Source organism: Amborella trichopoda, chromosome 6, assembly GCF_054954075.1.
Source record: "Amborella trichopoda isolate Santa Cruz 75 chromosome 6, AtrichopodaSantaCruz75HAP2 v2.0, whole genome shotgun sequence".
Lineage (NCBI taxonomy): Eukaryota > Viridiplantae > Streptophyta > Magnoliopsida > Amborellales > Amborellaceae > Amborella > Amborella trichopoda.
Genome location: NC_142341.1, coordinates 25,974,125 through 26,046,213, shown reverse-complemented (window position 1 = coordinate 26,046,213; position 72,089 = coordinate 25,974,125). Strand labels below are relative to the sequence as shown.

At 39.6% G+C, this 72,089-nt stretch overlaps 1 protein-coding gene across 3 annotated transcripts; it reads left to right on the top strand.

The window, feature by feature from the left end:
- The first annotated feature begins 26,862 nt into the window (after positions 1–26,862).
- LOC18440101 (RUN/FYVE domain protein) lies at positions 26,863–49,284 on the top strand. 3 transcript variants are annotated; one of them, XM_088870343.1, is made up of 7 exons: positions 26,863–27,276; positions 27,393–27,847; positions 28,084–28,192; positions 28,277–28,397; positions 28,596–29,375; positions 30,108–31,959; positions 48,583–49,284. In XM_088870343.1, the coding sequence occupies exons 2-7, from the start codon at positions 27,634–27,636 to the stop codon at positions 49,014–49,016; spliced, it is 3,510 nt and encodes a 1,169-aa protein (XP_088726469.1). In that variant the 5' UTR covers positions 26,863–27,276; positions 27,393–27,633; the 3' UTR covers positions 49,017–49,284. The 3 variants fall into 3 exon arrangements, with proteins under 3 accessions (XP_088726469.1, XP_020526548.1, XP_011625569.1); XM_020670889.2 differs by having other exon boundaries at positions 26,864–27,276; positions 30,108–31,989; XM_011627267.3 differs by having other exon boundaries at positions 26,864–27,847.
- Positions 49,285–72,089: the final 22,805 nt, after the last annotated feature.

The following is a 72,089-nucleotide window of genomic DNA, read 5'->3' as shown; positions in this document are numbered from 1 at the left end:
CTTAAAAGGCACTCACCAGTAGGCCAAAAATCTTGAAGGCACTAGGTGAAAATCTGACTGGCCCTTCTCAAAAGCCGACAGATTGAGAAAGAAGCCCTTAAGCAAGGCCCCCAATTGACAGACATAAATCTTGATAAGATTGGGACCAAGTCCATAACGGGTCCCCCGGTTATTGGAATAAAAAATGCCTATTGGATTGGGAGAAATCCCTTAAGCAAGGCACCCACCAACTGGTCAAAAGCAAGAGTAGTGTTGGATTGGGAGAAAGCCCTTAAACAAGGCATCCATTACTATACTCTTACAAAGATCTTAGCAACGTTGGGATCAATTCAATGAAGGGCCCCTCAGTCGTTGCAATAGAATATGTCTTCCGATGTGGGAGTAAGCCCTTAAAAGGCACTCACCAGTAGACTAAAGACTTGAAGGCACTAGGTGAAAATTACACTAGCCTTTCTCATAAAATGTTTTTAACAACATTGGGATCAAGTCTATGAAGGGCCCTCAGTTGTTGTGGTAGCAATGGTTTAAAAAACAGATCGGTGACCCGGATCGGGCACCCAAAAAACCGATTCGGATCGGCGAATCGGCGATCCGGATCGGGAATCGGGTAAATCGGTCAGAATAAAGCTTAAATAAAATCCGAAAAAATTATTAAAATTCATTATAAATATTATTTTTTAGGAATTCAATAAGAAATGAGGGTACTCCATTAAGAATTTTCATGTTTTTGAATGAATATGAGAGTATTGATATGTTCTTTCCCTGCATGAACCGCCATTCGGCATTTAATTTACATCACACAAAAGGATAAACATAGAATTATCATGGAATAAGTATATCAACATACATGGACTACAATAAAGCATAAAATTAGTAACATATGATCTAAAAATAAAATGATAGACGACGTTATTGTTCTTCTTGGTCACGCTGGTGCCATTGACTGAATTCGTTTAACAATTCATTGATTCGATCTAAAAACGAATCATCGATATTAGCAGGCGTCTGACTATTCCCAAATCCCTGAGTGTTAGTGTTTTGTTGTATTCCCAATCCAAAATCCTCGAAGCTTGTCCATCCTTCATGCTCACCTGCACTGTCGTGCTCATCCCTACAATGTTGCTGTTGGGACTCGATATGTGAATAATATGGCTGGGATAGGGTGGCCTCAGAATCATCATCTCTCTCATTTTCTCTTTGAATAATATGGATTAAAAAAAAAATTAACAAATTTTCAAAAAAATCCATTATGGATTAAAAAAAAAAAATCACAAATTTTTAAAAAATTCTATCATGGATTACAAAAAAAAATTCGATCATAGATTAAAAAAAAAAAATCACAAACTTTCAAAAAATTCTATCATGGATTACAAAAAAAAATTCGATCATGGATTAAAAAAAAAAATCACAAATTTTCAAAAAATTCAATCATGGATTACAAAAAATTCGATCATGGATTACAAAAAATTCGATCATGGATTACAAAAAATTCGATCATGGATTACAAAAAATTCGATCATGGATTACATAAAATTCGATCATGGATTACAAAAAAAAAAAAATATAAAAAAAAAAAAAATTCCATCGTGGATTACAAAAAATGAAAAAAACAATTCGATCATGGATTACAAAAAATTCAATCATGGATTAAAAAAATTCTATCATGGGTTACAAAAAAAAACAAAAAAACAAAAAATTCTATCATGGATTACAAGAAAAACAAACAAACATTTCGATCATGGATTACAAAAAATTCGATCATGGATTACAAAAAATTCTATCATGGATTACAAAAAATTCGATCATGGATTACATAAAATTCGATCATGGATTACATAAAATTCGATCATGGATTACAAAAAAAAATAAACAAAAAAAAAAAAAAAATTTGATCGTGCATTACAAAAAAAGAAAAAAAACAATTCGATCATGGATTACAAAAAATTCAATCATGGATTACAAAAAACTCTATCATGGGTTACAAAAAAACAAAAAATTCGATCATGGATTACAAAAAAAAAACAAACATTTCGATCATGGATTACAAAAAAAAAACAAACATTTCGATCATGGATTACAAAACATTCGATCATGGATTACAAAAAATTCTATCATGGGTTACAAAAAAAAAAAAACAACAAAAAATTCGATCATGGATTACAAGAAAAAAAAAACAAACATTTCGATCATGGATTACAAAAAATTCGATCATGGATTACACAAAAAAAAAAAAAAAATTGTGTTCTTCCGTACGAGACTCGTCGATTCACTGTACGGGACTCACCGATTCCGTACAGTGAATCGGTGAGTCACTGTGCAGAATCGTCTGGTTCTAGAGAACCGGACGATTCCTGTTTTTTTCACCGATTCGATCCGTCCATGGCGATTCTCGAGTCGAACCGGGCGAGTCCGGTTCGACTCGGCGTTTTTTTAAACACTGTGTGGTAGTATAAGATGTCTTTTAACATGGGAGCAATCCCTTAAAAGGCATTCACCAGTAGATCAAAAAAAAAATGGAAGGTACTAGGTGAAAATCAGACTAGCCCTTCTTATAAAATGTTATAACTAAACTGGGATAAAGTCCATCAAGGGCCCTTAGTAGTTATAAAGCAACCTCAGTCAGCCCTCCGAGAAGTAGCCTGGCATGATTATGTTCCCAAATATTGTGTTGTTGTCGGTGATCAGGAAGACAAGCAGATTCCCTTTGTAAGGATTCGAAAGATGAACTCAAACAAATTTTGTTCCGAATGTTACCCTTCTCGCTCCTCTCGAAGAGAAACATTTGGCGAGGCTAGTTATTATAGGGTATTTTTGACAAAATTGGACCCCAATACGAATAAAGAAGGAGCCAGTTGCGACTTGGGTCCGGGAGTACCAAAACATTATGGACTGTGGAAGCACTGAAATAACAAGCCCAAATTTTGAAGGTTTCATAATGGCTTCAAACTGCATAAGAGGGTGGTAATTCACTCCCAAGTAAGCCTCGCTAAATTTCAGCCAATCAGACAAGTTTAAGACATGTCTGATAGAAATCCGAATCGCAAATCGAATTCTTATCATGCTAAAAGAAGACCCCATAACTAGAGCCCTAATTTTTACACCTCAGATGAGCACCATACCACATCCATTAGATTTAGAAGGCCCCAAAACCCATGGATACTAAGTTTTAGCTCATTTAGACATTTCTAGACCCCCCTATGCCCAATTTACCCAAAATAGGTAGCTTTCGCACTATTCCCTTACAACCTCGGTGAACCAGTTTCTTTTTTTTGAAACTGCAACTTTTGAACTTGCGATAGAAAGTTGCAAAGGCCATATATCCCTCATCTTAGACCCGATTGAGCCCAAATTTTAGGGCGTGGTGCATCTCATCAACACAGATGTTTTAACATAAGTCTCGACACGAGATGATGAGAGGATTGAGAGAAATTGAAGAGAGAAGGTGGGCTCGAAAACTCATGTATTGCAAAGAAGAAGAAATTTTTTATCAAATTGTTGTATCTTGAGATCCATGCATGGAATTGGCTTAAAAACAAAACTATTGCGACCGTGATGTGAAGGTGGATGTGTAGACACCCCGATCTCAACTGGAGCAGTTATGAATAGGTTGAAATGTTCTAAGCAGACCACTCAGATATTTTAAATCATTTACTCATCCAAAATCCTTTATGTAGATCTAGCCTCCACCAAACCAACATTACCCTAGTGGGATCAAAGGCATCAGGAGGCAAGATAAGGCAAGGTAGACTTAGAACAACCTGACTTCAAAGCACCTCAAAAGGGAAGGCTCTGATGTTGCCCCAACGGCCAACAAAGTCCTTCCAAAAGTCCAAAGGAAACGCACCAAAGGCACCTGAATCAACCTATGAGGGGCAAAAGCTTGGCGCTATTCCAGTGGTGCCGGCGTCAGTCCAACCAACGCCCAGCCCCAAGTCCCCATGAGCTCTAAGACTACCAGGAGTATGGCGGTACTGCCAATGCAACCAACTCCATTCCAAACATCGCCAGGCCCAAATACCTCCACCAAGTGGGAAACAGCATGACCGACACGACTGAGATGATGTGCTAACATGTCAGTCTGTACCCGTCGACATGGCAGACCCGTACTGACGTCAGAAGTCAGTATGGACCATGGTTGTCGAATTTTGATTGGCCAATGGATTGACGAAAGGACACCAAGACAGTGTGTCTGTCACGACCCTGCTCCCTGACCCCTGCTGGAGGGCGACAGAGTATGGGATCACGACCAGAGGTCGCGAATGTCACTTAAGTGAGAGTGTCTCAATGCATAAAAATATGGAATCGAGAGCAAACCATGAAAGAAAACTAGAATAAATACATTCATCAACAAATATCAATCCAAAATGTACAACCATTTCTTTCATTAATTATCAAAAGTCTTTACAATTTCTTCAAGGCACTACTAGCCCAAAATACACAATAGGAAGCATACATCATGCTGCTAAAACCACTAATATATACTGTGAAAATCTTTGGAAGACGGCTTCTCAACTTCTTAATTCGGGCTTCAAACCCCCAAACTACAACCCATCTTTAGCTCAAGTGCTACGACCCTTCACTCTACAGTTGTGAAATTAAGATGGCATGAGCGAAAAGCCTAGTAAGCAGATCTACACCATTGCATTCCAGCTAGCATAATAGTGACAATAGTATGCAATGCACATATATACATATATATACACAAGGTATTAAATGAAGTCCCTCAACATGCTTCTTAACACTCTAACAGTAATGTGATAAAGGCAGTCCTTACTTAAAGCAGAGTAGTACGGACAATAGATCACAGGTACAATTAAAAGTTCATGCAGAAATCCTAAATAAGACAAGCAAACAGATCTATCTATTCCTGAAGTAGAAGCCACATCGGTCAGGCTAAGCCAATCCTGAACTTGGGACTTCTACCCTCACTCAGGAGGAAGGACAATGATAGGTGGATGACCCACTTCATAATGCCCTCACACATGCACACATCCCCAGCATGCTTTGGGGTTTCGATAAGCAATGGCCTTGCAAGACATGACCCTCTTCTTATGCCCTTCTGTCGAGAGAGCATTACACTACCATAAAGTGACCCAATTCATAGTACCTACATAGATCTGGGGGGCACGACCCTCCCAACTACTCACATCTTGAGTCCCGTCCTATCATGGGGAGTCAGGGGAAGATCGCAGTTGCCGACACCATCATTCACACAATAGGTACCCTTCTCAACAGGCAGCTGCCAGTACCATCATTCACACAGTAGGTGTCCAATCACATATCACATAAGCATCACAGCTGCCGACATCATCATTCACACTGTAGATACCCTTCCCAACAAGCAGCTGCCAACACCATCATTCACACAGTAGGTATCCATTCACATATCACATTACAACGTTATCAACATTTCATCATGAAAGCAGCAATATCGCATTAGATAGTGGCATATTACATTTAAGCAATACCATACTGACAGTACCATAGTAATGATGACATTATTCTAGTTAAGCCTTACAGCTCGATTTCCTGTCATCAAGGGCAATGACATGCGCTCACTATTAGGGTCGTAGGCTTTGGACCATTTCGAGTTTGAAGATTGTTCCAAAACCACTTTTGTACCCCCCCCCCCCCCCCCACCTATCTCCCAAATGGGAATGTTTTTGTAGATAATTGGACCCTGTTTGACCTCTTAAAGGTTCAAGTAGGTGAGGGTTAACACGCTGCACCCTGCTGTGCACAGTGGATTGCGACATACCCTGCTTTATATTACTATAATTTTCAAACCGTGAGGCAACTTGTGACTGTTTTTTAATCAAAGTTTAAGCCAAGACGTATATCTTTCTAACAAGCCAACATTTGAAAGCATTTGGATTTCGTTTGGTGGTTCAAAGATTCATTCCAAATAAGATAATAGTTCCAGATTTTATCAAAACTTCACACAATGACATACCTTCATAAAACTAAGTATAAAAGAAGAATTTCAAAACAATTTCCACATGAAAGTTTTAGCCCATTCAAAACTTTTTCCAATGGCTGTGGTTTGGACAAAAATGAACTTCATTTAATTAGTTAAAATTAGTGACCACAGTGGTATTAATGAAAAATCTCGAAAAACAAACAACGGTAATATACCCTCTCATTTTGAAACCTAACTTCATTTTTTATAAAGAATTTCAACCGTTGGAAAAACAAACATTTTACTAGACTCATACATCTTTCCCATGGCGGTAATTTGAGTTTAATCGGACATCACCCTTTCAAGAACACACATATTTCTGAAATTTCACAGTGTTATATAACATATCTCAAGAACACATTCCATGGCCTTCATTTCATGGTGAGGAACATGGCCTTCATTTCATGGTGAGAAACATGATAACAATCATTCACTCACAGTGTACACACAACATGCATTTCTCACATAATCTAAGAATCATACATTCAGTCTTAGTATCCACTTTCATTATAGAACAAAACCCCCACATTTCAGTGAAAAAGGCATAAGGATTTTCTACATCACATACACTTTCCTTACTTATTTCACATGCATAAATTCCCATGCATCCATACGACTACCATGCAATGGTGATGGATCCACTTACTTAAACAACAACGGTGCCTTCTCCACTCCTCTTCTCACAGCTCTCACCCGCCCAACAATGGCTGCCCTCCAACAGTCACTTCTTCTAGTCTTGTGTCTTAGAGAGAGAGAAAAATGAGGTAAGAATGAGTGGTGTGGGTGAGAGAAGAGTCTTAAGTACTCTTATGTTTGGGGTGGTGGTCCAAGTGTCATCACAAGACTTAAAATCAGCATAGGTGGCACTCACATTAGCATGCATTAAAGGAGTGGCATACTCAACTCATGCATGTCAAAGACACAGCCGACACTGCTTATCTACATAGCCGGCGCTGGCACTCTACTCGGCTGGCGCTGAACACAACCCAGTCGGTGCTGCACACAATCCAGTCAGCGTTGGCACTTTCTCCTCTTCACAACTGGCGCTGCACACAACCCAGCCAACACTGTACACAACCCAACTGGCACTGCACACAACCCAACCGATGTGGACACTTACTCCTCTTCACAGCCGGTGCTACACACAACTCAGCCGGCACTGCACACAAACCAACCGGAGCTGCTCACAACCCAACCGTCACTACTCACAACCCAATGAGTGCTGGCACTTTCTCCTCTTCACAGCCCGTAGTGCACACAACTCAGCTAGCGCTGCACACAACCCAACCGGTGCTGGGCTTTCTATAGAGCCGGGAAAATTTTGGGTCATCACAGTGCCAACTAGTATATGGCGACACTACAAATGTCGTTAGTGCCACTCAAAATAATTTGAAGTTGTGATTGATCCATCAGATCCAGACTAGAGTCACCAGATTGCAACACGTGTTTGAAATGAGATTTGAAGGCAATCAGAATGTCAACACCGCCATTACCAATGGCGCCAGACACTGATAAGGACATATCAACCACTTTAATGAGTCATTAATATTTGTTGACCATCATTATTGCCGCATTAATGACATGGCACCACTCCCAACAGCGTCAGCACCACTCCAAGCATCGCCAGAACTCTAATGGTCTAAAACTCACACAAAATCATACTACAAGTTGTCCTAGGTTCATCTTGCTATAAATAGTCCCCCTTGCCTTAGTCTTTAGGTCCGGATCTTCATGGTTTTTAAGCTAAAACTTGCCCAGATTCTTATGACCCTTGAGCCTAAAACACTTTGATCTCAAGTTCAAGCTTGAGGTTGAGAAAAAGCCCCAAGGTGAGCTCATTTGAACAAATCCCATGCTGTCTAAACCCCTCAATCCAAAACTAAGCTACCAACCCTTTCAAGCTACCCTATCAAACTGAAGGCAGTCCTCATAATCTAGCTTTCTGGACCCTCTTCCTCCTACTTTTATTTGCCCCATTAAAAATTGAAAATTCAAGATTAACTGTGCAACCATTCAATCTCAATCGGCACCGACTCTGGGTACCAGGCCTAAGGGTCGGGCCTAAATGTTCTTTCCTTTCTTCTTTCTTTTGTTTTCTAGCATTTATTTTCATTTATTAGTTTCAATCATGATTTTCTTCTTTTTGTAATCTAACCTTCTCCCTTATCTTCTCATCTATTCTAATATTGATTTCCCTTATTTAATAGTAGTTACTTCTCTCTTTTCCTCCTTGCTTATAGCCTAGTTTCCTTGTTTCTTGCATTTATTTCTCTTCATTAAGTTGTGTTTATGTTTTTCCCTCTTTCTTTCTCTTCATTAATGACCTAGTTTGTCCTCCTTTTCTCTTTGTTTTTCTTTTCTTGACTAGTTGTATTTATTTCTCTTTTCTCCTTTTTTTCATCTCATGGCATTGATCCCTCTCTCCTCTTCTTTATTAATATAGTTATTTTCCTTTCCTTTTATAATATGTATTCCTTCTAGTTTGATGTACTTATTTCTCTTTCCCTTTTGTCCTTTCATAATGTAGATATTTCTCTCTCTCTCTTATCTATTTCTTTATGTATATATTTTCTTTTCTTTATTATGCTTATTTTTCTTAGTGAATATTGTTCACTCTTCCCTTCTTTCTCCTTTATCTCGTAGATTAGAACTCATTTCTTATTATTCCGCTCTTTTTCCTTATTAATCTTATACTCATGTTACCCTTGTATTTTGTTCAATAGTTTAGTCTCTCCTTCTTTCTCTTCTCTTTAAATGAGCACTTATTTCTTTCTCTTCATTGTGGTTGTTTTTCTTAGCTACGGACATTCGCCTTTCTATCCTTCTTCCTTGCTTTATAGTCTAGATTTTATCTATTTTCATTTCCTTCTATTTTCCTTTTTTCTCCTATAGCTATTTAGTTTATTCCATATATTTTGTTCAATAACTTAGTCTCTTGTATCTTTTTCTTATCTCTTCCATGTTATATTATTACTTTTACTCCCATCTTATACTTATATCTCTTTGTCTCGCTAATAAGGACATTTTCTCCTTTCTCTATTATATTCATTCCCTTATTTCTATAATCCTCTCTCTATCTATCTATCTATCTCTCTCTCTTCTCTCTCTCTCTCTCTCATTCTACATGATGCATGTTTAGTGTAGATAGTAGTTTAGAGTTTGTGGTTATCCTCTCTTGTTCCTTTTTTGAACCTTTTCTTCTAAAAATCCTCTTCTTATCTTCAAACCTTTTTCGAAAGCTTTGTTGTTGAGTTCCAAAGTTGAAATAGCAAGGAAGCCGACTTTGCCAGCGGCCCGAGAGGAATAAGGTCTTAGGACCCGATTTTCCCTCAGAGCATAATTTGACGGGACCCATACTCTTCCAACTCTTCAATTTATTTACACCCGAAACCAAGATGGGGGAAAAATTCCTTGCCTGCATTTTCGAGTATAAACAGAATATTTTGAAGTAATATTTTCATGAAATTGAAGCTTAAAGATAGATAATTTTAAAGAAGAAAGGAGCATGTTTTCCAGTCGCCGGAATTCCATTTTCCGCCAACCTTCCCAATTGGATAAGCGCTCAAACGGTAAGCAAATTGAATGTTTTTTGCTGAAAAATGTTCACAACAACATCCTCTACAATTTGTGACAAAGAAATTGACCTAAGGCTTGACTACATGAAGATTTGAAATTTTCAAGTTCTCAAAGTTGGCCAGAATTTGGATCGTGGTCAAATTAGTAGTATTCAAACTTCATAATGCATATCAAAATGATAGCGATGATTTGAATAGAATTTCTACGGCAATGGATAGTTTAAAAGATCGCTGAAAAGCCTCCAAATTGACCCCAAAGGATGGCAATGGCATGAGCCTTCCTAGAGAGAGACTAATTTGCCATTTCCCACTTTCTATGCTGGGTTACTTTGGTCATTTTACCCAACAAGGGGGATTTTATCTTTAATTCAAATTAATTGTAATTTTAGTCAATTTGAGCAACTTTTGGGCATCCACTCATGTTTAGTGGAAGTTTATATAAGCATTTTAGTTCATTTTTGTACAGATCTTGTGATCTTTTTTAGTGATTCTTGAAAATTTTGAAATTGAGTGAAGCTTGAGAGCCTTGAGTTCTATTTTTTTCTCTATTTTCTTGTTTCAAGGGTGAGGAGAGAGAATAATTTGGCTAGAAAGAGAATACACCTAGGACTCTAGGCTTCCAACTCCAAAACTTCCAACCCCTAAACTTCCAATTCCTAAAGTTTTAGACTCTCAACTTCCGAACCAAGCTGAGAACTCGGACCTAGGTTCACAACTCTAGGTACACAATTCTCTTTCTCCCTCTTCTTTTCTCCCTCTTATTTTCTCCCTCTTCCTCCCTCTCTCCTCTCCCCCTCTCCCTCCTCTATCTCGAGCCTGTGGCCTAGGCAACGGGCCCACTCTCATTTTTCTCTCTCTCCTCTTCTCTCTACCATTTTTTTCTCTCTTACCTCTTTCCTTCTCTTATAGGCACACGGCCCAATGTTAGATGCTCATCTCTCTCCCTTCTCTCTCTCCTATCTCTCTCCCCTCTTTATCTCCCTATCTCCTTTCTCTCTCTTCCTCTCACTCTCTGTCATGAATTTCTTTATCTTTCTCTTCCTTTTTTCTCTCTCTTGCTTCCTCTCTCTCTTTCTCTCCCTCTATTTCCCTCTCTTTCTCTCCCTCTATTTCCCTCTCTTCCTCTCTCCCCCATCTTTCTCTCTCTTCCCTCTTACCCCCTTTCTTGAGCATGCGGCCTCTTATCTCTCTCCCTTTTCTCTCTCTCATCTTTCTCTTCTTTTCTCCATCTCTCTCTCACTCTCCCTCTATCTCCCTCCCTTCCTCTCTCTCCCCCATCTTTCTCTCTCTCCCCTCTCTCCACCTCTCTCTCATCTCTCCTCTCTCTATCTTCCTTTCTCTTTTCTCTCTCTTTTTCTCTCTTTCTCCATCTCTCTCTTCTCATCTCTCTCTTATTCTCTCTCATTTGTCCTCTCAGTCTCTCTTCTCTCCCTCTCCCTCTCGAGCCTATGGCCCTTCTCCCTCTCTCGCCCATTCTCTCTCTCATTCTCTCCCTTCTCTCTCTCATTCTCTCCCTTCTCTCTCTGATTGTCTCTCTCTTCTCCCTCTCAAGCTTGCAGCCCCAGGCCACAAGCTACCATATAAATCTCTCTCTTATCTCTCCTCTCGATCTCTCCCTCTTCCTCTCCTCTACCTCTTAAGGTTGCATTTTCACTCTCTCTCTTATTCTCTCATCTCTCCTCTCAGTCGCTCTTCTCTCTCCCTCTTCTCTACCTCTTGGGGCCGCCCACTCTCTCTCATCCACTATCTCCTTTGTTTCTCTCTTTATCTCTCGATATCCCTCTCTCTCAAGCTTGCGATCCCAGGTCACAGGCTACCATCTCTCCCTCTTCTCTCTATCATAATCTCTCTCTCATCTCTCCTCTCGATCTCTCTTCTCTCTCCCTCTATCTTCTCACTCCCTCACTCCTCTATCTCTCAGTCTCTCTATCTCTCACTCTCTCTTCCTCTCCTTTCTCTCTTCACTTTCTCTTGGACTCTTTCTCTTTCGTCTCCCTTTTTCTCTCTACCTCTCAATCTTTCTCTCTCTCCCTCTCTCATTCTCTCTCCTACTCTCTCTCATTCTCCGTCTCTTCTCTCTACCTCTCTCTACCATTCTCTCTTCTCTCCCTCTCTCTCTTCACTCCCTCTCGAGCCTACTACGTCAGGCCACATACCCACTCTGTTACTCTCTTTCTCTCTCGCTTTCTCTATTTTCCCCTCTTTTTCTCTCCCCCTCGTTCTCCCTCTTTGTCACGAACCCGCTCCCTGACCCCTGCCGAAGGGCGATAAAGTGCGGGATCGCCACCAGAGATTGTGAACGTCACTTAGGTGGGAGTGGCTCAATGCATAAAAACACGAAATCGAGAGCAAACCACGAAAGAAAACTAAAATAAATCCATTCATCAAACAAATATCAATCCAAAAGGTACAGCCATTTCATTCATTCAATATCAAAAGTCTTTACAATTTCTTTAAGGCACTACTGACCCAAAATACACAAAATGAAGTATACATCATGTTATTAAAATCATCAAAATATATTGTGAAAATCTGTTGAAGACGGCTTCCCAAATTTCTTAATTTCAGGCTTCAAGCCTTCCAACAGCCACCTACTTTTAGCATAGCTGCCACCACCCTTCACTTAACAATTAAGAGATTAAAATGGAATGAGCTAAAAGCCCAGTAAGCAGATCACTAACCTTGTATTTCTGACTATCAGTATATATGTACATGATAACATACTCATAGTTCATCAGAAATTGCATCTTGTCTCACAGAGTATGGTCACATATCAAAGTACACATGCATGCTATAAAAAAGAGGGTAAGAATCAGTTAACGGAGCATTACTTGTTCTTAAGAAGACATCTACCTTTATGCATATCACAGTTACAGTCAGATATTCTTACAGATTATAGAATTCAGACAAGCAGAACATATTAGTTTACTCCCGAAGTATAAGCCACAATGATCAGGCTAAACCAATCCTATAACTTGGAACTTCTACCGTCATTCATGAGGGAGAACAATGACAAGTGCATGCCCCACTTCGTAATATCCTCACTCACGCACACATCCCCAGTACGTTTTAGGGTTTTCGATAGGCTGGGGCCTTGCAAGACACGACCTTCACTTGTGCCTTAGGCGATAAGGCGTTACACTATCATTGGAGGACCCAATGCATAGTGCCCATGACAATTCGGGGGGTGCGACCCTCCCAGTTATTTACAGTTATATCTCGATTCCATTCCTATCATAGGAGTCAAGGTACAGAACACCCGACTACCAATGGCAGATCCATTACGAGCGGTCATAGAATCATAATATCCACTATCAATGGAGGACCCATTGCATAGTGGCTGGAAATCACATATAACAGAATTCATGTAACGGAATCAGAATATCCACTACTAATGGAGGACCCATTGCGTTGTGGCTAGAAATCACAGAATTTCAGTATCAGGATAACCACTACCAATGGAGGACCCATTACGTAGTTGCCAGAAGTCATAGAATATTAGTTTTCATATAACAAAGTCAAAATATTCACTACCAATGGAGGACCCATTGCGTAGCGATCATGGCATGTATAACAGTATCAATATGACAGAAATCACAGTATCCACTACCAATGGAGGACCTATTGCGTAGTGGCCAGAAATCACATAATAACATAATTTATATAACAAAATCAGACAATATCAGTATCACATAATAGCCATGTTAACACTAACGATTAACAATATCAATATCCCATAATTAACAGTACCAGATTCATATTATAACAATATCAACATGATATGATCACATTATCAGAGTCATAGAATCTTAGTGTCGATGTCACATTTCCTGCAATATCAAGCAGTGGCATCTGATCAAAACAGGGTCATAATTCCCACTTCCTTTGAAAGTTAAAGACGGTTCCAAAATTAATTTTACATTAGACACCCCTAGCCTTCAAATGGGAGTGGTTTAAAGAAAATTGCTCCCCGTTGGCCCCCTTAAAAGGTTCCAAGAGGTGAGGGTTAACTAGCTACATCATGTTGTGCACAGTGGACAACGGTGTACCCTGTTTCATATCACTATAACTATCAAATTGTAAGGCAAATTGTGACGCTTTCAAAATCAAAGTTTATGCCAAGACATATATCTTTCTAACAAGGTAAATTTAAAAGTATTTGGATTCAATTTGGTGGTTCAAAGATTCACGCCAAACAAGGTGATAGTTCTGAATTTTATCACTACTGCCCACAGTGACATACCTTCATGGGCTGAATTATAACTTTCAATCTAAAAAGAATTTCAAAATAATTTCTACATGTAAATTTTAGCCCATTCGAATATATTTCAAATGGCTATAGTTTGGCTGAAAATGAACATCGTTTGGTTGGCTAAAATCAGGGACAACAGTGGTACTAGTGAAAAATCCAGGAAAACAGTAAAAATATGATATACCTTCTCATTTTAAAACATAACTTCATTTTCATAAGGAATTTCAATGGCGAAATTTGAGGTCAATCAGACCCCATTGGACTATTCAAAAGCCTTTATCAAGAATAAAGGCTTCTTCCTCTTCACAACCGGCGCTGCACATAACTCAACCGGCGATGGTACTTCTTCCTCTTCACAGCCGGCGCTGCATATAACTTAGCCGATGCTGGCCACAACACAGCCGGCGCTAGCACTTCTTCCTTCCTCCCTATCCCGCCATGCATTCTAACTGGCCGAGAAAAGTTTGGGTCGTTACACTCTCTTCTCTCTATCTCTCTCTCATTCTCTCTCTTCTCTCCCTTCTCTCCCTCTCTCTCCACTCTTTTACTCTCTTTCTCTCTCTTTCTCCCCCACCTCTCTTCCTCTCTATCTCCCCCAACTTTCTTGTCTCTCCTTCTCATCTCTCATTCTCCCTCTCTTTATCTCGTCTCTCTCTTCTTGTTTCTCACTTCTCTCTTGCTTCCCCTTTTTCGTTCTTCGCACCTCTACCTATTTCTTTATTCATTCTTGCTCCTTTTTATTTAAGAAATCCACTTATCCTCTATCTCTTTTAAAGGCTCTCTATCATAAAACCGTCACTATATTTCTTGAAAATACAAAACTCTCTCTCTTTTCTAAACTCTCAACCTTTCTTTACTACTTAAAAAATCTTCTACTCTTTTTCCAAAACTCTTGCATCATCTCTTTACCCCCTAACCCTTATATTTACCACTCATATGTGCCCATTTTATTTGATTTTAACATTCCTAAAGATTACCCATTTCATTCACTAACACTCATCATTCATGTATGTATAAGCTTCTTTTATTATCTTCATGCATCAGGAGGCTCTTTGGAAACGATTCATGATGGGTTTAACCCGCAAGACTCTGTTTCCTGAATCCTCCGGGGTACTTCGATCACAAGTCAAGTACCTTTTCTCTGTCAACTGGTAACACCTCTTGGCAGAGGTGATTCCTGCCCATTTTTCACCAACCTCTTTTATCTTTCTTTTCATTTCTTTATCTGTTTCTTTGAGTTTTATAAGACCTTCAATCCCAAACATGACTTGTTTTATAAGTCTCTCTTTGAGGAGAGACTTGAAAGCTAACTGTATAGGAGTTTAAAGCAGGAAGAGCATGCTCAGGGAGTTGAAGACCGAGCTGCAGAAGCTCTGGAGGCTTTCGTGGGTGGTCAAAGAGGGCAATCAGCCCGGACGTGTCCCATGAACCCAACAGCAAGGTAGGGCCTTGACACCCTGTTTGTCGTACTAAAATTATCTCGTTGTGGGTACCTATCCACACCTAGCGTGCGATCGTTTGAGAAAGGGTTTCTATCAGGTTCGGGTCCTTGACCCTAAACCTTGGGACCGTAGAAATCCAGGCCCCACCATTGATTTTTAATAAATAAAGAGCCAAAAAAAATATACAATCGACAACAAGGAAGAAAAAAAATAAAATAAAATAAATAACACAAAAGAACATCAATATTTTATGCGGTTCACCCCAAAGGATTACATCTACAAGTGTAATATATTGAAATTCACTATACCAATGATAGTACATCACATAATTTGGGATACAAAATGTATCTTACTAATTATTAACAACACCCAATTGAGTAATCTTGAAATTACTCTCCTGACTGACATAAAACACTTGAAAAAGTTGCTGCAAATTGAAGAAGAACATTTGAAAATGTTGTTGTAAATTGAAGAAGAGAGAAGAAAGAGCCATAAGAGAGAAAACCAAGAGAAACAATGAGTTTGGAATGAATAAAACCCATCTAAGAAAGATCTGATATATAGAAATACATGAGAAATTCTAATCTAAATCGAATTAGAACTCAAGAGAGCAGAAAATTGTGAACATGTTGCTTGGACATGTGCACGACACACGGCGTGTCGTGCAAGGAAAATGCCCCAAAATCCAAAAAAATGGTGAGAAATTGAGAAAAATGAAAAAGGTAAAATTGCAATGCCCGGAAAGGAGTGAAAATAGTTCTGAATGATATCCGGAACGGTCAGAGGTAACCCTCCACTGTGTCTGACACACTCCAGAAAAATAAAAAACTGAGAACCTTCATCAGTCACTCCAGAGTCACAAACTCTATGTTAACTCGAGGTGAAATAACTCACCAGTGGTCTCGAATCCAATTGAAGATGTCTACTCGTGTGACATAAAACAATCGGGAATCAAGAATCAAAATTTAGTCCAAGACCTCCAACTTGTACGATGTGAAACAGTCGGGAAATTTATCTCAATCAAAACATCAAACTTGTGCGCACAAAAGAGCCAAGGCAGGAAGACATCTAACCTATATGATGATAAAAAGATCTGGTACTCAATCATAGTTCAACATTAAATCCGTGAGACAAAAAAAATTCAAGGCATGTACAAGACACATCCATCCTTGCATGATGTAAAATAGCTCAAAGCACTCAATGGTTCCACGAGCTTAAAAGGCTAACTGAAATCTATTTTCAAAATTTCTCCCATATCTTCAAAAACTTCCCCTAATGGAGTGTTTGATAACGAAGGGGGAAGAAGAAGAAACTTCTCCATTACAGTATAAGTTTTGTGATTGATATACGAAACTTATACAGTAGAGAAGTTTACCCCAGAACTTCCTAACTCCCTTGTGCTTAAGAAAAAAAGTTCCATCTAAAATGATGGAACTTAAAATAGAAACTTGGCCCTTGAATAGGACTTGTTACTCAAACCCTATTATCCCTCCATCCTCATATTTATATTTATATTTATATTTATATATATATATATATATATATATATATATATATATATATATATATATATATATATATATATATATATATATATATATATATTTATATTTATATTTATATTTATATTTATATTTATATTTATATATATATATATATATATATATATATATATTTATATTTATATTTTTATATATATATATATTTTATATTTATATTTATATTTATATTTATATTTATATTTATATTTATATTTCTATTTATATTTCTATTTATATTTCTATTTATATTTATATTTATATTTATATTTATATTTATATTTATATTTATATTTATATTTATATTTATATTTATATTTATATTTATATTTATATTTATATTTATATTTATATTTATATTTATATTTATATTTATATTTATATTTATATTTATATTTATATTTATATTTATATTTATATTTATATTTATATTTATATTTATATTTATATTTATATTTATTTTTAGTTTTATTTTTATTTTTATTTTTATTTTTATTTTTATTTTTATATCTATATTTATATTTATATTTATATTTATATTTATATTTATATTTATATTTATATTTATATTTATATTTATATTTATATTTATATTTATATTTATTTTTATTTTTATTTTTATATTTATTTTATTTTTATTTTATTTTATTCATATAATATTTATATGTTTTCATATTATATTCTATATTTATTATATTATTGCATAGTTATATTTAAATCATTTATATAATATTTTTATTTATATAATATATATTTATAATATTATAAATATATATTATATAAATAAAAAATCTTATATAATAAAATATTTATATTATATATTATATTATTTATAGAATATTTATATGAATTCATATTATATTATTTTGTATATTATGTATGTTATATATATTATATATTCATTATATTGTTATATAGTTTATATTTAAATTATTAATATATATTTATATTATATATTTATTATATTATTATATAGTTTATATTTAAATTATTAATATATATTTGTATTATATGTAATGTGATAAATATATATCACATATAATGCGAATAATATAGTCTATGAAGAGCTGATCTAATTGTATTAATGTCTATAATTAATTTCTTCTGTGTAATACTAGTTGATAGGCCCTCATTGGTAAGTGCTACAAGATCTTGTGCATTGGAACCCATTGTTATGGACCCGAATCCGTTAGTATGGAACATCTTCTTTTCCAAGTGGAATCCACTATTATATGAAAGACTGAAAAAGTGCTTTTATTGTTGTTGAATAAGAAGCATTTGTATCTTAATGCATTTATTTTATTTATTCGGAGCTATTAGAGCACGATCCACTTTTTAGAGAATATTAGTTGAAGCAATAACAAAAATATTTCTAGTAGAACATCTTTCACAATCTCTGGAGAGATGGTTCACTAATAGACTCAGGGATAAGTAATTCACCTATGTATGTATAATATATATTATCATATAAATATTATATATAATATAATTATATAACATATATTATAATATAAATATTATATATAATATATATTTATGTGATATAATATATTTATATAATATATATTTTTATATTATATATATTATATAATATATATAATCTATTTGATAAAATAATTTATGTAATAGATATTTATAATATTATATATAATAAAAATATATATTAATAAAATAAATATAAAATACACTATATTATATATATATATATATATATATATATATATAAGGAAAATATTGAGATTAGCCCACTAGCTCATATGAACAAATGAGCTCAACTGCCTAGATTGAATCTGGGTTGATCTAACGGTCACGACCTCATTTTGTAATTGAATTTTAATTCTTTTACTACGAATCCAATTAACTTGAAATTTTAGGCTTGTGTTTTTCAAAAATAGGAGAATCTAATAAAAATATCAAAATAATAATTTGTAAAAAGTAAATTAGCCAAAATACTTCTGAAAAGTTTCAAGGATATTTTGGCCAATTTAGTTTTTGTGAATTATTTTTTAAATATTTTTATTAAGTGCACTTTGATATGAAGAATGGATACCTAAAACTTCAAGTCATTTGGATTTGTAGAAAAAAAATTAAAATTCAAACACAATATGAAGTTGTAACCGTCAGATTGGCCCAGATTGATCTGAGCCATTGGGTTCATATGTTCATATGAGCTAGTGGGCTAATCTCAACATTTTCCTTCATGTAATATTCTAACGGTATGTCAAACACAAGTATCTAAAACTCCTTTAACATTGCGGCAGCTAATCAAATACAAATACCCAAAACTTTCTCTAAGATTTTTTTCCTTCCCAGTAAAGAAGAACTTCCAATTTCCAGATAATATTTACCTTCTAGTTATCAAACATGCCCATATATGTTCCTATGAAGTTTTTTAAATAATCTTAATTTCATTAGTTAAAAAGTAGCCTTGAGCTCTGTATCTACTTTAAAATTCTTCCTGTTTTCAAAATCTTCAAAAACGTTTTAAAAAACAAAAGTTTCAAAAGGAGTTTGGACTTGTTGTTTTCATCGCCACCAAATCATGGATGACAAGCTGCGCACTTCTTAGAAGAATAGCTCAAAGGATCCCAAAAACCTCAAACCTGAACCTGTGGATCCTAATAATTTAGTAAAAAAACAAACAAGAAGTTCAACTAGCCAAAAATTCATCATAATCACTTTTGCTTATCGATTCAAGATTCCCATTCAATTAAAAACCAAATCTCAAGAAAAAAGTCTAAAGTAGAGTACACTGGCATCCCATGTATCATTGGGGTGATATCAAACAAGGAGAAGTAATCGGCCCAAAGATAACACGGTTCTTGCAAACTGTCAATTAGGATTTCAATTTTCAGAGACCTCTCTATGCCATTGCATCAAAGATAGTGCATTTTCATATCGATGTCTTACGGATAAAAAATAGGGAAAATATATTCATATCCCTTATTTCTAGGTTTTATTTCTTAATAACACAAAGTTTCAAACGATATCTTCTAACCCCTTGGACACTTTAAACATATTTTTTAACCTAAACAAATGTGAGAAAGACATGCTCTTTCTAAACCCAATCATTTCTCTCTCTTCACTTATATACCCAAAACTTCTCTCTTTTTCTCTCTTCCTGCATCTCTTACCTCTCTCTCTCTCTCCTCCCCATAACTTCTCACCTCCATGAAGCCTTTCTCTCTCTATAAGTTTGGGAGGATGGTTTTTAGAAAATGCATGTATTTTTAGATTTGTTTGGCCTAAAAAAATAGGTTTAAATTAGCTCAGGGGGTTAGAAGAAATAAAATGTACAATTTATATGCCCCAAGATATATTTTAAAACCTTGGGTCTATTGTGAAATGAAACCTAAAAATAGGGGGTATGGAGATATTTTCCCTAAAAAATATCAATTGGCGTACCATCTCCCTAGAGGATACTAGTCATTAAAAAGAATATCACCCCAAAATTATTTCCATTGTGTCTAGGGTGTCTACTTCTTTGTCATTCACCTGGTACCTCCAGTGAATGCCGAAGAGGGGGTACTGTAGACACCCTCCTCGAAATTTTGGCTAAGAGAATTCTGAAATATCTTGATTTTGAGTTTGAATGACCACCCTAACCCTAGTAGACCTAAACCCAGTTAAATTGTCCCAAAATTTAAAACCTATCCCAAATCACAGTAGATCCTGAGAGCTTTCCAATGGTCTAAAACTCACTCAAATCGGACGTACAGAGCCAGAGTTGGAAGCTTAGAAGACAAGGGGTACAAAAAGACTAAAATACCCCAGCTCTAGCCACACGCACCATATGGTGCGTTGGGCCATTGCACATGACGTGTGCATTGCAGTGTGTGTCGGGCCACTCGAGGCCCCATGCCTCGCATAGCCCAGTGTGCATGGGTGAATTGGGGAATTTCCAAAGAGAACTTGAATTAGGCAAAAGTCGATGAAAACTGAGAATATTTAATAAATTTCAAAAATTTGAGACATTTTTTTACTGAATCTAGATCCTTGGATCAAATTAATCAAATTTCAAATATAACCCTACTTAAACCTATAAATACCCCCTCCAAAAATACCAAAAATCATCTTAAAAACACTAAATACATTGAAAATCATTTGAAAATAGAGAAAAATAGAACTAATAAAATCCTAGATAATTCCCAATAAATATCAGAATTAGCATAAACCCTTGGAAAAATCCTATAAAATTAGGAAAGATCGGGAAAAATATCTAAAAACCATATAAAATCCCAAAATTTAGATTAAAAATTAGGAGATCCCAAATCTCTTAGAAAATTAGTGAAAACCATCTCCCAACCTCAGAAATACTTAGGTAAACCTTACCTAAAAATCCCTAACCCTTCTTCAAGCTTTAGGGACCATAGATCTTGGTGAAAGAACCTTAGATCTACCAAATTTTAGCTAACAAAGGAATCTAAAGAAGAGATGGTAGGCCCAGAAGAGCGGTTTGATCTAAGCCTGAAACTCTGGGTTTCAGGCCCGCGAGGAAAGTATTTCTTCCTTCTCTTTAAATTAGTTTATTTTTCCTTTAATTTAGTTTATTTTCTCTGCAAGTTTTGTTATCTCAAGTTAGTAAAGTTCTAGGAGTATTTTAAAAGTCATATACATAGATTTTGAAGCTGGCGTTGCCAATGGACTCAGAAAAGAATTGGATCTGCGTTGTTTCTAAGCCGATAGTTTAAGTGATTCCACTCTCTCTACTATTTCACAAATTTAACTTGTTCTACATGGTATTTGAGTTGATCTCTCTGTGAAATCGACGCAAATCCAAGTATGAACATGTAAACATTCCAAAATTACATCAAGGTATTATCATCCTTATGATCTTTATGTTTCAAGGGAAAATTATAGATACCCCTTAAAATCAACTTTCTAGACATCCTACCCCCAATACTCTTTATACTATACCTTAGACCCCAACACTATTTTTTCTTGTATTTAACCCTCCATTCAAAAAGTCAACAAAATCGAGACTAAAATGCCCTTTTCTCAACTCTCTCTACCACCCCTCTCACTTTCCATCTCTCTCTACACAGCTGGCTTTGACAAGCCGCACCTTTTCATCCTCTCTTTCTCTCTTTACCCGCCCTTTCTCTATCTCTCTTTCTCTCTCTACCTGCATTTTTCTTTCTCTCTGTACCCACCCTTTCTTTCTTTCTCCCTTTCTCTACCATCTATCTCTCTCTCCACTTGTCATCTCTCTCTTTCTATATCTACCCGTATGTTCTCTTTCTCTCTATACCTACGCTTTCTTTCTTTCTCCGTCTCTCCACCCTCCATCTCTCTCTCCACTTGTCATCTCTCTCTTTCTCTCTCTGCATGCCATCTCTTTCTCTCTCTACCCACCCTCATTCTTTTTTTCTCTCTCTACCCATCATTTCTCTCTTTCTCTATCTTACTTTCTTTCTTTCTCTACCCACCCTCTCTCTACATATCCTCTCTCTTTCTCTCTCTACCTACAAACCTGCCCTCTTTCTCTTTCTAAGCATGCGAGAGCCATGAAACTGCCCACATCGCTTCTCTCTCTTTTATTTTGTCCCATTGTTCCACCCTCTCTCTATATTCAACCATAATAAGCATTAAAGAGATAGTTTCAATAAGCATTAAAGAACAAATTGCATCTTTTTCAATTAAAATCCATTATTCAAATCTTTGTTTTCTTCCACCGTTTTTCTTTAGTTTTAGCAATGCCCAAGTACATTGCACTGATTCTTTTCTTTTCCATTTCCTTTATCACAGGAGAAGTTCTTGGGGCAGAGAGAGAAGAAGAAAGTAAAGCTTCGGGCTAGAGAGAGAAAAAGTACACAATAGGATTTTGCGGTTTTTAGGCCAGCTTGAAGTAAGTTTTAAGCAATTTTCAGGCAGTGTTATGGTGAATGAGAAGGCGTGAAGAGAGAAAAAGAGATGGTAGGTAGAAAGAGATATGGTGGGAAGAGAGAGAAAGAAAGAAGGTGGGTAGAGAAAAAGAGAGGGCGGATAGAGAGAAAGAGAGGGCGGATAGAGAGAGAGGGCTAGTAGAGTGGGCATGTAGAGAGAAAAAAAGAGAGGGTGGGTAGAGAAAAAGAGAGAGAGGGTGGATGGAGAGAGATAGAGAGATAGAGGGCAGGTAGAGAGAGAAAGAGCCAGTTGTGTAGAAAGAGAGAATGTGAGAGGGGACGTAGAGAGAGAGATGAGAAAATGGCATTTTAATCAGAATTTTGTTGATTTTTTTATTGGGGGGATAAATACAAAAAAATTAATGTTGTGTGATACTAAGAGTATTAGGGAGTAGGATGTCCAGAAAGTTGATTTTGGGAGGTATTCATAATTTACCTGTGTTTTAATTTTGTAGGCTATGCCTTTTATAGTCCTTACTATACCACATAGCTTCTTCATTTGTATCTACAGTCCATGTCATCTATTTTTTTAGCATTAAGCCGCCATTATCTGAAATTTGTATTCTTAGATTATTACAGCAAGATAGACTTTGAGTTTCATCAGATCCATGGCCAATTGGAAAGTCCACACCATGTCATACCGTAGTCCCGTTATATGCCATATAGTTTACTCTCCATATCTACGTACTATGCCATGTAGTCTACCCCAACGACCTATTTGTGAGAATGAAGCCTCCATTACACTCATGGTGACTATTTTCTAATATATTCATTTAAAGAAAGACATTTAAAGTATAAAGTTCATGAGTTTTGTTGCCAATATTACTAGCTTCAATCATACCCATAGGAGTCGTTCCATATAGTGCACATACGGTTAGGGGTGAGAACGGGTAGGATTGGGGATGGATCCAATCAGATCTGGATCTTGATCTGAATAGTATACATTGGATCAGAGTCCAAACCAGATCTTGGAGATTCGAATCTAGATCCAGATCTGAATAAGTATATATTGGATCCGAATTATTCTATATATATCCCATTTAAAAAATTTGTATATATAAAATAAAAATTTTCTATTGAAAAAAAACTGGGTTGGATCTTGATTTGGATTCGAGTTGGATCCAGATAGGATCCACCTGCACCCAGATCTGATCTGCATTTTAATTTTGGACCTGATTTTTTGATCCAAATCCAGATTTTAGATCCAAATTTTAAGTCCATACCTATATCCGAATAGATCTGAAATCCAGATTTTAGATTCGGATCGGATCAATTCTCACCCCTAGATACTATATATATACCAATTACTCACAAGTGGGAATGCCCACGCTGGATCTTCCTTTCCGTTAGTATGCACACTGATGGATGCATTCTAGAGTGACCGATTATAGTGTAAGATAACTTTCTTGGTTGGGATCCCATAATTGAGGAGTGAGAAGTCCCCGATCCCCCGAACTATAGAAGGTGGGGATCATACTTGGGGGGTGACCTCAAGCAAAGGAGTTCTTATGGTTAACTCTTTCGTAATTGAGTTGTAATCAATTTGTATCAGCCTTGTAAAGTGAATAAAAGCAATTGTGTTGAATTTTGATGTATTTGAAAGTGTATGTAATGTAGTGGAAATTGTATGGTGCTGAACTTTGTAATGGATGAAGCTTCCATAGGGCCTAGGATTCATGAAAACAAAATAAAGCTTCACATCAAATCCTCATTCGAAAAGCACTTTCGACATAAAAAATCTTCATGATGGCTCTAAAATTAATTTCTAATACCAACAATAAAATTTGAAACTCAAAACATGGTACTGATCTTGCGAATCTATAAACAGTTATTTTTTAGGGTGAAATGGATGGTCTACATGATTTGTTGCAATATACGCTATTTTTAGAATTTAAAATCCTAATGTTTTTGCGCAATCATAATGTTCAAGTTGAGATGATCGATTTAAATGTTTTTCAACACTTAGATTGCAAATTTTGATAAGTTATGAGGTGGGGCTTCACGTATAGGGCTGCAACCCTATGAAACCATTTTCCTTTTGTAATAAGCATATTGTCTCGCTTCCTTAGTGTAATTGAATGGAAAGTGCATTGGGGCTATGAGAACGTCTTTTTCTTTATTTTTTGTGTTGTAAAACTGAATTTCAAGGGGTTGTATCAGTCTCACTTTTTTGTACTTTTGTTATTTTATGTGCATGTTATGATCACATTAGCCCCTCTTAATAAAATTTTAAAAGGGTATACGCCGAAGGGGCTAGGTTGTACATCCAACATAAACCCAATTAGTAGTTGTTTCTCTAATGTTTCTATTTCCATTAGTTTTTTGTCTTTCATGCGTTTTAGTTGATTCCAATCCTAATTGATCCACTTAGTTTTACTGAAAACTAGAAGAATATTAAGTATCTGTAAGTTTTGGGTGAAATCTGGCCAGCGCCGCTGGCAATTAATAGAGGGATCATACCATGGACTCTTATGAATTGTAGTTTAATTCGACCTATTTTTTTCATTATTTTCAATACATTTTGCACATAAATTTGAGAGGGGAGAGCTAAACTTTTTCTTCCTATACTTGTGTGTATACAAGTACCCGTTTTTTGAAATATTTAGCGGTTTTCAAATGCGTAAGTGGGAATGGATGAAGCTGGCAGAATGATAAAAGGCCAATTTGGATATACCCAAATTTAATTTTTTAGATGAAAAGCGAACAAAGTTTGTCTAAGGAACTAGACGCAGTTGGATATTGCTAATTTTTTGCATACAACTAGAAAATCTATCAATTTCACCCCAAAATCTGAATTTAAAAATTCAACTCATAAGTTTTTGGCTTTACTAGCACACACTCTCTCTCCCTCAAACCGACCCAAGTGCAACTCTCTCTCATCCCTTTCTCTAGCCTCTCTCTCTCTATATATATATATATATAGGTGTGTGTGGCATCAATCCCCCATCTTTCTCTGCAGCTATAAGCCCCTTCTCTCATTATCTGCCTTCCATCCCTTTCCTCTCTGCAGCATTTCTTCATGAAATCCCTCCTCCATAACCATGAAACTCAATTAAATACACAGATAACCAATTAAAAAAAATTCTCAAGACCTCACTTATTGATTCTCAAGAAATTAGTTGAAAAAAACTCAAAAACCTGCTTTTAGGCTGGGTTTTGTGGGTGAATTAGTGGAAATAGCACTAACTCTTCTTCAAAAATGGCGATTTTGGGCTTGTTTTTCCATGGATTTTTACAATGGGAATGGGAAATCCACTTTTTCTTAGAAAAGAAAAGCGATGATCCACTTATAACAAAATTTTTTCCAAGTTTTTCTGATGAGAAGAATCTTCAATCATTGAGGCGCTAAAATAAACCAAATTATCAACAAATTGGCTAATTTAAAAAGATCATTTTTCTAATTTACAATGATCATTTCACTCTAAGCATGCGCTTGTGTTGAGGTTTTGGAATTTTGAACAACTAGGTGTAGTCTTTGTAAATTTGTCCCACTTAAGCGGCCCAAGCCAACTAACATAAATAACATAAATAACCTGGATTGTTGAAAGTTCCAATCCCTGGAGATGTTTGTCCCCTAAAATATTTTGTTAATGGTTTGGAAAAGGAACAAGTAACATATTTACATTATTTCATTAGGTAGCCCTAGCCAAATGACAAGATTATCCACACTTGTTATGGATTCCAAACTTGGGTCATCTATTTTTTTGTTAAAATATCTAATTTTACATTAGAACCTCAAAGAAACAAGCGTATTATGGTAGTTTTGCCTCGTCTCATTGCAAATTACAAAATATCGATTCTAGGACTTGAAAGAGGCATTTTCAACATTGAAAAATTGTTTCATGAATTAGCAGCTCTTGCGCCCACTGACTTACAAATATCCATATTAAAGATGGATATTATTCTAAAGTATATTGTCCATAAATAAGATATGAACAATATATAAAAATATACTTAAAAGTTATATTTTTAATTTTAAACTTTTAGTTTTCCTTTCATATTAATGATCATCTTGGCCTAGGCGATGAATCTACAAAAAAAACAATTGGATAAAAATTTCATCTTTAAAATGGATTTTAATGGAGGGCCACATATGTACATTAGAGTCGGCCAAGTCATAGAAACCCATCCTGCAATATTTTCTCAAAATACTAAAGTACTTGTGTGTGGAATGACCTTATTAAAGCACCCTTAAAACTGGTTTATTACACTATTCATAGTGACTTTTTGAGATGATCGGAGGATTTAAAAATAGCCGTTTTACCCCTTACTCAACAAAACAAAAAAAATCCAGTTTCCTTATTATTCAAAAGGATGGCCGGGAATAAATTGGAAAAACCCAAAAATTCCGCCAGGGGAAGGAGAGAGAGAGAAGTTCTCTCAAGTGGCGTGGGCAGTTGGAGGGTACTTGGATCGGAACATTTATTTCCTTTTTAACTATCTATAGCAGCAGAGAGAGGGGGTACAAAACCAATAAAGGAAATATTAAACAGAAAACAAAAAAAAAAAAAAAAAAAAAAAAGGAAAAAGGAAAAACACGAAAACAGGAGAAGATGAAGGAAAGGTTGCGCCGCTGCGGTCCAAGTCCAACAGGCTACCACCTGCCGAGCTCAGAGAGAGCAAAGGTCAGTAACAGTCCATTCACAGTCCCTCCCATTCTCTAACTCAAACGGAGCACCTGGATTAGGGTTTTGAGCTCGATCTGCTCCGATCTGGCCTTAACAACTCCACATTGTCACAGATCTGACTTGCTCTACAATCAAACAGTCAGCATTGAAGAAAGCTTCTGCATATTTCTCACTCCTTTTGTTTCTCCTTTGGCTTCTCTCTAGCGAGAGATAAAGTGAAGTTATGATTCAGTTTTGGGGACTGTAACATCTTGCAACAGAAGAGGTGGTGGAAATGAGTGAGACACTGGCAATTGGTTTTGTTGTGAATGAATGGAATGATGATTGGTTGAGGAGGATAATAGTGTGAGAGAGATGCCACCTTCTCCGGCAGCCTCGATGAGGTGCTCCCCTCCGGTTGGGAGGTCGAAGGCAGTGGAGCACCACAAGCGTGGACGCAGCCTTGAGGGAGGCCTTCACTTGATGAAAGGGGACAAAGACGATGACCTCGCCTTGTTCAATGATATGCACACAAGGGAAAGGGACAACTTCCTCCTCCCTTCTGCAGATGATTTTGAGGACTCTATATGTAATACCCTTATCTCTCTCTCTTTCTCTCTTGTTTGATTATTTGATTCTCATGGCTTATTCCTTGCTCTGTGCATTATTGGGTAATCAATTATGTTTTCATTCCTCCTATCTCATTCTCATGGCTTACAGCTTGCATTTGTTGTTGTTGGGTTGTGTGGTTTAAAAATCTTGAAAGTGGACCATAGGGTAACCTTGTTCTTGTGTGTTTCTTTGATATCAATTTGTACGCTGCAGCGATGAATTTGAGGTACTTCTCAGACTTCAAGCTTGGCATCTCCATACCAGCTAGGGGTGAGAGCAGTGATCTTCTCAACGCGGATGGCAATAAAAATGACTATGATTGGTGAGCTTGGTTTTCTCTCTTATCTGCTCTTTCCAATTAACCTCAAAATTTATTGAAATGGCTGTCATCGCTGCTATTTATCAGGCTTTTAACTCCTCCAGACACCCCACTTTTTCCATCCTTGGATGATGAGACACCGCCTGTGAATCTTCCCCTACGTGGAAGACGTAGAAGCGAACCTATTGCCATTTCAAGATCAGCTACAGTAAGGCTTCAGTTCACTTAGATTGTTGAATGCTTACTTCCTGTTTTTCTCTCGTATCTATTATTTACAGTTTCGGATAATGTGGGGATTCTTCTTCTAATTCTGTGCTGTTGGTGTTGACCACATAATAACATTCACCACATGGACATCTGTTCTTTTCCTTTTTTTTTGTCTGGTGCAACCTTTCGGTAACATCAGATGGAGAAGAGCTACAGGAGGAATAGTCGGAGTAGTGCAAGCCCAAACCGCTTGAGCCCATCACCTCGGTCAGGCACCAGCACCTTTCAATCGAGAGGGAGGCCCTCTTCAGCTCCTACTACGAGTGTGAGTCCAGTTCTAAGGTCTTCAACACCGTCAAGAAGACCTACTACTCCGCCCAACAAGCCAGCAACAACACTTCCAAGATCCTCGACTCCAACGTTCCGAAGGATGAGCACGGGGTCAAGCACTGGTAATCCATCCACTTCAGGGAGGAGGGGACCCTCACCTGGAAAGCCAAATCGTGGGAATTCTGCTTCTCCAAAACTAAGGGCATGGCAATCAACTCTCCCTGGCTTCTCCTCTGATCCACCTCCAAATCTTCGTACTTCTTTATCTGACAGACCATCGTCTCATGTGAGGGGCTTGTCACCTGCTTCAAGGAGTAGTAATGGGAGGGATGCTTCTGCAAGATTTGGGAGGCAATCGAAGTCACCAACTACTTCTAGGAGTGCTAGCTCTTCACACAGTCATGAGCGTGACCACTTCAGCTCTCAGAGTAAGGGCTCTGCAGTGTCATCATGTGAAGATGATGTGGATTCTTTGCAATCTGGTTTTTCAGGCAAGCATGCAATCTCTTCGGCCTCTTCGGATCATGTACCTAGAAGGAAATATGAAGCATTTTCTAATAATAAAGGCTTGACCTATCCAAAGAAGCCATCGGCAACACTATCAAACTCTGCCCCAAAGCGATACTTCAATTCCACCATGCGACAAATGGTATGCATAATTAATGTTTCTATACAACCGTGAATTGCTGACAGTATTCATGATTGATGTATTCATCTTTAAGTTTGCTTGTTATCAGTGCTTTCCATATCATATCGAGCCTCTCAGGAAGCTGCAGATTGAGAAAATTGTCATTTATTTCACATGAAAATCATTTTAAAACAGTTAATACCATGGCTTCCCTAGTATACTTGGAAATGAGGATCCTTGTTTCCCTAGTCTATTGAGATTCCAATGATTCTCGTTCAATAGTCTGATTATTAAGCTAATAACGACAGATGACCTTAATGATACGATTTGTTTACATCTGATTTCTCATAGCCACTTGGCCGTATGATATGTGCTGCAAAATTGGATCTCAAAATCCCAGAATATGTTATTGAAAAAGTGAAGTAGTAGAGCCTCGACATTCTCCAGTTGTTATTATAAAAAAATGCACTGTCTAGTTATTGATTCATTCTAAAGTTCTAGACTTACTGTCTAAGATACTTGTGAAATGGAAGGCACCACCTTAGGACTCCAGTTAGCCTGACTTCTCCAGACTGTGTATTGATGTATCCTTGGTTACTTTTATCATTGTTATAGGTGCTTTCCTTTGGCCAAGAATAACAAAGTAGCTTCTTTATCCCTTTAAGCCACAGTTTTCATGTTCTATAATTGTAATGATAGCCTCCATTAATGTTCATAACTCAGCATCCATTTAATGTTGGCATTGTTCTGCAGGATCATAGCAAGAGTCCACAAGGCATGTTCAGGCCACTCCTCTCAAGTGTCCCAACTTCTACTTTCTATGTTGGAAAAGCGACTAATTCGCAGCGGCCTTTGATCTCTATGAATTCTTCAGTGACGACAAGCAGTAATGCGAACTCAGATCAGGGTGCAAGTATTGCTCCTGATTTAGAAGCCAGCGATCATGATCAGGATGATCAAGAGAGAAATGAATGGGGCAAGGCGTTATTTCCTAATAATGCTCAAGAGGAAGTATTTGTTTTTGATAAAGTAGAAGGGCTTACTGAAGACCATAGTCATGACAACATGCTGCATGGAGTCAATTCAGAGGTTCATGAGATTATTTTACAGACAAATCCCACCACGAGCGACGTTGACACACATGATGATGTTGATGGTGATGGCTGCACTGTTCTTGAAGTTGATTCGAGAGACCCACAAAAGTTTGATGACATTGCTGAAGGTATACCCATCTTGGACATTGTAGGCGTTAAAAATGCTGCGCCTTGTGGTGAGGTGGTTAATTCTTGCTCCATTTCTGGAACAGCAAGAGATATGGATGAGACTGCGCCTGCTTGCCTAGAGTTGGAAGATAAGAATGCATTTCCTCAGAAGGCTACTTGTCCTAAGGATGCTAAATATCAGCAAGAGACTCCTGGGGAGCAGGTAACAGAAGTTCCCCTTGTCCAACCTGTTGGAGAGGCAGGTCATCAACTTCCTGTTGGTTATTTGGCTGGGAATATTGAAAGAGAAGCTTCACCAAATTTAGTGCATTGCAAAGTGGTTGGGCATAAAAGGGTGAATTCTGTCCACTCCAACCATGATATGGGGGATCTGCAACTGTGCTTTGAAGAGAATGATGGTCGGCAATGCACAAGAGTTGAAGGTCCAGCAGAGGGAACGGGAATATCTGTGCTTTTGCTGAAGGGATTGGGCAGTAGAAAATGGCCTGTTGTTCAAGGTAGGGTTTTCACTGCAACAAATATATCTTGTGATGATCCTACTTATGTACGGGATAGTGGTAGCTCTTCCAGGGGTGGCATTACTGTGCTTGGTGGTGTTTCACCTTCACCTTCAACTGATTTGGCCTCGACTAGTAGACAAATGGACACCCGGTTTCATCGGCAGTTCAGCGCTCGGAGAGATGCGGAGAACACCGGAAATGATCATAATGTGAGGCCTCAAAGCTCTAGCTTCAGTGTTTCTGGTGCTTCAAGTAATTCGTATGAACCTGAGGTTCACAGAAAGAACATGTGGCAAGAGAAATTTGATGATTATGTTCATGATAGAGAGTCTGAGCATTTGGATGGAACTGATTTAAGTGATGAAAAGGATCTCGGAGTTTTGAAAAAGATACATTCTACTATGCTCGACACCTTTGGTGTGGAACAAAATATAACCCAACACACAGAAAGGCACAAAGAGGTAATGGGGGCCTCTGGCCATGAATTATCTATCCGTGCACAGAGTCTTCGGTTAGAGGAGTCTTCAATGCCAATAACTCAAAATTTGATTGAGTATTGCATTTCTATTGGGAATGGAGAAGACCTAAACAGTGTGAGCAATATCTCAGCAACAGAGAAAGAGTTGGTGAACCCAGATTCCTCATTCCTGGAGGCAAATGTTGTACCCGATAGCAGTGAATTGACAGTTGATGTATCTGACCACATGCACAGTACCCCTGGTAGGATGGCAATTGTGGATGAAGATGAGCATGAGAGTGACACTGGCTCAAGAACTGCCTATGCCTTGACAAAGAGCATCCTCGAGGCATCCCAAGATTCATTTTCATCTGCAGCGGAGCAGAAGAAGGATATGGACGCATCATCTATTGTTCTAGAATTTGGTAATTCAGACTTTGCCCATCGTATTGAAGGTTTAATGCTATTTACTTATTCACTTTCAACTTGAACTTGTTTGCATCTGTCAAGTTTCAAGTTTGTGCTGTCCCATATCTGCAATGCTTTATTGTATTTAATTGTCTATTGTTTGACATTCACACTTTATAGTTCAAACTTTTACAAATAGAGTTGAAACTATTAAGGCTGTTTTAGATGATGTACGAAACATGTATTTCATTACTTATTTGCTAAATGCTAGATATGGGAGGGATTATAATATTAGACAATTATCAACATCATCATCTGTTTTGCTATTTCATTGTTGTTGTTGTTGTTGTTACATTCCATGATGGATTTATGTCCTTTTTATATTTCTTAAATTTTTATTTCTTCTATAATTTTCTCACAAATTGATGAGAGTGGAGTTAAATATTTATGCAAAATTTTCTCTGGTGGTTGTTTCAGATGTTTTCTCACTTTGATAGTCTTACTTTGGATTAGCTATATTTCCTGGAATGCTTTATGCTTTATTCATTACATTTGTTTTCTGAATTTTGGTAAATTAACAATTACTGTTTGGTTTCCATTTTTTATTGAGAAATTATTTCCTAAATGGTTATAATGCATTCCATTGGAAGTAATTGCAAGCTATATAAGCAATATATCCTTTATTTGCCAGTAAAGGGGGCTTCTAATAATTTGATATTGTTTAATTTGTGCATGAATTACTGAAGTGGAATCTTAAAAGTTTTTACGTTGCATTGAAATACACATCAGGATGGTTCTCGGTGGTATACCTTTTTAACTTTTTGAGTCATTTAATCAGTGGGTAACTATCTGAAAATCAGAAGTCTAAATCATTTAAGTGTTATCCTTGCTGTAAACTTTTGAGCCTTAAAATGGCAGTGAATACATTTAGACGACTAGCCTCCATTGAAATTGTTAATGTTTGTTGCCTAGTTGCTCTAATGCTTCTTTAGAACAAATATCGATCGAATGGGATTTGTCCAGTTTGGTTTCATAAATGATAAGACAATCCAATGAAATAGAACAAAATAATATGCATGATAGAATAACACATTAGCCTTACGTAACAGTGATACGTGGTTCCAGTAACCTGACAACCCTTCGTAACTACTCATGTCACACATTTCCAGTGCTATTGACTGGTATGTCTATCATGAGAGTCTCAGAATGCAAATAAATATTCGACACTCGAATAGATTTAGCTGTACCCCTTTTCTGCATGCATTTTGCTATCCTTTTATGTGGACCCTATACCAATAAAACTTGAGCATTGCTCCAAAGTTGAATTTGGTGTCCCATAGGAGCCTTGCTCCATACAATTACAAATTGCACATTTTGGTTGAAAGCCTTGAATGCTTAGCCATGATTTTACCTCACTCTGGTCTTAGTAGTAGATCAGCAGTGATGCCTATGAAAATATTGCTGTTCCTCTCTGTCCCTATGAATATTTTTATGTTGCTGTGGAACACGGCTCTTTGAGTTTGGCACCATCAATGAACAGATATATGGTTCCAACCTTTGCAGCTCCAACCTTCTTGTCCCTAACCTCCCAACATGGAAGAAAGTATGGATATGTTCCTGAGTTTTCCTAGCATCACAAACTTGTAGCATTGAGCCATCTTACAATTTGGTCCCTAGCTGCACAAATTCATGTAGCTGTTAGATTACACATACACTGCTGAATGTTGCAGTTGCGAAAATCATTTTATCTATGCCAACCAAATGGGGAGATGCACCTCAGAGGGGATCCTCCTTGCACCAAACTCTCCTATTGTGGCTGCAAATATTCTCTAATGCCCAGATCACCAAAGTGATCATCTAATCTCTCACCCCTCCTAACATAATTATGGTTGTGGAACACAATGAAGTTTACTTCATCATCCTTTGCAGCTAGATCCTCCATGAGAGTCAATGCCCATGCTTAACTTGCAATCTACTCAATTGTCCTCTTATTTGCAATCGTTTTCATTTCATGCCAAATTTTCTATTCATATTCTTATGTCAATGAGTGGGACTATGCTTGAGTTTCTTTTTCCAATATCCACTCCCCTTCCATTTCTAACAATTGTACACACGCCACCTAATATCTTCCTTTATCCTTTCTTGGGTGTTCACTAGCCCAGGTTTTAGAGATGTTACACGCAAATCTACAATTGTTGTAAGGACCAAGTCCTTGCATGTTACATAGAAAGATGTATGCTGCTAGAAGTCTTAGAATGGTGGGCTTATGTTATAAACTTTCTATCTCACCCTTCACAGTCACACTCCTAACCTAAATCTCACAACCTTGTAGTGGCATTTCACATCTCTTGTAGATGGTTCTCTCACTCATACACTTTTGAGATGATCTTTCCTTTCGGTATGAAATTTTTTACCTTCCATTGTGTATGAAGGATCATTTTTTGGATTTTGGAATCATGGGCAAAAATCCTTTCATGCCAAGTTGTCCAAAGCAGAATTATGAGAGAGGCCTTCCAAAGCTTAAGTATAGCTTTGTTGTTGTAATTTCTTTTGGACCGAAATGTCAGAAGCCTTTGGAGGTTAGTTTCAGTGACAGTTTGGGGGTTAAATGTCCTTAAAATTGCTTTCCAAATCTCTCCTGTGAAGGTGCATCTTATGAATATATGTTTGTGATTCTCCGTGTCCCCTTTACTTAGGGATGATCCATTGCAACATTCTACCACATCTTTGACATCTGTTGGTTTTGGAAAGTTCCATTTGGAAAGATGCCCTAGGAAACCATGATCCCCAGGGATCTGTTGGTTTCTCTTATGCTGCCTCAAGTACTTGATTTTGCAACCTAGGTCATAGTTTTTGGGATCGGGAGCCAGAGTAGGAGTGGTAGCAGGCGGTTTGTCCCTTGCATGAAGTTCCCTGCCTCAGGAGCTTGACCGTTGTATAGATATTATGTATTATATATAATATATCAAAAGTTCCTTACCTCAGAAGTGTATGGGATCACTCGTCTGGAGCACCAAGGGATCATATGTATTAGGTATTACATATATGGAAAAGGTCAAATTAAGGCCTAGGCTTTATGAAACAAAGTAAATCTGTATCTTAAATCTTACCAAAAAAATAGCAGCATCAAATCGATCATCTTGAACTTTACTATTATGAATGTGAGAAATAAAAGGATTTCAAACTTAAAAAATAATGTATCTTGAGACCCAAAGTATTTTTTAGATGAGGTTTTGAGGTGAGGCTTTACTTTTATCTATAAGGCCTAGGGCTTATAGGAATCGCATGATATATACCCGTTGTTTGTAAACTATAAGTCTTTCCAATGTTAAAAAAGACAGAGGCCCTGACTGCCTAGGCAGGCGACCAGATACATGGGCTTAAGGTTTTTTTTTTTTTTCTTTTCTTTTTCTACTTTTTATATGCTGACAGAGATAGAGTGAGTCCATGAGAGAGAAGGGGGACCCCCATCAAACACTTGGAGATCATCTTATTCTTTTTCGTCTTCCTATATGTAGAGCGAGAGAATATGGGTCCATGTGTGTGTCTGTGTATCTTGTGCCTCGCATTGAACACTTGGAGGTCATCTTCTTTTTCTTCTTCTTCTCATACTCAGAGAGAGCTCATGGGCCTGTGAGCAAGAGGGAGGGCCCTGCTTACAATGCGCCCCTCGACTGATGGCCTTTTCGGCCCTTGGCCAAGTTGCATCGAGGTGCCGCCTTGAGGTGGCTGCCTAGGGGTGCCTTGGGCGCCTTGGAGCAAGATTGCCTTGGTGCCTGCCTAGGGCATATGCCTGCCTAGGGCATATGCCTATGTGTTTTGGGAGGCGGCCTGGCAGTCAATGTTTTTAACACCGACTCCTTCCTAGTTCAATGAAGAAGGGCCACCTCTTGGATTTCAGCTTGATTCTTATATTAATAATTCTTTTTTTTGTTTTGTTTTTTGAAGGAGGATGACCACTTGGCTGGGGTGGTTGTACGTCGCATAAACTCATAAACTACAGTCAAAGAAATTCAAAGAAAAAAATTATTCTATAGTGATTGGACTTTTTTTAAAATTTTCTAAAATTTAAATTTCTCCAAACTACAATCAGATGAGTACAAAAGTATTAAAATATTATAGAACAATTAGATTTGTATAGTTCTTCATAAACTTTTATATCTTAAAAAAATTATTAATTGATTATGATCTTGTACAAACTAACCTTCTGAGTTAGGGAACCCTAGTTAAGTTCACATGAGGACCTTGATTATTACCACTTGGAGCTCGGACTAATAGGATATTTCATTACAAATTTGGTATCAAGTTCCATAACATTTGGAAGCGAGATCCTTAAATTTTAGGAATCTAAGGAATCTTCTAGCCTATTACAATCCCTCGCTTTAGATCGCGATCCTGATCCCGATCTCAATCCTAATAGCTATTATTATGCTAAGTGGGATGAGGTTCCATGCAAAATGGGATTGAGATCCCATATAAGCAAATGCAATCTCCCTAGAAGAATCAGCTTTGGGAACACAGACCCCTATTCCCAGAGTGGGGCACCTCCTAGGTAAGGCGCTCCGTATAGCTATGCTATGCTCCTTAATTGCTTCATGTATGCTTTTTGAGATGATTCCTCATAGTTATTTGGTACCCAAGGAGTGGTATTTTCTCTTCCCTACCTATAGGTGACGTGCCATGCTTCCATTAGCTTTTTATATCTTTGACAAGAAAGTTGCCTTGAATTCCCATGACTAGAAATTTTTAATAAATTTTCCATTCCTAAATCTCTATGATTTCTTCTCCAAAGATGTTCTATCATTAAGCTGTCAGACTAAAAATTAATTTGGGGTTTGTTACCAGTATCGTGTTGGTTATTTTGTTTAATATCTGGTTCTGCCTCTCAAACGCCCCAAATGTCCTTCAATTAATGTGTTATTCCTCCATACAGCATACTCACTTTCAATATGTGAAGACAGTTAAAGACGGTCTTAACTGAAAGATGCCTATCTTTTGAGAGTAGTTAAGAGTGTCATTGCGATATTTTGTGAGCCCCATTGAAGATGAGTTTCATAAGAATGAGCCTACGCTCTAAACAGAACGATAATATTTTGGAAAACGACTGCAATCACTGTTAGGGAAAATAGGCTTGGGGGATGGGGGACTTCTCTTTCTGGTTGAGCGATAGGTTCAAACATGCTAGGGAGATCTAAAAGTTTTAAATATAATCTCGACTGCAACATGTATGGTTTAGGTAGGATCTATCTCTGAAAGGACTTGAAAAAATCATTAGGGGCCTCTATCTTATGTATTGCTTATGCTGAATTGTTTCTTAGAAGGCACTTGGTTGTAGAGTAATCCTCTTCCCGTTTCAAATAGGGATGAACAAGGGAATGACCCTTTCGACATAGACCTGGTACTAGGAGTGCATGCCTTTGGAAGCCCATGCTTGTGGGAGCTTAATGCATTTTTCTGGACACAAAATCACTACAAACATTTTCTTTTGTGGCTTTTTTTCATAAAAATGGCACTCTAAACATTGTTATGAAAATCGATAGCATGGAGATGTGGTAAACGTTTGACCCCAGACTATTCTATTGTAGCTAAACTGAAGAAATGGTTAGCATTCAAATTCAAATCTGATGGTATCGTTAACATTTGGCATTCTCTTTTTTTTCACAACAATTTGGATGATTTGGGAGGAGTAGGACCGTCGTATCTTTCAAGAGAAGGTATTCACACATGAGTAGTTGATTATGAGGATCACTTGTCATGTTTATGATTTGGTAGATGCTAAGACCTTGGCTTATCATACCTCAAAGAAGGCAATTATTGAGAACTTACGACTAACATGGCTTCAACAGAGGATCAAGTTACCCATAACAGTGGTATGGTCATTTCCACATCCACAACATTTTAAGCTAAACGTTGGTGGGTCTTCTTTACAGAATCCAGGCAGAGCAAGTTGTGGTGGTGTTATTAGAACGGATGATGAATCATTCATTGCTGCTTTTTCTATCCCCCTTGGTATCGCATCCAATAACTATGCATAATTTTGTGGTTTAGAAGCGAGTGTTGATTTAGTTATTCAGATGGATTGCTTTCCTCTACAAATTAAAAGTGATTTCTCCTTACTTGTTAAGGTCAAACATGGCAATTGCAAATCTCCATGGTCACTTCATTCCATAGCTGCTAACTGCAAGTTCATATTTGAGAATTATTTATGGTTTATTTGCCATGTTTACCGTGAGGCTAATATGGTGGACGATGTATGTGCTAGAAAGGCTACGGTTTTTCCGGAGGCCACCATTTGACGCTCTAGGCCTCCTGATTTTCTCCACCTTCCTTTACTTCATGATGTGGCACAATTACCCTATTGTAGGGTTGTAAAATAGTATGCAGTAATTTTTTCTATCTTCTATTAATGAAAAACGGGTAGGGGGCCCTCTCCCCCACTATTTTTCCCAAAAAAAAAAAAAAAAAAAATGCCAAATAACCATCATAGGCTATGGAAAGCCCATAGATCCACTCCAAGTTAAAAAAGAAGGACGCTTAACCCCTCTTTACATTTTTCATTGTCCAAATTGCAGCATTTATTGATTTTTGTTTTCCTAATAATCCGACCACATAAATGGAATTTGAGTTGAAGATGAGAGAGATATGAAGGTTGCAAGAGAAAGAGATGGAGTAGTGTTAAAAAATTCGGCCGCCTAGGCGTGCCCTAGGAGGGCGGCCTAGGCGACCCGCCTAGGTGCCCAAGGTGCTGCCTAGGCGGTTACCTCAAGGCAGCCTCCCAGGCGCCTCAATGTATCTTGGCCAAGGGTGGAAGAAGCCCTTGGCCAAGGGCAAAAAAATATTTTTCTCTCTTAACAAGGGGGGTGGTCTTTCTAGCTCTCCAAATCCCTATGTGCCTGGTGCCGCCCAAAAAAGGAATAAAGAAAGAAAGCATAAGCCACTTAAAGAAGGCCTATAAAAATGGTTAAGGCCCTTTTCTCTTGTTCACATGCCTATGTGCTGTCTTTCTACGTATGAGAAGAAGAAGAAAAAGAAGATGGCTCCCAAATGTTCGTTGCGAAGCCTCTCTCTCATGTACACAAAGTCAAACATACATAGACACACACATGGACCTGTATACTCTTGTTCTACATGTAAAAAGAAGAAAAAGAAGAAGACGACCTCCAAGTGTTCGATGTGAGCCCCCTCCCCCATCATGGATTCACATTCTATTTCTTTACATATAAAAAGAAGAAGAAGACTAACATGTCCTCTAAGTGTTTGATGCAAGACTTTTCTTTTTTGCACTTACGGGCCCATGCACCCCGACCCTCACCCAAAATAACAAAAAAACACCTTAGGGCACCCATATATCTAGACGCCAGCTTAAGCGGCTAGGACTCCTAGCCGCTTAGGCACCCACTTATATTTTTTAGGACATTGAGAGGCGGATGAGGTTAACAGTTGAGGAAGAGAGAAAAAGAAACGGGGAGCTTAAGGTTTCATTGATGGGGGCATTAAGAAAATAATAAGGGTAGATATTGTAATTTGGACAATAAAAATGGTGCAAAGGAGGTTAAATATCATTTTCTTTTAACTTGGAGGGGGTCCAAGGTTTTCTATGAAGCAAGGGGGTTATTTGGGATTATGATTTTAGAGAGGGGGGTATATGTATTTTACCCATTAAAATATTGGAGTGCTGTTGTAGCTTGAATTGAACTCATTCATGAGCATAATATAATAGAAATAAAGTAATTCTTTAAAACAAAGCTGAAATATTCCATTGTTCGTTAGCACCATAGAAAGGATGGAAAGCTATAAAGATGAAAGTATTCCGTTCTTCATTCTCATAAAAAGATGAAAGGATATGACTTTTGAGACACATGCCTTAAACAAAAACGTTTTTGGCATAGTTATCCTTGGAGGACCTTTTATTTTTTTTGTATTAATCCCTTTTGAACCCATCCAACTTGCTGCGAAATGATCTATAAAAGATGTGCATGTTAGCATTCATGGATTATTATAGATTTACCCCTCTTGTCATCCCATATGGCCATTTTAATCGTGCCTTGGGAGTGCCTGGAAAACATGTTGGAGAAGGTGGGGAAGGCTAGAGAACCCACGTGATTCCCAATTGTCGTGGGATTCAGCCAATATTAATGGGGTGCATCATGGGACAGACCTTGTGGGGCATGCTTGCCACCCCACCATGATTAAGTTGTTCTGAACCACACATCCATGTCTTTTGTGCTCTATATATAGATGCCTAAACCTAAGGAGTAAGTGAGGCAGAGGGAAAGGGGGAGAGAGTTGATCACAAATGAGAAGAGGAAGAAAGATGAAGAAAGAAAGAAAGTGAAAATGAGATTGAGAGGAGAGAGAATAGTTGGGAAGAGAAAGAGATGCAGAGAAAGATGATTGTCAAAACAAATATGTAGGTTTGAAGAGAGGGAGGGAGTGCGGGAGGGAATCACACAAACTTTAAGCCCTTATTTCACACTATGGAGCTAATCCATTGCTTTAGCTAAAGAATCATTGTAGAGTACTCTAGATTGGGGTGGGAGGGAAGGAGGGGGAGGGAAGGTGCGGAAGGAAGGGTGGAGGGAGGTGAGGAAAGGGAGGAAAGAAGGGGGCTGGTGTTGGGGGAAATGGTATGAAGAGCTATGCAAATTTTAAGCCCTTGGATTGCACTATGGAGCTAAAATCCAATGCTCTAGAGAAAGCTAGAATCATCGCAGAGTGATCTGTTGATTCTTGGATTGGCTTCCATGCAATACATGGTCCTTGACACCCTTTTTTCAGAAGGTTTTCATATTGTGTAAATTTTAGATCCCGATTCCTGACACATACTGTAATTCAAGAAGAAACCTCTGACTTGTTTCTTTCAGCATTGGCCTCCCTACGACAGGCTCTTCAATTAATAGCCTGTCCATATGGTGGGCCTTTGCATAGTGAAGGGAACTTTTATTATAGTGCCCTCCATTTATGAAAAAGTAACATTTGTCATTGTAAAATTTATATGTATATTTTAAATTATTAATTTTCTGAAAATATTACATTAGGGCCAAGGAAATGGCCTCCCCGCCTTCCTCTCTTACCTCCTCTCCCTCCCCTCACTCTACCAGAACCATGCTCATATCTTCAAGCGTTTAACAACCTCTTCAGGAGCCTTCCCCCAACCCATTACTCCCTCTTTCTTTTCCTTGTCCCACCTTATTCCCCAGAAACCCTTTGGCCCCCAGCTCATAAGCCTTGATGGCCATGCATCATAGAATTGAGCAAGAAGGTGCAATCCTCTTTGGTAGAAAGATTTCAACCCCAAAGAGATGATATCAGGGTCATCAAAAGATTGGGACATGGCCTTTGGGCTGAACAAGGCCTAAGTTGGGCTGTCAAACGATGCCTATCCTTTTCACCTTTCCCTTGGAGGGTAGTGCGCTTAGAGCGATACAAGGAAGACTCAACAATTCAAAGGAGTGCCTCTATTCCTTGATCGATGGAGGCATGACTTGGGAGCTTCCAGCAAACACAAGGCTCAGGGCATCTTGCATCCCCCTCCACAACTGGCACCTGAATACATTTAAATACATAGGAGAAGCATGTGGAGACTTCCCCTTTGTGCATTGGAAGTTGTCTGAGTTCGTCCTCTTGGGAACTGTATATCTCATTGAAACTTTGGACCCAAAGCTTATTCCCCCACAGTATGGCTCTCTATCAATGGTGACCTCTTCTGTATTCATATGGTTGGTTCATGTCCTCACCACTCCCCTACAACCATGATCATGGACCAGTCGCAGGCACCATGGTTCAGCCGTCCAATGCCCAGAGCACGGAAGAGATCGTAGAGTGGACCAAGACGATTGGATCTTGATGTCTCGCAAAAGACGGAGGCAACCATTTTAACACCCCTGAGATCTTAATCAGATGGGCCCCATCGCCCCTTCACTCCCACCCACAGCCATGATTCACTTCCCCCCTTCCTCCCCCAAAAAAGCCCAACTCCTGATAAAGCTGATGTCAGCTCTAAGATAGCCCCCACCAAATGAGTCTTGCCCCCTCCACCTGACTTGTCATTGTTCTACTCCAACGTCAGCACCCACATCCCCACGTCAAGCTTGCCCCCACATGTCTCCCCTCACATGCAGAACCCAACCCCCACCACGTGACCAGCACCTTCTCTTCTCTCCTTGTGGCCCCCAACCCATTGTCCCCTCATACGTCGTCTGCCCCTTCCCCCCTACTTGTCCCCCTCTCCATCCATCCATTGGGGCACTCCCTCACCTCCCATGTGACCGGGTCCTTCTCATCAAACCATGTGGCCTCCATCCCTGTGCTGAGCCATGTGACACTTGATCTCAACTCCTTTTGGACCTACAACAGGTGGCCAGCTGCTTCTCTCCCCATACCAAGCCCTACATCTCCCCTCTGCCTCCTTTGACTTCCTCTGTTCCCCCACCTTCTACTCGGTAGTCTTGGTCGTCATCGACCACCCTCTCTCCCCCCTCTCCACCCCGATCTCGATAGTGCCCCCATCCCTAGGCCTACTCACACTCACTGGTCCCCAACCCTCCTCCTCAGGCATGGCCCATCACCGACTCTTCTATGCGCTCTCCATACCAGCCCCCATCCCTCTCATCATGACTTCCAGAGTATGCCTCTCCCTCATCCACCCTATTTCATCCTCGTCGGCCAATGGTATTACGAAGGATCTCCCCGCTCCTCCTCACCTTTCCCTCAGCTTTCCCACCTTGCCCCAACTCACCCCCTTGCCTTGCCCCCTCTTGCCCTCCATCACTCTCCCATCCCACCCTGCCCACACCTCTCAATCCTTGCCCCTGCCACTTCTTCCCACCACCTCTGCCCTTCTTCCCCTCACGCCCTCACAATCCCACCTCATGGCCCAACTCACCTGCATCCCTAGTTCATTTCGCCCCCTGTCCCCATCTTGATCAGTCTTGTTGTATCTGTTTTCCCTCCACCTCCCACAATGTTCCCCTTTCCCCACCTATTTCCCAACCTGTATCCATCTAAAGGCCCTCTCCCCCCTTCTTTCCCCTAACCTCAAGTTTCAGAGTTGTGGCTTTGCTCACCCTCCTCTTCTCTCCCCAGTTCTGTACCTACCCTATCTGCACTTCCCTCTCCTCTCACTCCTCCCCCATGCTTGGCATCCTTCCCCTTCGCCCAGCTTCACCCCCACACCTCTCTCCCTATGCCCACTCTAACCCTCCAATCTACCTCCCTTAGGAACTATCCTCGCCCCACCATTGTGGCAACCCCATCCAACTGCTACGGGGCAGGAGGCGCTACCAATGGGTGGCCCTCAAGGCCCAGGGGCTTCAAGAGGCATTGGTGATTTGGGACTCGTCCCTTCGCTCCCTCTCCACTTCTCTCATGGACACCTTCTCGGTCATAGTACTACTCACTAGAACTTCCGATGGACTACTCTAGAAGTTCATTGCTGGTTTATGGCCCTAACTCAAACAACATTAGAAGCATAGTTGTTGGAAACGCCTGGGAACCCGAGTCATTTTAGCAACCAGAATTGCGGATTCGCTGCCAGCTAAAAGATTCTTATCTTAGGAATCGTTGTCCGTACAATCGGGAATGGCAGGGAATGCGATTTCATGTTTTGACTGAAATAGATCCAAGTTTTATGCACATATGGAATCGAGATTCCGTCCTCCTTGGAATCGAGATTCCCATCCCCTTGGAATCGACACTCTAGGAGTCAAGATTCATTAATATGCAAAATCGAGTTTTCGACATTTATGGAATCAAGTCTCGGATATATGTGGAACAGAGATATGTTGCTGTTTCGAATCGTGATTCTAACATATTTGGAATCAAGTTTCTGAAGTATATGGATCAAAGATCCCATGCCAGTTTGAGATCGAGATTTGCAATAATATGGACTATGAAATGCATTTGACGACCCCTATCAGGAATCGACATTTTATTTTTATGGAGAAGGAAACCTTGAGCACATTTTGAGCCTTATCAACTTTAGAACCTATAGTGGATGTCTCTTATTAGAAGGTTTCCGAAATTTTAAAGTGATTGTGTTGACTATTGAACTTATAGTCATTATATATAAAAGATAAGTGTTTCTAAATTGTGATTTTGACTTCATTATTATAAAGACAAATGTCTACATCATGGTTTTACTTTCAATTGTATGTGTTGTATTTATCAATTATATTTTAAATTTAAAGTAAAAGTTATCTAGGGTGGTACAAGTAAAATAATGAAAACTTGCAACCACTAGAAGCATTTGATGGAAGATTCCTACTCCAATTTCCTTTAGGAAGTGTACAACCATCATAGACATTGGACATTATGTATACTTTGAATTAGTTTTTTTTTTTTCTTTTTGATACTTTGAATTTATTTAGTTTTGAATCCAGATTCGATATATTTGGGAATGTCTACCTAGTAATGGGTTCAAGTTTCTAAAGATGTGTTGGATCGAGATTCTAAAATTAAGGAATCAAGTTTCTTTGGTTCTGATAAATGGTTTTCAAAGATGTGTTGAATCGAGATTCTAAAATTAAGGAATCGAGTTTTCTTGGTTTCGAAAAATGGTTTCTAAAGATATGTGGAATCGAGATTCCAAAATTGAGGAATCGAGTGTCCTTGATTCCAAAATACGGTTTCTGTGGAGATTCCTTAATGGAGAGATTCCGGTAAATATGATTAGAAATCAACTTTAGGAGGAACTAGACAGGACAACTGCCCCAACCCCATCAACATGGTGCATCAGTGGTGACTTCAATGTTACACGGTGGTATTTCAAGCGCATTTCCAACCCTCGGATTTCTCAGAGTATGCTAGATTTCTCGAACTTCATCTCTAGAAATAATCTCATTGACATTGCTCTCCTAGGAGCTGACTTCACTTGGTCAAATCACTCTGCCCCTCCCTTTCCAAATTAGATCCCTACCTCAACAATCCCGATTGGGATGCTGCCTTTCTTGATTTGCATCACCGACCCATCCTTGTCAATACCCAGCTGACCCCTTGAGGGTGTACACCCTTTCACTTTGAATTATCGGCTGAAAGAGGCCAACATTCGCTTCTTGATCCCATCCTGGTGGGACTCCTCCATCTCGGTTAAGGGTTGGGCTAGTTTTTAGCTCTAACGCAAACTTCAATTACTCAAGGCCTCCTTCAAAACCTGGAGTCATAAGATCCCATGTAACTTCGGCACCCAAAAAGAGGCCTTGCTGCAGTCCATACATGATTGGGACCTAATTGAAGAGAGTAGGACCCTCTCCACAGAAGATAGATAAAGGAAGCAATATTCTGGTATTAATGGGCCATGGTCAAATGGCTGAAATTCGGTGATCTAAGCCCCGCTTTCTTCCACAAGATTGCTAGCTGCCGCAGGCGGGACAACACCATCATCCAAATCAAATTCAGAGAGTTAGTCCTTGATCAACCCTCGCTTGTGGAAAATGCAATCATAGATTTCTTCAGAAAGCTCTTCACGAACACTTCAGACCTTGGCTGATGATGGGTGATAGTTCTTTTCAACCCATACCTCCTGAGAAAGCAGCATGGTTAGAGTTACCCTTTACTGAAGAGGGAGTCCTCAAGGCCATTAATGACTTCGGGGAGGACCGCACTAAACAAGAGCCTCCGAGCCTCGAGTCCCAATGGCTTCCCGGTGGCACTCTTCAAAACCTTATGGGATTCTATTCGACCTGCCCTCGTTGCCATATTCAAGGAGTTCGACGCCAAAGGCGTCATCCACAAAGCCATGAATGCTGAATGCCACTTTCTCATCCCTAAAGTCGAAGGGGCAGAGGAACTCAAGGACTTTAGACCAATTAGCCTAATTAATAGCACTGACAAAATCCTTACTAAGTTCCTTGCTTCTAGACTCAGGGAGGTACTTGGTTGAGTAATTTTCCTACACAAGGGGCATTCGTCAAGGATCTCACCAAATCCATGATTGAGCTTTAGTGGCCCACAAGTGCATCTCTTTTATAGCCCACCTATATCGTGGCATTTTTTGTGTATTGGACCCGGCATGTGGGTCGCCTTTCTTGGTAATTTGTATGACTTTACTTCAATACAAATGTTGACAGTTTCACCCACCAAAAAAAGAAAAGGAAAAGGAGCAATAACTTTATTCATAACCTATTAATTTAATACTTGAAAGAAGGAAAATGAAATAAACATAATTGTAGGGCATTTTAGTAAAAGTGCACTTTATTATCTAAAGGGCCTCTATACAGGCAGCCTAGTTGATGGGAAGCCTCCCTTATGGAGGCTCATTGTTGGTTATACATGTCAGGGTTATTGCATGACTCGTTTGGGCGCAGAAAAATAAATTTTAGAAAAAGCTTACATATTTTTCTTTTATGATACATCAAACTTCATGCATAAATTATATCTGTAAGGACATTATGCTACCGAGGGAGTAAAATCTGCATTTTCTCCCTCAGAAAAATCCCGGTGACCAAATTTTAGGGTCCCATGTAACCTTCTAAATCTAGTGACCAATCTTTAAAGAAAAGAAAATGAATGCACACCAGGATGACTGAAAAAATCACGTCCTAGGGTTGAATAAAGTCCATTCAATTTTTGAGAGTCAGATCTTGGTGTTCAAGAACTCCAAGTCCATTTTCATTGCTATTTTTATTTTTTCCATAATTATTTGGTGATTTGACAGTGCAAATTTCAGATCAGATCCTCCTTCCTTGGTCTTTTGCCCAGGGGAGCAAGTACACTGCCTACTCTTATAGAAGCACAGTATACTGCTCAAATTATATTGGTGCATGTTTTCTTCTTTTTTAAAAATTTTCACCGTTGTTATTTTCTGGTTTATTTTTATTCTTGTACAGAAAATCCTATTCTATTGTGTATTACCTGTCTGCCTTGCTTCATGTACGATTATGATTTCTATGCTTTGCTTTGCTTTTGGTAGCCTTATCGTTCAACCTATCAAATACTGTATCTGCTCCACCTTTTGGCTCTTCAATCCTTTCATCACCTCATTTACCAAAAAAATCCTTCCATCTTATCATATGGATCATAATCTCGGGCTTAACCATGTTGTTTTAAAAACATCTATAACACCGATGTTACTTTGAACAAAAGGCATGTGATTCACATTCACTCTAATAGCTTTAAGCAAGGCATGCCTCTCTCCTAAGACTTGGTTCTATAATTCTCCTAGGGGCCCCATATATATGGCCTAAGGTTGAACCACAGTAGCATTCCCAAGTACTTTACTGCCATCTGCATGTTCAAAGTATGAAACCTTCTCCATGGAGCCCCTAAGGAGAAACCTATGACAAATCCTACTTTCTATTGCCTGTCCTGAAAACTAAGCTGCTAAGATAAAATCGTGAAAAGAGAGCCAACGGAGGATCTCTTGAGCCCTCGAGCTACAAATGTACTTTTTGGAGTTCAATACTTGTGATACAAGATATTTTTCTGGTGGCTAGTTTCCATCCCTATTTGTCTCCTCCAAAATCCTCTCCTACAGATCATGTAATGTATCCCTAGCTAAAACATATGTTTTTCATCTCTTTCAATTAGAAATGATTGATTTCATATTTGTTATTCATATTGATGTTCTTCATTTATATGAGCAGTGATTAAAAAATTGTCAATTTGGGTGGGGAATCATCTATAACCGTTCTGGTTCTTGGTTGGAACTGGCTATTCATTAAAGATATTGTCATTAATCGTATACTCTTTTTAATCATAAACTTGAACAACCAAGTTGGCTAAACCAGGTGGTTATCATAATGTTCAAAAAAATATTGTAATGCTCAAAAAAACTTTTAATGTAATGTTCAAAAGATATTTTTTTCCTCATTTTTGTTTTTGTAATGCTCAAAAAAATATTTTATCTCTCTCTTGAAAGTTCAAAAATTATTTCGACCCAAAGGGTTCCAACCTTGGATCTTATGTAAACAGTCATAATGTGCTCCTAACTATGCTATTCATGCACATAACTAATTCATGCTATATGATACGGATTACACACTTTATATAATATATTTAGTTTTAAACCTTTTTTTCCTCCAAATTTTACAGGATCCACGATCCGGCAAATTTGGGTTGCCGATTCGAACAATTCAGATTTGGATCGTTGGGTGGACAATCCACCCACCAATCCATTTTTTTAAAATACTATTAAGAAAATATTACCATACATGAATCTCTCCAATTGGTTGCACCTGAAATGAAATGCATAACTGTATGATCATGTGACCTTTGATGGAACAACAATGGTATCTGATTTCTTTCCCAAAAAGAAAAAGAAATAATGATGTCCTATTACAAAAAATAAGCAGATTATAATAGAACGAAAGGATCATGTTTTTGGGAAGAAACTATTGTATGTTAGATTGCTAATCAGATGGAATAAAATTCTAGTGTTTCTTGGACTAAAATCAGTACACCAGACAATGCCACCCTGCCACGGTCCTCTTCATGTGGGAGATCACTAGTTTTGCATGGAATGACATTGATATAAGACAATTTTCCATTTTGCGAATCACTAAACGTTTCTTTCTTTCTTGTGTCTTGATTGTTCTTTGCGTTATTAGTATTTTCATGCTACATTACGGTGTTGCATCTATGAAGCTGTTTGCACAAAGGTTTAGCTGTATCTCTGCGCTAAATCTTCTCCTATTAATTCACAGAACCTACTGTAAAGATTGAAGGGCCAAGAGGATATCTGTCTAGAAGTTTAACACTGGAAGAAGCAACGGACACCATATTGTTCTGCAGCTCAATTGTTCATGGTCTTGCGTATAAGGCTGCCACCATTGCTATGGAAAAGGAGACTAATTCTGTTCCCCTCGAAGGTTCTCGTTCCCAAGTTACTATCCTTGGTAGATCAGGTCGTGATGTTAAAGTTCCATACAGTGGGATGGTTGGCAGGCGTACACCAAAATCCCACAAGCCCAGATCCCGGCCTATGGAGTCACCTGATAAATCTCCTTCGACGAAGATGGAATCTGTTGTCAGTTCTCAAGAATCCTTTGGTCATAATGGAACCCATCCAATCCACCACCCCTCTGATAGTGTTAAACCTCCAAAACTTGAGTCCAAGTGCAATTGCACAGTCATGTAAGGGTCTCTCTCACTCTCTCTTTCTCTCTCTCTCTCTCTCTCAGACAAAAGGGAGTGAGTGTATGTACTTTTAGAGATTCTATGTCTGCAGGGTGCCATGGAAATGTCCCGCTTGGTTTCTTGCCCTTCCATTTTTATTTGTAACAAACACCACCTTGTGTTGGTGATGTAATCATGTAAAATTGTGCCTTGTATGCCAGGAGAGGAGTTATGAGTTTGTGGTTGTTATTGTTGATTTAAACATGTGAATAGATTGATTGATTCAGAAAGATGTACATCTTATTTGTTTGCCATTGCAGTTTATGCAGTTGTTGGTAGTAGTGAGTGTAACGCCCATAAGAGTATACTTGAGACAATCGAAAGTTACTCTTCCAAATGAAAACTAAAAACATAAGCTGTTGTTTATGAAACTGGCTTGGGCCCAGTGCATTTACTCAGTTTGAATGCTGGTTAAGTATATGCTTTGCATGAATGGGGTCGGGGGGCAGGCGACAAGATAAGGAATGAACTTTATCAAGGGATTTATCAAAATACACTTAAACATACTGACTATTTAACGTTTTATCCGTATCTTTTATTTAATTTTAATGCCTATTAAAATACACATGATTTTGACTGGAATAGTAGGAAAGGGTAAAATGTTTAGTAGTTGAGAAGTAGGGTGTAGTTTATCAATGAGGCTCCACGTGTTTGTTTGATGGGAGACCCCTAGGGCAGCTGACGGTGGGTTTGATTTCTGGCAAGCTTCACAGGGTGAACCCTTTAACTCCCTTAATGCATTGGGTTTTTACTACTATGAGATAAATGAGGCATCACGATATATGGCAAGTTTGAGCACGAGTGATGCTTTTTTTTTTTGAACAGTTAACAGTGATTTCTCATTGAGAAGGAATGAAAGGAGGACAATAAGAAAATATATATATATTTTTAACAGTTAATAGTGCTTTCTCATTGAGAAGGAATGAAAAGTACAACACAACCAAATAAAAGGTAAGAAAGTAGGACAATGAGGAAAAAAAGAACCATAGAAAAAAAGGAAGGGAAGGGAAGGGAAGGGAAGGGAGGAGGAGAGGGAGGAAAATTGAACGGCTGAAGTCATGTCACCACAATAACTCTTGCCAAAGAAAGAGAACAATAGCATGTGTGCCTTCATTTGTGCGTAGATGGAAGGGAGGGACACAATGGTGGTATGTGGAAATGCCTAATCCATGAGAAAGAATGCTAAAACCATAACCATTATGATAAGGACGATTTAGTTCGACAAAAAATGGTTTTTATTGAACTCGTTGTTGGGTTTTCATAACCAAAATCCAAACTACACAGACATCCCTGAGATTAATGATCTCATCTAATGTTTTGTACTTTAATGCTAGTACAGCATGAAATCCTATATGTTATATAAAGGAATGTAAACGGACAAAATTATTCTTGCTCTTTTTTTCATTTCATTTTTAGAAAAAAAAGAGCAAGTAAAATAATTTTATCGTCAGTGTTTTTATCATTAGAAAGGATAGTATTGATATTTGCACTAAAAGACAAAAAGTAATTTGTCCTATTGAAAATGATAAATTTGAAATATAATTAAAAGACAACTATATTTATATTAATACAGTGCCAAGAACCTTCTTTTATAATTGCCCTTGTATTTTAGTGAGAATATCAATAAGACCTTTTGGTAATAATAAAAATGCCCTTATTTTTTGAATATTGAATAAATTAGAAGGGCAACTATGGTAATTCTAACAGTTCATACACGTTTTTAAACGTAACTTATAGGATTTTGTGGGGCGTTAGTCAAAAACAAAACTAGAAACCATGTTCGCGGAATTTGTATGAGCCCAAATTATGCATCCACACTCTCTTCATCAATAGTCGACCTAAAAAGATTAAACTTCAACTTACACACCAGATATGATTAAAATGAGTCACTTCCAACAATGAATTTAGATCATCCATTTAGTGAATTTCAAGATCTAAGCTATTATGAATTCAAAATCAATTTTTTTTAACATTATTAATCAAATGATAATAATAGTACTAAAAAATTTAGAAAGGAAAAAGATCCTTCTAAGACTTAGATCTAGGTATATCATTAGAATGGACGATCTGTATTACTTGTGCTACAAACTACTTTCTGGATTATATTTTCAAATTTTACTTTTTTTCTTTGTGATCATTCATTAGAATGAAAATAACATATATTTAAAAATTGCGATCAAACAGATAATTCTAAAATAATTTTTTGAAGATTGTCATTTTTTATTTATTGGGTTTTGTTATGTATGGATCCTCTAATTATGTATTTTGTCTCTTGTAATGAGCATCACACGTCTTATAAAGGACCTTACTTTGGATTTCTCTTTATTGTCTCGTTTTTTCACGTAAAATAATGTTTTTATTGACTTTCTTTATAAAACGCTTACTATGGATTCTTTATTAGGGAGTTAGAAAAGGTTATGTGGGTCGACTTGTTTGCAAGAGGGATAAACCTTAAAGGTGAATTTCTTAACTAGTTTAGAGTCCGTATTTCTTTTTCTATTGCTGCTTATATGATATCATTTTCTCATTGTTGTTTATATGAGTTTTTTTTTAGTTGTTTATATGAGTTTGCCTAATTAGAAACCATTGATACTAACATGCTGTCAAATTGTTCTAAAGAGGTTGCAATATAAACCCATTAGTTAAGGATTTCATTTTGGAATTGCATATAATCTGGATTATTTGATGTTGGTTTTGTTGCATTTTCAAATGAATTGTGCTATTGAATGGTTTTTCAAAGGGTTTCATTTTGGTAACAAGTTAGGTGTATTTAGCTTACAAGTTTCATGGTTTTTAGACCTTTCAACCATTAAAATGTCATCTACTTCTGCAACTAATGAAGGACATCCGCGTCGTACCTATCCTCGTTGCCACCTACCATGTAACACCAGTATATCAAATTCCAAACTAACCCTGGTGAAGTGTACTTTAGGAGCCTTGTAGTTTTTTTTAGTGGTACGATTATTACATTGAAGGGATGAACTGCAATGCAAACTTGAGGCATCATAGCATAGCATAGAGGACTCAATCGTAAGATTCGAAAAACGAGTCATGGTTAATCCAAATCAAATGGTCATTCGAGATTCAATTGTTAATGCTTTACGGCGTGTCCAATAGTTTCTATTTTTTTCACACGACATTTATTTTTCTATTATTCTTTTTCAAAAGTAAGTGATATGTTTGTCGAATTGGATATGAAAGAATTCAGTGTTTGTGGTTGTGTAGGTTCATCTTTATTTAGTAGATGCAAGCTTGTATTTACACCACATTTACTTATGGTTTGTTCATTAAGACAATGTTATTTGGGTCATACATTGGTATCTTTATGTGGCCCATATATAGTCAAGTACTTAGTGAATGGGTTTTGGTATGTTTATGTGTACTAGCGTACTAAGAATGGATGTTGGTATGTTTAGTAAATGAATACTGGTATGTTTATTGAATGGAGGTTGATATTTGAGTATTAGGTGAATGTAAAATTGTCCACATGTATGATTGCCATCATATTATGATAAAATATATTTAATTGTTATTCACCATATAGGAATGAGTTCTGAAAATGTTGGAAGAAATTACCAATGGACAACACCACAAGACGACAGTGGTCAAGCCTGATTTTTTTTTGCGTGGACGGCGGGAAAAATCCTCTCTCAAACAACCGCAGAGGGTCCGCGCCCATTTTACGTGTGCTCTCCTACGTGCGGATAGGAATTAACAAAGAGAGAGATTTTACGGCAGAGGTGCGTTTGGGCGCTTACCTTGTCGTTTTGGGGTTCGGGATACACCTGGGTAGTTTGGCCTCTTAGAACAATTACAAAGCCCTCCGACTATCTGCCAGCACAGTTTGGACACAGACTCTCCTCAGGCTTTTCAACTTGTTGCTTCACTCTCTTGTGCTGGGAACTGCAATATGGACCTGGTTGTACTCCTCTATAGTGGCTCGCTCGAACGAGGGCTGGCTGACGAAAAGAAAGGATAAGGGAGAAAGGTGATAGGGATTCCCCTCTCCGTGTGAATGTTACAAGCTCGAGTGATTAGAGAAATCAAAGGATTATAACTCTCTTGACTTATCATCTCAGGAAGACTCCTCTCGAGTGACTGAGGGAGAGAGCGTATGTGTCTCTCACAAGTCAACTCGACTGCATGGAGTCAAAAGTTCGAGCAATGCTCTGAGGGTTGGAATCCCTAAGTGCGTGCGAAGGTTGCGTGGCCGCGCAGACTGACTTGGAGGTTGCCAGTGTATGGGTGTGCATGGGGGTGCCAGCGCTGGCAGCGCCCCTGTGAGACATGGGCGAGGTCACCTTCCGGTTACCTGTGGAGGCGATGGCCTTGTTGGGAACCACCAGGCGGAGAGGAATGGTGGTACATGGACCACGTTGAGGTATGTGACTGGCGGGGTGTCTGTCAGTGATAGGGTGCTGGTGTGAGGGGGCGGCTATAGTGCTGTCCATGCAGTTGACATTAAGGGATTTTCCCTTGATGCCAGAAGAGGAGGGGCAGGGAGCTTGAGCACCCTTGCCCCGAGTTTCCTAGGCAGGACTAGGAAAGCAGGGCCAGCAAGGCCGCTTGAGTAGGACGCGGGGAAGGTATGATCAGATGGATTGCTCACCCCGGGTGAGGTCGCGGACATGGGGATGTAGAAATCCCAAAGGAGGGACAGTGGGATCCCATAGCAACTTTAGAGAGAGGAGAATGAGAGATACTTGGGAAGTGGCATCGTAGAGAAGATTTTCACCAACCTCCTCTTTATTTGAGGCTTTTTTACTCATAACCTTGTGGCCACGCCCACCTTTTTCTTTTCCATTTTTACTCATGGTGTCCTTTCGGGTTCTCACCATGACCGGATTTTTATTTTCACGGATCTCTCTTACTCATGGTTTCATGACCGTGCCTGTCCTCATTTTTACTCATGGCATTCCCTTATTCAGATTTACACCATGCCTGTTTTCTTTATTATTATTTTTTTGTGAGGTCGAATTTAAGGTCATGCCTCCGGGACCTGTGCAAAGCAGTTTAATGTCATGTGTTTAGGATGTTCACTATAGTTTAGGGTCATACAGCTGGACTGTGGAGGCAATGGATGGCGGTCGGTGGAGGCCATGGAGTGAGTATGGTGGTGGTTTGACTCACTTTTGGGGATATGGCATGAGGCTGCCTACAAAGGATGGATGGTGCTGGTATGGAAGGAGGATATGTCATGACCTCAGACAGAGCGCGGGATCGCGACCAGAGGTCACAAATGTCACTCAGGTGGGAGTGGCTCAACGTATAAAAATACGGAATTTAGAGCAAACTACGAAAGAAAACTAGAATAAATCCATTCATCAAACAAGAATCAAACCAAAGGTACAGTCATTTCATTCATTTAATAACAAAAGTCTTTACAATTCTTAGAGGCACTACTGGCCCAAAATACACAAAATGAAGTATACGTCATGCTGTTGAAATCACCAAAACATACTGTGAAAGTCTTCGGAAGATGGTTTCTCAAACTTCTTAATTTCGGGCTTCAAACCCTCAAATTGCCAACCACCTTTAGCACAGTTGCCACCACCCTTCACTCTACAGTTATGAGATTAAGATGGAATGAGCTGAAAGCCCAGTAAGCAGATCACTACCCTTGCATTCCTGACTAACAGTATATACATGATAACATGTCCATAGTTCATCAGAAATCAAATTTGTCATACAGAGTGTAGTCACATATCAAAGTACACATGAATGCTATATAACGAGGGTAATAATCAATTAACGAAGCATTACTTGTCCTCAAGATGACATCTACCAGTTACTATCAGATAGTCTTACAAAATACATAATTTAGATATGCAGAGCAGATTAATTTACTCCTGAAGTAGAAGCCACATCGATCAGGCTGAACCAATCTTGTAAATTGGGACTTCTACCCTCATTCAGGAGGGAGGATAATGACAAGTGGGAGCCCGACTTTGTAATATCCTCACTCACACACACATCCCCAATGCGCTTTAGGGTTTTGATAGGCTAAGCCTTGTAAGACAAGACCCTCACTTGTGCCTTAGGCTTGTGCCTTAGGCGAGAGGGCATTACACTACCATTGGGGGACCCAATGCGTAGCGCCCATAACAATTCGGTGAGGCGCGACCCTCCCAGTTATTTACAGTTACATCTCGACTCCACTCCTATCATAGGAGTCAAGGTACAGAATACCCAACTACTAATGGAGGACCCATTACGTAGAGGTCACAGAATCAGAAAATCCACTACCAATGGAGGACCCATTGCGTATTGACCGAAAATCATAAGATAACATAATTCATATAACAGAATCATAATATCCACTACCAATGGAGGACCCATTGCGTAGTCATCAAAAATCACTGAATATCAGTATCAAAATATCCACTACCAATAGAGGACCTATTGTGTAGTGACCAGAAGTCACAGAATATCAGTTTTCATATAACAAGGCCATAATATTCACTACCAATGAAGGACCCATTGTGTAGCGATTATGACATGTATAACAATATCAATATGACAGAAATCACAGTATTCATTACCAATAGAGGACCCATTGCATAGTGGCTAGAAATCAGTATTCATAGAGCAGAATTAGAAAGTATAAGTATCACATAATTTAAAGTATCAACTTCATATTACAACAGTATCAACATTAAATGATCGTATTATCAGAGTCACAGAATCTTAGCGTCGATGTCACATTTCCTGCAATTTCAGGCACTAATATCCGAACAAAACCTAGTCATCACTCCCAATTCCTTTGGAAGTTAAAAATGGTTCTAGAGCTAAATTTTTCACTAGACACTCGTATGTTTCAAATGGGAGTGGTTTGAAGACAATCGGGCCCCGTTTGACCTCTTAAAGGTTCTGAGAGGTGAGGGTTAACTAGCTGCACCCTGCTGTGTACAATGGATAACGAGGTACCCTACTTCATATCACTATAACTTTCAAACTGTGAGATAACTTGTGATGGTTTCAAAATAAAATTTCAAGCCAAGATGTATATATTTCTAACAAGGTAAATTTTTAAGCATTTGGATTCCATTTGGTGGTTCAAATATTTGTGCCAAACAAGGTGATAGTTCTGAATTTTTATCAACACTGCCCACAGTGATATACTTTTATAAACTGAAGTATATCTTTCAATACAAAAATAATTTCAATATAATTTCTACATACAAGTTTAGCCCATTCAAATATCTTTCAAATGGATGTCGTTTGGCTGAAAATTGACTTCGTTTGGTTAGTTAAAATCATTGACCATATCACATCAGTGGAAAATCCAGGAAAACAGTCTACAATGATATACTCTCTCATTTTGAAACGTAACTTCACTTTCATAAAGAATTTCAACAGTATGAAAAAATGAACATTTTACGAGACTCGCATATCTTTCTAACGGTGGTGGCTTGAGGTCAATCGGACCCCATTTGATAGTTCAAAAGCCTCATTCAACTACACACAAAATTCTGGAATTTCACAGTGGCATATAACATGTCTCAAGAATACATTCCATAACCCTCATTTTATGGTGAGAAACATGATAACAACCATTCTCTCACAAAGTGAAAGTACATAATATTCATTTCTTACACAATCTAAGAATAATACATTCATTCTCAACATCTATTATTATCATAGAACATAAGCCCCAAATTCTAAAAAGGTGTAAGGATCTTCTACAACACCTACACTTCTATTGCTCATTTCACATGCATAAATTCCCATGCATCCTTATGACTACAATGCAATGGTGATGGAACTACTTACCTAAATAACAATGGGGCCTTCTCCAATCCTCTGCTCATAGCTCTCACCCGACAATCACTTCTTCAAACCTTGTGTATTAAAGAGTAGGGAAAATGAGGAAAGACTGAGTGGTGTGGGTAAGAGGAGAGGCTTAAGTACTCTTATGTTTGGGGTGGTGGTCTAAGTGTCATCAAAAGACTTAAAATTTGGACAAGTGCCACTCACATCAACATCATCTAACAAGTGACATGCATAATCAATGCATATCAGTAATGCAACCAGTGTTGATCCCCTTCTCCTACACAGTTGCTGGTCTCACAACGTAGTCGGAACCTGTCTAGCAACATAGCTGGCATTGGTCTCTCAACATAGTCGACGCTCGTCTCCTTCTCCTACATAGCCGGTGCTGGTCTCACAACACAGTCGACGTTGGTCTTACAACACAGTCGGCGCTAGTCTCCTACTCCTACATAGTCGATGCTGGCCTCTGCATACAGCATAACCAGCGCTGGTCACAACTCAGCCGGCACTGACACTTCTTCTCTTCACAGCCGGCGTTGCTCACAACTCATCGAGCACCGACACTTCTTCTCTTCACAGTCGGCGCTGCTCCCAACTCAGACGGTGCTGACACTTCTTCTCTTCACAGCCAGCGCTGTATCCTTTCTTCCTCCCTATCCAACTATACATTCTAATTGGCCGAGAAAATTTTGGGTCATTACAGGATAGTGGTGACCCACTAGCTGACGACGAGTATGGGTAGTGAGACGGCTCGTCGTTATTTTGTGAGCATGGGTGAGACTCACTGAGGAATGATGGATGATGATAAGGGAAATGGATGCATTGGGGAGTTATGAAAATGGTACGCGTAGAAGGGGTGTGTGCGTATGTGTTGGGACGTGTTTAAAGTTATGCCTCCTGGACCTGTGCAACGCAGTTTAACGTCATGCAGTCAGAACGCGTACTATAGTTTAAGGTCATAGAGCCTGGACCATGGCTATGTAGTTTAATGCAATTTAAGGTCGTGCAATTAAACCTCTATTACAGTTTAAGGTCATATAGTTTGGACTATACAGTTTAAGGTCGTGCATCTAGACCATCGCTACAGTTTAAGATCGTATAGTTTGGACCATGCACTTTAAGGGCATGGAACTAGACCTTCGCTATAGTTTAAGGTCATATAGTTTGGACCATGCAGTTTAAGGTCATGCATCTAGACCATGGCTGTGTAGTTTAGAGTCATGCAACACAAACCATCGCTACGGTTTAGGGTCATGCAACTGGACCATCGTGTAGGTCACCATGTAGGTGAAGCTCCATGGCGAGTAGGTCTGTGGATGACAATTCGACTCGCTGGGGACAAAATGGTTAAGCCTATACACAAGTAGAGGGCTCAGATGGAGATGGTGGCCCGATGAGGGATGGAAAATGGAAGAAGAATTCACTGGGGATTAGGTGGTGAGTGTGACTCCCTGGGGGTGAAGGATGAGGCTTCACTGGTTCACCCGCGGCGGTCAAACTGGGGCAACACGGGTGGGAGCTAAGCAGAAGGGTATGCGCGGCAGCCTGGAGGACATGCGCGGCGGTAAGGAACACTCACGATGGTGAAGAAGATTCACGCACGACAGTGAAGAAAGAACATGTGTGGCGGTGAAGAAAATGAGCAACAGTGAAGACACCTGTAGAGGTTGGCACTCGCAGTTGTGGACACTCACGGTGGTGAAGACATCTACGATGGTTGACACTCGTGGCGGTGAAAACACTCATGGCGGTGATACACTCAATGTGGTGGTTGAGAGGAACACGCACGACGGTTGAGTGGAACACGCATGGCAGTTTAGTGGAACACGCACGGTGGTTTAGTGGACGTGCGTGCGAGAGACGCATGCGAGTGGCGGCTTGAGAAGGACCTCGGGCTCGAGCTTAGGAGCTGCTGCCCCGACCAACCAGACCTCATGAGGAAAGATCTTTTAAGGTTTTGTTCCCCTAACAGACCGCCGAGGGGTTCTTTTAAAAAGTCCTCACCCTCATTGGACATGTTGAGGGAAAGTTTACGGTCTTCACCCACTTTAGACCGTTGTAGAGGTAGGGGCATGCACAACAAGAATTGGGATCATGGGCAGTTAAGGTGCATGATGGAGGCTTAAAAGTGCTACGAATGGTGCATTTTAGCTGGGGGAAATAGAAGCCAGATGGTGAAAGGCCCTATTAGGTGAAATGATATGAAGTCACACTGGCAGAATTGCGATACGTCTCTTTGGGATATAGCATTATAGAGGCAGTCACATGCCTTGCAATCTCACAATTAGAACTGTGGTATGCCTCTTTGTCGATGAGGAGATTGCATGTTTTTGCTTCGAAGCCTCACAGTCGAAACTGTGGTACACCTCCTTAGGATATAGTTTTGGTAGAGGCAGTCGCATGCTTTGGAATCTCATAGTTAGAATTGTGGTATGCCTCTTTATTGATGAGGCAGTTGCATGCTTTTGCTTCGAAGCCTCACAGTTGGAACTGTGGTATACCTCCTTGGGATATAACTGTGGTAGAGGCGGTCGCATGTTTTGGAATCTCACAGTTAGAACTGTGGTACACCTCTTTGTCGATGAGGCGGTTGCATGCTCTGCTCCAAAGCCTCACAGTCAGAACTGTGGTACACCTCTTGAAGAGACTAGTGCATGCCTTGATGATTACATGCTCTGCTTCAAAGCCTCACAGTTGGAACTGTGGTATGCTTCTTTGAGATACGGCTTTGTAGAGGCGCAAATCCTCATAGTCACAACCGAGGTACACGTTGATTAGGGAGGACACCTTGAACGGGTGGTGTCCTTTCACCCCGGGGCTTGTGAAGAAGGATGTAGTAGGGGATGTGTAGGAGGGTGTCATGCAGTAACCCCATGGAGACATGTAGGAACAAGTAGCAGTTTATAATCATGCGAATGAACTATATGTCGTGCAGTTTAATGTCTTGCTACAGGGACGTGAGACATTTTTACTCATGCTGTCCCATAAGGCAAGGTCAACACGCCCATCATTTGAGACGGAGTGCCCGGAAGGGTTTTCACCACATCCCTTTTATTTCAACACTTTTGTCCATAGTTCCCTTGCAGGTTTTCAATATGCTCGTCTTTTTCCTTCTCCTTTTTTTTTTTTTTTTTTGACATATTGTACCCGTGGTGGCCTTTGGGGTGCACATTATGTCCGTCATTTTTTTTTTTTTTTTTGACATTTTTACCCATGACGCTCTTACGGGTTTTAGTCATTTTCATCTTCTTGTTATTTTTTTTTAGCTGAACCGTGTTTAAGGTCATGCCACCATGACTATCAATTTGGCATGTTTTAAGGTCATCCGTCGAGACCTGGGGCCGTGTTTAAGGTCTTGCCTTCGAGACCGTATGTTTTGTAATTTAACGTCGTACCACTAGGACATGTGCTATAGTTTAGGGTCGTATAGCTTGGACCGTGTGTGGCACTAGATCACGCATAGAATCAGGCCCCAAGTTCCATTTTCCCATGTCCATGAAGTTCTGAATGATGTCCTTGGTGGCACGGTACTCCTCAGTGCTATGACCAAGTCTCTTATGATATTGGCAGTAATTGGGCTTGCTTCGCTTCCAAGTTCCCTCGATCTTTTTGGCACGAGTAGCTCGATCATCCCCTCTGATAAGAGAGTCTCAAGCAACTTGGGGATTATACACTTGTCTAGTGCTGGCCTTGACATGAGGAGTGCATGGTATTTGTTATGGCAGCTGATAATTGATCATCGTCTTTACCGGATGCGAAGGGCCAAGATATACATCCATGTTGCTTGAGCAAGCTTTCAATTTTTACTGCCTTGCTGACCATCTTGGGGAATGTTGTGGGCTCACCTATTGGTGTGGCCAGATTGCACCACCTTTTGATGTACTCGATCACTGGCTTGTGTGGATTTTGTTTCACCTCAAGGAGTTCAAAGAGTTGCACTTTCCTTTCTATGACCCAGAAGCACTTATGATGAGATTGACCCCGGTAGTAACCGAGAGTACCATTTGAATGCTGCCTGTAAGGGTTCCCAAAAATTGCCGAAGCAGTGGGTGCTCATTGTTTGCTGTATTGCCACAGGCTACAATGAAATGGGCTATGTGTTGCTGCGATGAGGTAATACCATCAAACTTGGGGAAGTCGAGTCTTTGATAGCCTGGTGAAAATGGATTTTGGTCAACATATGCTGGGTAAGGATTTTAATAGCGATTCAGATCTTCCATCACTGGGATAATGTACCTTTTCAATGCTTCGGCTACCATGACTTTTACTAATTCTTCGTTCCCAACCTGAGCTAATGAGGAGGACTGGCAATGAGGGAGATGAGGATGGGAGTACCCTTTCTTCTGATGGTGCTGTTTTGATGATCCGATACGGTGCTTACGAGACGGTAAAGAGGGTTTGGTTCCTCGAGGGGGTACACTTTGTCCTACGAGACACCAATACCTCTTGGCACAAAGATTCCATCATTTCATCTTTTGATCTCATCTCAGCTTGTAACTGCCTAAATGTTGCCTTAAGCTGCGCAATCTCGTCTCCCTAAAATTTTGGTAATTCATTGATGACCATGCTTAAGGGCTTTTCTTCTATTGGAGGATTGGGTTGCCAACCATTAGGAAGCAAAGGAATAGCGAAGGCTTTGGGGCTGATTTCCTCGAAAGTTCATTTAGGGCAGTAGACTCCTATAAAGTTTGCTCACCACATGCATCTTGCTCAATGGAGTTCTCGACAATAGGCTCAACTGCTGCTGCTTTGACAATATCATTGATGAAGGTCATTGAGCCTTTTTTAGGTTCGCTTCATCTTCCAAGGCTTTGGTATCCTCGTCATCTAATGAGAATCTGAAACTCTCACAAGACGGTGAGGTCACTTGATCATCATTGGGGAAGCTTTTTTTGAGACACGGGGCGAACACGTGATTAGCCTGATAAGGAGCCATGACGTCTTCAAGACATGGACCTCACAATGAATCATGGCGTTTTTTGGAGCTGGGGGCGCCATTTTATTGGAGTGGTCAGCGAAGGGAATGTTGTCTATCTCATCCTTTATCACGAAATGATTTTCTTCGAATGAGAGTGACGAGCTCTCATTAGAGGTAGGAGTCATTGGATGCATGAGGATAAGGGATGTCGCCCATCACAATTGAGCTCTTCATTATCAAACAGGAATGTGAAACCCTTATAGGATGAGGCTGTATTCTCTTTGTCAAGAGCACACATGCAGCATGAATGACATGGGGGAATCATGCAGCTGACTTTGCGAGGAATTACAGTGCCTTCATGGCATGGATGAGTCAATTCAATGGGGCTATTAGTAGGGGGGAAGGGATCTCATCATTGGAGGGGAAACCTTCAATCACTTTCTTTTCTTTGGCCCTAAGCTATGCCTTCAATGTCTTGGTCTCTCGGCCCGATTTTAAGGCCTGACCATGATTTCCTTTCTTCATGGCCAGGTAGAACTGTCGTCGAGCAAAGGTTAACTGTTCTTCCAACCCATTCTCATGATTACCCTTGAAATTGGAAGGAGTGATAGATCTCTACGTATGTGCACAATGCAAATGTGTGCTTGTTTGAAGACATTTTTTAGCACCTTAGGTCCCCGATGCAGAATAAAAGAGAAGCTGGTTAATAAAGCCTTGACTAACAAAGGAATGTTTGAGAGTCTCAAAATTTCCTCAAAATAGGTGAAAATGTTTCTAAGGACTCTAAAATGCCACCTGTCAAGTTTTATCGCAATCCGACATGTCTAAGGCAGTGTAGACAAAGAAACAGTTTCGAAAAAAACAGCCTCTAGCACCCTGAAACGGACCCTATAACTGGAACCCTATTAAGGGAGAATTAAATGGATGTGGGACCATCGCCATCGGATTCCGCACGGTCAAAAACCCTTAGGGGTCAAATTTCGATTTAAACAAACGTTCCAAGATAAAGTTATGGGCAAAAGACTGAAAAAGAAGACTGCACGCTATTCTTGTGCACCCTCCCTACACCAATCTCTATTAAAGGAGACTGGTTTTCATAGTCACGAACAACAACTGTGAAGACTCATATCTTCGTCGTTATGATTCAGGTCGTGCTCAAATTTTACGAGGGTGTTCATCTCGTCAAGAAGAGTGTTTTGATAGGCGGCACATCCTGTTATGATGACTGAGCAGGAAGAAAATCTAGGGAGAAGATGACGATTCGAGAATAAGAGTTACAGGAAAATCAACAGTAGCACGACCCACTCGAGTGGCCATATCACGACGCTCGTGTACCCGATCCACGTGAAATTAGTTGCATTACGTGCGCAAGGTCTGGGGCTATATCTGATCTGAACCTCATACATGATGAACGGTTAGATTTGGTGTATGAAGGTGTCAAATTTGCTGCAAAATTGTAGCCACCAGAATTCAAATTCTGTTCAAAAACCCGATATGGTAAAATCTTCGTTCGGGCACGAAATCGTCCTACATTTGTTGCAACGCAATCATGATGTCATGATCAGTGCGATGCGACAAAGAAACCAAGGAAATACATCAAGAAACAAGTACACTATCGATCGAAAGTTTTCAAGTTTTGTGTAACTTTCAAGTTGATCTGTGGCTCAAAATTAGTATCAAATTGATCATCATGTCGAGCCCAACGAGAAAGTAATCATCTTCTGGCCATGTAGGTGCCGGAGCAACCCCGGATCATTCATAGAAGATCACGCACGTTCTAGGGTAGCTACAGGGACTGTTTTAAAATTTATTATATTGTTTGGCAAGGGAAAAACCGTAATTTTGCACTTATTTTTAGATTTTTTTTAATTCAAATAAATTGTATTTTTTAGCAATTAGGGTAAATTCTGGGCATCCACCCATGTTTTGGGTCCACCCCTATATATACCACATTATATCTCATTGTATAGGAGACATCCTTCAGGCTTTAACTTCATGAATAAAAATTGAGAGTTTTTAATCTAAAGATGGTGGCATGTCTTGGAGAGAGAGAGAGGAGAGAGAAGGAACGGTCTGATATCCCTTGATGAAGGTAATTATCTCTCCTCCTCTCTTCTCTCTCATCTTCTTTTTTTCTCTCTTCTTCTTCTTCTTCTTTCTTTCGCTCTCCTCTTCTCTCTATCTCTCTCATCTCTACCTCAAACATGCATGATAGTAAGCATCATCATGCATGTCTTTCTCTATCTTCTTCTTTCTTTCTCTCTCTTTATCTTTTTTCCTCTCTCTTCTCTCTCTACATGCACGACAGTAAGCACTGCCGTGCGTGTCTCTCTTTCCCTTCTTTCTTATTTTGTCTGCTCTCTTTCCTTTCTCATTCCCCCTCTTTTCTAATCTTTTCTCTCTTTCCTAATCTTCTCTTTCTTTCTCTCCCTACTTTCCCTTCTTCTTTCTCTACTCTCTTTCTTGATCTCTTTCTGTACTTTCCTCTCTTTCTTTCTCCTCTATATCTCCCTTTCTCTCTCTATCTTTCCTTTTCTCTCTCTTTTTTTTCCTTTATCTCCTCCCCAGTCATGCATGGTGGTACCCATCACCGATCATGACATTCTCTTTCTCTTCTGACCTCCTGGAATGAACATAGTAAGCTGGGCTCTAACCAGAGTGACGGGCTGGGCCTATGTTTAATTTCCTCCTTCCCCATGTTGTGCATGGCGATGTTCATCGCCGCGCATGAAATTTCTTTTCTTATTCTCAGACAAAGGCACAAAGTCGGGCCCTTTCCCAAGTGGCAGGCCGAGTTGTGCCTGAGTCTCTTCTGACACGCACGATGATGCCTAAAGCTGAGCGGGTCCTTTCTTTCTCTCTCCTGTCTCTTTCTCCCCTATCATGGATGATGGAACCCATCACCGTCCATGTTCTCTCTTACTCTCTCTCTTATCATGGACGACGGAACCTATTGCTGTCCATGTTCCTTCTTCCTTTCCCCCTTTCTCTCTCTTTTGTCATGGACGGTAGAACCCATCACCTTCCATGCTTCTTTCTCCTTTCTCTCGCTTCTATCATGAACGGCGGAACCCATCACCGTCCATGCTTCTTTCTCCTTTTTCTCTCTTCTATCATAGAAGGCAAAAGCCTATCACCGTTCATGCTTATTTCCCTTCTCTTTCTCCCTTGTCATGGACGGCGGAACCCCATCGCTGTCCATGCTTTTTTTCCTTCTCTCTCTCCTCTATCATGGATGGTGAAACCCCATCATCGTTCATGTTTCTTTTCTCTTATTCTTCATCTCTCTTTTCTTCCTTCTCTCTCTTCTCCTTTCTTCTCTCTTCACAATTCCTTCTTCTCTCCCTTCTTTCTTCTCTCTTCTCTCTCTTCTCTCTTCTCTCTCCTCTCTCCTCTTTCTTCTCTCTTCTCTCCTCTTTCTTCTTTCTTCTCTCTCTCTTCTTTCTTTTTTCTTCTCTCTCTTCTTTCTTCTCTCTCCCTCTCTTTTGTTCTTTATCTCTTCTCTATTCCCTTTTCTTCTTTTCTCCTCTTTCCTCTCTCATCTCCACTCTCATTTCTCTTCTCTTCTCTCCACTCTTATCTATCTCCTCTTTTCTTCTCTTCTTCGTCTTCTTTCTTCTGTTCTTTTCTCTTCTCTTCTTCTTGTTCTCTCCTATCTTCTCTTCTTCTTCTTTTCTCTTCTTCCTCTTTTTTTCTCTCTCTTCTCTTCCCTTCATCCTCTTCTCTCTCGTCCTCTCTTCTTTTCTCTTCTTCTCTTCTTCTCTTCTTCTCTTCTTCTTATTTTCTCTTCTCTTCTTCTTCTTCTCTCTTCTCCTCTCTTCTCTTTTCTTCTTCTCTTTCTCTGCTCCCCCTTCTCTTCTCTTCTTCTTTTTTCCCTTCCTTTCACTTCTTCTTCTCTTTCTTTTGTCTTCTCTCTTAATCTATCTTCTTTTTCTCTCTTCTGTCTTCTCTCTTATATCTTCACTCTTCCTCTTCTTCCTCTTCTTTCTCTTCTTTCTTCTCTTCTTCTTCTTATCTCCTCTCTCTCTTCTCTTCTCTTCTCCTTCTCTCTTCTTCTATCTCTCTTCTCCTCTCTCTTTCTGTCTCTGCTTTTCTTCCTTCTCTCTCACTATTCTTCTCTTACTCCTTCCTCTCTTCTCTTTTCTCCATCTCTTTCTTCTCTCTCTTCTTTCTTCTTCCTCTCTCATTTGACCAAGGAACATGCTAAGTCTAGCACCTTCATGGTAGTCACATCGTCGACCAGTTTTATCGTTATACTGTTTTGAGTTTCCGTGCCCGTCTTACTGCCACGAAGACTAGCTATTGTGTCAGGCTAGTTGGTGTTAGTTCTGTCGTCAAGTGGTGAAGCCGTTATGCCAGTCTGAGTTACCATGCTAATCTTGTTGCCACGTCAGACTAGCCATTGTGCCAAGCTTGTTGGTGTTGATTTTATCGTCGAGTAGTTAAGCCACCGTGCCGGTTTGAGTTAGTGTGCCGGTCTTGTTACCACATAAAATCAGTCACCGTACTAGTCTAGCCACTGTATCAGTCTAGCCATCTGGTCAAACTTTTCTTTCTTCTCTTCTCTTTCCCTGTTCTATTTCTTCCTTCTTTTCTCTCAATCACCTCAATCTCTCTCGTCCTATTCTTTCCTTCTTCTTTTGAATGCGTCGCCCAAAGACAAGGTGGGGTCCCTTGGCCCACTTGTCTTGTAAAATTAACTATGCATGTGTGATCACAAAAATAGGAGAGTACAGGTCAAAGTAGGTGATTTCGAACCAGTTGTAGGATTGGGGGGTGTTTGACCACATTTTTTAGCACCTTGAGTCCCGATGCTGAATAAAAAAGAAGTCAGTCAATAAGACCTTAACATACAATGGAATTCCTGACAGTCTCAGAATTGTCTTAGAACCGGTCTGAATCTTCTTAAGCACTCCAAAAGGCCACCAGCCAATTGTCTCATTCTAACATGTCTAAGGCAACACAGAAAAAGAAACAATTTTGGAAAATTCATCCTCTAGCACCTTGAAACAAACCCACCATAACTAGAACTATATTTTTGATGGGTCAAACGGCTATGGGACCATTGCCATTGGATCCAGCACGGTCGAAAAACCCCTATGGGTTAAGTTTCGGCTTAATCAGAAATTCGAGGACAAAGTTATGAGTTAAACATTAAAAAGGGGTAGGCCGCACGCTAGTCCCGTGCGGCCTCCCTACACTAATCTCCATTAAAGGAGGCTGGTGTGCACAATCTCGAGCAGTAACTTCAAATACTTGTATCTCACTCGTTCTAAGTCAGATCGCTCTCAAACTTGGTAAGCTTGTTCGTCTTATCAAGAAGAGAATTTTGATATGTAGCATGATCTTTGATGATACCCGAGCAGGAAGAAAAACTAGAGAGAAGTTGATGATTCGTGAAAATAGTTGTAGAAAATTCCGCAGCAGCATGCCTCGCTCGAGTTGCCATATCACGACGTTCGCATACCCGAGCAATGCGAAACCAATTGGATTATGGTACGTAAGGTTCGAGGCTATCTTTAGTCTGAACTCCGAATACGATGAACGATTGGATTCGACACACGAAGGCATCAAAGTTGCTGCAGATTTCGGCCGCCGAATTTTCATATTCCGACAAAAAACCCAAGACAACAAAATCTTCTTCCGAACATGAAATCGAGCTACGTTCATTGCAACGTGATCGTGATGGAATTCTTAGTGTGATTCTACAAAGAAATCAAAGAAAAACATCAAGAAACAAGCGCACGATAGATCATAAGTTTTCAAGATTTATACAAATTTTGAGTCGCATGATCGTGGCCTAAAAACGAGATTCATGGCTCAAAGTTGTTATCAAATCAATATTCATGCCGAGTCCAGAAAGAAAACAATCATCTTTCGATCGAACGGATGTCGGAGCAACCCCGAATCATCCATAGAAGATCACGCAAGTTCTAGGGCAGCAGCAGGGACTGTTTTGGAATTTCATCTATTGTTGGGCAGGGGCAAAACAATTACTTTGCACCCAATTTTAGAATTTCTTTTAATTCAATTAAATTACAATTATCATCAATTTAGGTAGTTTTTTAGCGTACGCCCATGTTTGGACCCAATTTTATAAGTACATGCTAAACACAATTATTATAGGACCTTGGATTTTTCAATACTCATCGATAAAATTTGAGAGTTTTCATGTTCAAATTGTGGGTACGTCTTGGAGAGAGAGAGGAGAGAGAAAAAAGGTTCGATACCCATTAGTTAAAGTAATTTTATCTCTTCCTCTCGTCTCTCTCTTTCTCTCTCCTCCTCTTATCTCTCTTTCTCTCTCCTCTCATCTCTATCTTTCTCTCTCCTCCTCTCATCTATCTTTTTCTCTTCTCTCATCTCTATCTTTCTCTCTCCTCCTCTCATCTATCTTTTTCTCTTCTCTCATCTCTATCTTTCTCTCTCCTCCTCTCATCTCTCTCTTTCTCTTTCCTCTCATATATATCTCTCTTTCATTTTTCTTATTTAATCTTCATTATTCACTTTCCTCTTCTCTCTTCTTTCTTTATTTTCTTTTTCTTCACTTTCCTTCTCTCTCTTTCTTCTCTGATCATGCATGGTGGAGCTTATTGCTGGGTGTGATGTCCTTATACTTCTGGAGCATAGATGGTGAGCTGAGCCTTAACCAGAATGGAGAGCTGGGCCTCTGTTAAAGTTCATCTTATTCCCTTGTGTCATGGAAGGTGAAATCTCATCACCGTCCATGTTTTTTCTCTCTTCTAATTCTTGTGTCATGGACGACAAAAGCTCATCGTTGTTCTCTCTCTTATTCCCCTGTGTCATGGATGGTGGAAGCTTATCATCGTCCATGTTTTCTCTTTCTTCTAATTCTTGTGTCATGGACGGTGGAAGCTCATCTCCGCTGTGTTTTCTCTTTCCTCTTCTCTCCTCTGTCATGGATAGTGGAAGCTCATTGTCATTCTTGTTTTATCTCTCTTCACTTTTTGTCCTGGACAGTAGAAGCTCATCGCCGTCCGTATCTTCTCTCTATTTTGATTCCTCTGTCATGAATGGCAGAAGCTCATCACTGTCAATGTTTTCTCTCTCTTCACTTCTTTGTCATGGACAGCGGTAGCTCTTCGTCGTCCATGGTTTCTCTCTCTTCATTCCTCTGTCATGGATGGTGGAAGCTCATCGTCATCCATATTTTCTCTCTCTTCATTTCTCTATCATAGACGGTGGAAGCTCATCATCGTCCATGTCTTCTCTCTCTTGATTCCTCTATCATGGACGGTGGATGCTCATCGTCATCCATGTTTTCTCTCTCCTCTCCTGTATCATGCACGACGGATGCTCATAGCCGTCCATGTCCTCTCTCTCTTCTCAATCTTCTGTCATGGACGATGTAAGTTCATTGCTGTCCACATTCCCTTATCTCTCTTTTCTCTCTTCTTCACCCGTCCTCTTCTTTCTTACTGTTCCTTTCTTTTGCTTTTCTTCTCTCTCTCTCTTTCCTTTCTTTTTCTCATATGCATGACATCAGTAGTACTGTGCATGCCTTTACCTCTCTCTTTCTTTTCTCTCTTCCCTTCTTTCCCTCTCGTTTGATCAAGGGAGGCTAAGTCAAGCAATGTCATGGTAGTCTCATCTTCTAGCAGTACTGTTGCTGTGCCAGTTGTATTCACCGTGCCTGCCTTACGGCCACGATAGACTAGCCATCGTGCTGGGCCAGTGGATGATCGTTCTATTGTCTAGTAGGATTGTCGTTGTGCCGATCTATTTACTATGCCCGTCTTGCTACCACGTCAGGTCAATCACTTGCTGATCTAGCTACTGTGTTAGTCTAGCCACTTAGTCAAATTCCTATCTTCCCTATTCCTCTACTTCGTCTCTTTCTTCTTTGGAATGTGCATGCCTATGTGCATTTGCCCAAAGACAAGGAGGGGTCACTTAAATTAACCATGTGTGTGTGATTGGGAGGTGATTCTGAACTAGTTTTACGACTGGGGAGATTTCTTTGTGATCTAAGAGGGCGCCCACACCAGCCAGCTTGAGTAAGTCCCAAACCCACCTTGAATTCCTCTCTCATCGGTTGGTATACCTACCCTCATTCTTGAGCGAGGTTCCCAAGAGAGCGATCTCAAAGTCTCGGGTTCTCTCGAATCTCTAGATGAGTGCTGTCAGATCATTCAGATCCGGAGGACGAGATCGAGGCACCAAAAAAGCTTGACGACTCTACTGTCGGATCTTTCTTGTTTGACTAGTTTCTCCTTTGTTTTTTCGCTTTCACACACTACATAGCTTATGGGTTCTCTAACCCATTTATCCGGATCGGGGATTTTTTGATCCCCGCATTCACAAGGGTCCCATTGGAACAAGTTCCTCAAACTTCATTCTCAACTTTCCTTCTGAGTCAAGACTCACCCAATGTCTAGCTCCCATGTCTTAACCTAGATAGGCGTGAGGAGGGATTTAAAAGTCCCTAACTCCCCATCTCCTAGGTCTGGTAGAATTTGTACCAAGGCCTCTTGCATCTGTAGCATATCTGCAGCCACTCACAGCATGCACCCTTCCACCGACAAGTCACTTGTCAGTCATATTGTCGAGGTACGCCGGAAGGCTACCCAGTCTCTTTCTGTAAAAGATAAGCAATTTTTCGTTGCTTCTGCTAGTTGTCGCAAGGCTTCCCCCCCATTCCTGCACCACCACGAGTCTCTACCCTTAGAGGCTCGGCACATCAAGGCGGAGACCCTGAGGCCTCCACCTCTCGCACACACCATAAGGCTCGTAGGACATCAACTCGAGCCACACCTCAGGGCAACTCTTATGTTACCTCGAGTCAGCATCCAGGATCATACCTCCTAAGGCTAGGTCCTGCATACGTTATATATATACATCCCACTGCTTGGGGCAACGCCATTGCTGCACCAACCCAAGCACACTGGAGACAAATCCTTCATCCTCTCACTCAGGACACACTAGCTCCCTTTGTAAGGAGCAGGATTCCACATGTTCTCTTACAAACAATTGCTCGTAGTTCTCAGCCTTCTAAGGCCATACCACTTGCTCGAGCCCAGGCTGACCCCCAAGTCACCTGTGATCCTTCTTCAAGGGGCGCGCACGCATTGCCGTCACTTACAACCCCTTGCTCCCGACTCAAACGCCGACATGAGTCAACCCTTTTCTTGCCTACTCCTCTGTCGAGCAAGCACCTCCAGCCTTGGTACTCGAAGATCTTCCCCAAGAGTACCATCTTGAACCAGCCCCGTCATCTCGGCCATGTCGCTAGAGCTCATAAGAAGGCTCAGGGCAAAGACCTGATGAGAGATCAAGTCCTTCATCCTCCCCCATGTAGGATGACCCTAGTTCCTGACCCACACCCGTTGCTTCATCTAATGAAAACAACTCTTTCCTGTTAAGAAGAGTCGACTAGCTGCAGACTTGATCGTAGTTCTGGCATGAGGTCCATCAAAACCTCAAAGCTAAACGGCATAAGGGTCGACAAATTTTGACTCGGGAAGTACCAAGATGGTTGAGGCAATCAGCTCTGATGACTCCCTTGGTTTGAATCCCTTCTACCTTCTTCAGATGACAAAGCCTGAAGAAGAAGTCCATGAACCCTGCATTGTAGTTAGTGTCTTAGAAGATGACCCTCAGCAGTCACGGTCCCAAGACTGTCGAGAACTAGTCCTCATGAGATCTACATACAAGACTCGAGTCCAGTCGGGGCATGCTGACCCCTTGCTGACCGATCTGCCACGTGCGACCCGTCAAGCCTGGAAGCCCTCAACTACAACTAAGGCTGACCTCCCTGAAGAAATGGTCAGTGTAATGGTTGCAAACGAACCTGGCGACTCTCAAGAGGAGTGTATGAATAGGTTTGAAGACATGATACATGCAATGATGGAGAAGATTGATCATGTAGATGCCGCGCGACACTCGGCTAAGCATGAGATCAACTACCATCATTCAGATGATGCACCTCCACGGCAGCCTCCTCCTCTTGCCTCACAGGATAATTCCATCTCTCACCCTGTCTCATAGGCAGACATTGACATTATGGTAAACCATAGCTTAAAGAACCGGCAGATCCTGATTATATAAGGGGCAATGCTTTACCAAAAGCCATATGCCTCTTACATTGATTAGGTGCCATTTCCCTCAGATTATAAGAAAGGGAAGTTTCCCCTGCTCAATGGAACCGCATCCCCGCGCATATCGCCCACTTCCAAGCAACATGTCCAGAGACAGCGGCTAATGGGAGACTCCTTCTCCGTCAGTTTGTTGAAACCCTTGATAGCCCTGCTTTTTAGTGTAATGCTCGGCTTCCTCCAAACTCTGTGCATACTTGGTAGGAAATGGAGAAACTGTTCCACCAGT

Excerpts from the sequence above, each read along its gene's own strand:
- LOC18440101 (XM_020670889.2), top strand. The coding sequence starts at position 27,634 with ATGCCACCTTCTCCGGCAGCCTCGATGAGGTGCTCCCCTCCGGTTGGG. Across the intron at positions 27,848-28,083 it reads TGATTTTGAGGACTCTATAT|CGATGAATTTGAGGTACTTC; the intron begins GTAATACCCTTA and ends TGTACGCTGCAG. Across the intron at positions 28,193-28,276 it reads AATAAAAATGACTATGATTG|GCTTTTAACTCCTCCAGACA; the intron begins GTGAGCTTGGTT and ends GCTATTTATCAG.